Source organism: Schistocerca nitens, chromosome 4 (genome assembly GCF_023898315.1).
Source record: "Schistocerca nitens isolate TAMUIC-IGC-003100 chromosome 4, iqSchNite1.1, whole genome shotgun sequence".
In the NCBI taxonomy this organism is placed as follows: Eukaryota; Metazoa; Arthropoda; class Insecta; order Orthoptera; family Acrididae; genus Schistocerca; species Schistocerca nitens.
Genome location: NC_064617.1, coordinates 248,480,948 through 248,553,036, shown reverse-complemented (window position 1 = coordinate 248,553,036; position 72,089 = coordinate 248,480,948).

The window sequence follows — 72,089 nt, the reverse complement described above, 5'->3', positions numbered from 1 at the left end:
TAAAACAGAATTTACATTGCTGGTAAATTAAAGTGCAGCAGGGCATTTATCTGTGAATTTATATTAAATATTCTACATGGATGAAAATGTTCGATAGTGAGTTAATCGAAACGTTCATTAGTATTGGTAACTGGTGTAATAATAAGGGAAGTAATGTCAGTATTCAAAAGCATTATTCATTCTGTCTAACATACTATGGAGTTAAGATCTTCAACCAAACAAATTAAGTAATAACTGTAAATCAATCGGTATCTTATAATATACAACAAAAAATTAAAAGATATGAGGTATTTATGGTTCAATATCTCACTAAGTTTAGAGGGTAAATACATTACATGAAGTAGCTAGAAGATGTACCTGTTAGCAGATACCAGAGGCCACTAGTTCCGATTGATTCCTGCCTCCTGCGAAATGTGTTCGAGTGGTGGGAGGTGTGAGTTCATGCTCTGTCGTCTTGATGCAGGGACCCATCGTCGAAATGCTGATGGTAAGGCTGGGCAATATGTTATGTGTGACGATGCTACCCGATACTGTAGAGACCGCAGTTTACCTCGATATCCGTAAGACGCACACAGTATCTGCACGTAATACCGGACCAATAGGTAACTGACCCACTTTTCAGCTGAAATGTGGGACTACATTCCTCAAATATCAATTCGTATCTCGCCTTTACCCACTCTTCAACGATGCTGGTCAGGCGTCAGGTAACTCCTACAGTAAGGAGAACCTGACGCCATTGATCCAAGCTCTTTTCCAGCAGTTTCTTTGTCACATTTCTTCGGGGGACTCTGTAGTGTTTCACGTAATGGAGGCCTAGAGGCCAGACTGATCGGGTGGCGAGGATTTCACACTGTCTGAATCGGTGCAGCCCATCTGTTGTTGAGCAACTGACCGCCTAAATGAACCAAGAGGTTATCAACAGAGTAGTAGTAGTAGAGGGGTTTTGTGGGCGCACGACAGCAAGGTCTTCAGCGCCCGTTCAGTATCCTAGTGAGACGGGTGTCAAGAAAAAAAAAAACTCAGAACATTTACATAAAACGGAACATAAAACACGGGGAACAATCATTGGAAAATATGTGCTCACCCACACCGAAGCGTGGGATGAAGCAGGGCGTCAGCAGTAAAACATGGACAACACAGGAAGAAAATGAGAGAGGGAGCTAAAACAATGTAGCAGATGGAAGTGGCTGGCTGACCGCAAGGAATAAAAGGGAGGAGTCAGCCACTCTGCAATACACTAAAACCTCCAGCCTAAAAGTTTAGGCCAGAGGCCAGACACATCACAAAACTTAAAAACCCTAGACACACACGTCTCATCGTTAGCTAAAACACAAGGCAGATCCCCATCAACTTGTGCTGCTGCCCTTGCATCACGGTATAAAATGCAGTCTGTTAAAATGTGCCGGACAGATATGTGCACACCACAGGCATCACAAAACGGAGGATCCTCCCGCCGCAATAAATAGCTATGCGTCACAGGACAGTGCCCGATCCGAAGACGTGTGAGGGCCACCTCTTCCCGCCTGAGCAACCGGCAGGAGGAACGCCACGGCCGAGTGGTTGACTTTACCGACCGCAGTTTATTGGCCGTCACCGCCAGCCATTCGTCCTCCCACAACTCCATGCACTTCCTGTGGAGTGCAGCGATGACTGACTGCAAGGGGATAGGACACTGGACCACATCCTGCTCTCTGCAGGCCGCCTTGGCAGCCCGATCAGCCTGTTCATTGCCCCATATGCCGACATGACCAGGCACCCAGCAGAAGGATACCTCTTTACCCCGCCGTTGGAGCAAGTACAGTTGGTCATGTATCAGCTGGACCATATCCTCAGTCGGGTATAGGTTCTGCAATGATTGTAAGGCACTAAGAGAATCGGAGCAGAGAAGAAATCGATCACCCCGAACACGATTCATCTGCTCCAGTGCCTTCAGGATCGCGTGGAGCTCCGCTGCGAAAACGGTATATTCAGCAGGGAGGCGAATCCGGGTAACATGATCAGGGAACACCACAGAACAGCCAAGGGAAGTCTCCTGTTTGGAGCCATCAGTATAAACGACAGTGAAACCGTGATGCACATCTAAAATGTCAAAAAACAGTGACTGGAATGTAAAATCTGGCGTGCCATCCTTCTTAAAACGAGTCAAATCTAAAATAAGTTTGGGTCTTCGGAGGAGCCAAGGTGGAGATCTGCTCCAACCGCGACGTAAAACACGAAGACCAGCCATAGACATTGCAGCGCGGCAATCCTGTGCACGAATCCCATAGGGCTGCGTCGCACGTTGCCGGTTATGAAATAACCGTGCCAGAGGAGGCTGAGCAACGGTATGGTATGCAGGGGTGTATGGTGTGGACAAAGTTTTATACGCCTGGCGGACCGTAAGTAGCTGTCGCCGCATATGAAGTGGCGGTTCACCAGCCTCTGCACAGAGGCTTGGTATGGGGCTAGTTCGGAATGCCCCAGTGGCCAACCGAAGCCCTTCATGGTGCACAACGTCCAAAATCTTTAGGTAAGAAGGCCTCGCGGACCCATACACCGTGCACCCATAATCGAGCCGAGATCGCACAAACGCCCTGTAAAACTGGAGCAGACAAGTCCTGTCAGCTCCCCATGTACTGTGGCTAAGACATTTTAAAATACTTAAAGCCTGAAGCGACCGCCGTTTCAGGTCTTTAAGATGAGGTAACCACGTGAGCCTCGAGTCAAAAATGAGCCCCAGAAATCTCAGCGTGTCTTTAAAAGACAGAATAGTGTCCCTCAAGCGCAACTCAGGAAAGGTGAAAATCGAATGAGAACGGTTAAAAAGAACACATACAGACTTCTCGGTGGAAAACTTAAATCCACTCTTCAGCGCCCAGTCATCCAAACGCCTAATCGTAAGTTGCAACTGACGAGTTGTCGTTGCAAGGCTTGAAGAAGAGCAGAACAAAGAGAAATCATCCACAAACAAAGAACACTGGACAGGACTTTTCACTATGGACGTAATGCTATTAATAGCGATGGCAAAGAGAGTCACACTTAAAACGCTACCCTGAGGGACACCATTCTCCTGCTCAAAGCGATCAGACAGGACGTCACCAATTCGGTATCTAAAATATCGTGGCGAGAGGAAAGACTGAATAAAAAGAGGAAGACAACCACGAAAACCCCATTCGTAAAGCTGCTCCAGGATGAGACGCCTCCAAGTGGTATCGTAGGCCTTCTCGATGTCGAAAAATACACCTATAAGGTGATGACGGCGTAGGAAAGCTTGTTGTATAGCCGCCTCCAGGAGGGCAAGGTTATCGAAGGTGGAACGAAACCTCCTGAACCCACACTGAAAGCGACTAAGGAGTTGCCGGGATTCTAACATCCAGACAAGGCGGCGGTTGACCATCCGCTCCAAGGTCTTCCCTATGCAACTAGTGAGGGCAATACTACGGTAGCTACTTGGACTCGTGCGGTCTTTCCCAGGTTTTAAAAAAGGGATTAAAACTGCCTCACGCCACGCGTCAGGAAAGTGACGACGCCCAAATGGCATTAAAAAGTGCGAGGAGGATTTCTTTGTTGCGCATTGTGAGGTGCCATAGCATACTGTAATGGATCCTGTCGTGACCAGGGGAAGTGTCACGAGCTCCAGACAATGCAGAATCCAGTTCCCACATAGAAAAAGGGCAGTTGTAAACTTCATGAGAGGTGGACTGGAAGTTCAGACTACACCTCTCAGCAACCGCTCTATGGCGCTGGAAACCTGGATCCTGACTGGTTGTGGCAGTAACTGTCGCAAAATATGCTGCCATAGTCTGGGCAATGTCTCGCGGATCTGTGTGGAGAGTGCCGTTATTCATTACAGCAGCTATGGGGCACCTCCCTCCTCTGCCAGAAATTCTCCTAATGGTCTCCCACACAATGGAACTTTTGGTGAAACGATTAATGGTGTTCAGGAACTTTTGCCACGACCTCTTCTTGCTCTCACGAATAATGCGGCGACATCTCGCCCTCGCCACCCGAAAGGCCGCAAGATTCTCAGCAGTCGGCCGACACTTGAACCGCCGCAGGGCCGCACGCCTGGTCCTGATTGCAGAGCGGCATTCGTCACTCCACCAAGGCACAGGTGGCCTTTTCCGGTGGCCTGTGGACTGTGGAATGGATGCTGCAGCGGCGTGGTGGACCGTTTTGGTAATATGATCCACCCACACCTCAACATTCGCACAGTGTTCGAATTGGGCCAACTGGCTATAAAGTGTCCAGTCAGCTCCACTGAGCACCCATCGTGGTGGTCTCCATTCGGGGCCCACGCCATCTGGCAGGTGAATCCAGATTGGGAAATGATCACAGCCGTGCAAGTCAGCGACCACTTCCCAGTGAGCACTAGCGGCAAGAGCTGGAGAGCAAAACGAGAGATCTATGGCAGAGAACGACCCAGTCGCCGTGCAGAAATGAGTACTCTGTCCTCCATTGAGCAAGTAGGCACAGGATGACAGGAGAATCCTCTCAATTGCTCTACCCCTGGGGCAGGTAATTGCAGAGCCCCAAAGCACATTGTGGGCATTAAAATCACCACAAATAATGAATGGCTGGGGGAGCTGTGTAAGAAGGTCGGTGAGGGCCGCTTCATCAAGAGCATCAAGTGGGGGCAAGTAAAGTGAGCATACAGTCAATGGATGACGCACGTGCACGGACACAGCGACGGCCTGTAGAGTCGTCATAAGTGAGAGAGGCGAGGAATGGTAGTCCGTCCTGACGAAAATACCTACGCCTCCTCTAGCTCTCTCTCCACTCAGGTCGTCCTTTTTGTGGAGTGTATAGCCTCGTATCTCAGGGGAGTATGATGGATGGAAATACGTCTCCTGGAGACAGAGACACAGTGGTCTACCCTGAGAAAGTAGACGAAGTTCCTCCACATGCGTCCTGAACCCTTGCAAGTTCCACTGGAGTATGGGAGCCATCTACGTTGGGGGTAGCACCTTCATCCTGTCTCTCCGACGTGGTGGGGAGACCGCAGCAGGTGGAGGGGCAGGCGTGGGACGAGATGATTGCCCCACACATACATCGTACTCCATCAACTCTGGAGAAGAGTCAGATGAAGCCTCGCGTAAAACAACATCAGCATGGTCAGATGGTTTACCACGGGATTTGACTCGCTGTTGCTGTTGCACAGTAGCTTTCTGTGGCTTGGTGGACTTTGGGGGAGCGGATGTGGGAGTGGTAATTGGCGCACTGGGCTTGGGGACAACCTCAGCTGTTGGAGGCGCGAGGGGCTGGACCAAGTCCGCCACCGTACCTTTGTCTGCCGTGCGAGGAGGGGCTACTGGCTCTGGAACACTGGCTGCGTTGCAAGTGCACTGACAGCTGCAACAGAATCACTTAGAGACGAAATTAGTGCAGTCGGTAAACAATGCTCTGAAAAAGCAACACAGTTACACGACGAGTTTAAGTTAATGACAGCAGAACTTTCGCGCACACTGGATGCAAAAGTAGACGCGAAATTCGACCAACAGAACAGTCAAATTGACGAACGTTTTAATCACCACCTACAAAACAGTGAAACGCGTTTCCGTAAATTTATACAGGAACAAAATAAAGTAAAACGACAAGTCATGGAAACAATTACTGCACAGAGACAGGAAGATAAACGTAAATTGTTTGCGAAAGCAAATACATACGTAGACAACAATATTGCTACAGTATCGGACGAAATTAATACCATGAAACAGTTGAACACCGAATTGCGTGATGAAATTTCCGATCTAAAATCAAAAACAGATACACACACAGTAGATTTTCAAACAGTGACCGACAGACTCGAACAATTAGAACTAACACAGGATTCCGATGTCATCAAAGCTGACATTAAAAAACTGAACGAAACCACACGTAAAATACAAAAACAAATTAATGCTTCTGACACTAAAAAAGATGATCAGGTAAAAATACTGACTGAAGAATATGATGAATTGGCCAGTCGTATTGACGTTATTGAAACTAATAATGACAGCAAATCAGACGATACTTCACCGATTTCGTTTAATCAAACACCTGAATTCCAAAATTTACAGCAGACGATCAGTGAGATAGATTCGTTTAATAATACATTACGTAGGAAATTGTCAACTTTACAGCAAGAGGTAACAGAGATGAAAAATGTTTCAGCATTTAATACATCACAGCAGACGCCACTTTGCGAACATTTGTCAGACTCACACAGCCAGTATAATTTAGGTAATTTACAGAGAGTACGTGACCTACATTTCGAACAGTCACAGACAAATAGATTCTCATACAATCGTGAACCTGTTCAGACGTACAGAGACGATAATTTTGATTATAAACATTTTCTATCTGTGAGAAAATTTAAACTATTTAAAAATGACAGAACACAGATTCACCCCCTGGATTGGATACAACAATTTAGCTTTGCTTTTCCACCGACTTGGCCTGTAACGCATAAACTTGAATTTATTTGCAGTTTTTTGGAAGGCGAACCGGCAACTCGTATGAGACCGATCGCGAGACAATGCTACTCGGTAGAAGAATTTCAGAATGCTTTTCTGTCAGCGTACTGGTCGAAGACGACACAGCGCGGAATTAAAGATCAACTAATTAGTTTACCGAGTTATGAGAACTCAAATTTTCCCAGTGTCACACAATTTTTTGAGCACATAGTCCAACAAAACCAGTACTTAAGTGAACCATACAGTGAATCTGCACTTATTCAATTATGTATTTCTAAATTACCGCGATCATTAAGAGTGTCACTTTTAACGGGTCAGCAGAAAGAAAATATTTCGGCCTTCAGAAATCTGTTACAGCTTTTGGAAGTGCAACAATTGGATTATTCCTTTATAAACAAAAATTTTTCATATAATAACCAAGGTCAACAAACATACAGCAATTACGATCAGCCACGCAATTTCAATAGCAAAGCTAATAGACGTTTCAGGAACGATAACCACCAGAACTTTATTAACAGACAAAATTTTAATTATCAGTATCGTCAAAATTATCAGCAACAGGAACCACATTTTGGTAACAATAGACGTTTTTCCCATCAACAGCAACAAAACCAACCGGTTAGCATACCTAACTAACAATGTAGTGCACAAGGTCAACCAAGCTTTAATTTTTCGCCGCGTACGCGTATAGCGTTGGCCCCAACAAATAGTAACACACAGCAACAAGGAAATCAGTATGTACAGAAAACACACTATTTCAATTCCTATTGGAATGCACCGTACAGAAATGACTATCATGACAGACATAAAAATAATGAGCACAATTTTCAGCGTACATTTAATAACAGTCGGTCTTATCAGCAGCAAGAACATCAGCAACAACATATTATCATGAATGAACCAGACAGTAGGTATCATCCTGAGCGTAATACGTCTGGAAGAAATAACAGAACAGTTCAAATAGTCGAAATGCCACAGCATCCTCCTGAAAATAATAACACGTCAGATAGAATTTGACTAGATACTGTACAAGTCGCATCTTCCAGCAACACAAGCACTACTTTTGACACGCAGAATGTTTTTCATGAAAATGTTATTACTTTTGACGCTATCCGAGACACTCTTTTGCAGGAAAGACCAGTTGTTCAGAGAACCATTTCACACCCTGTCATCGAAATTAAAATTGGATCATCGAAATTTTCAGCAGTAATCGATTCTGGATCACCTATGTCAGTTATAAATGAAGAAACTTTCAACGAGTGTACAAAGAGAATACCTGTCCTACGTTACCATTAGGCAAAACGAAAGTAAAAGGAGCAGTATCGAGTAAAGGAGTAGATGTAAAATTACAGACACATTTATCATTTTGTATAGCAGGTCATACGTTTCACTCAAATTTTTGGATTGTTCCGTTATTGACAACAGACATTATTTTAGGTACGAATTTTCTGGTACAACACGATGCCATTATTGACTTTCAAAATTCCTATTTAATGTTGAAGGATGAAAATGTACAACTGGTTTTAGAGTTTCAGTACTCTTTATCTGCGGAAGAACAAATAATTAATCGTACAGAGGTCATTTCCGCATCACGTAACATAGACTGTAATTCCACATTGTTCACAGATACGTACGTACACAACTATAACACTCCAGACGAAGCCGACTATGACGTTATACGGATGATTTCTGATAAAGTTAAACAGAGCAGTGCAAATGCAGACGACGAACGCACGCAACTACACAAAATTTTTTTACAGCAAGCTCCAGTTTTTGACAACGTTCCTGGTACTATGTCCGGTTTTATGTATGAATTTCAAGTTAAACAGCACGACACATTTAAAGCCAAGCATTATCCCATTCCGTATATTCATAGAGAACAGGTTAAGAAGGAATTGCAAGCTATGCTTGACCAAGGAATTATTGAACCGGCAGTTACCCGCTCCATATTGTTAAGAAAAAGGATGGTTCACTTCACCTCGTACTTGATTCGTGTCACATCAATGACATTATTATTAATGAAACAGATCGCCCACAGACACTAGAAGAACTTCTACAGAAATTTCATGGTACTGATATTTATTCCACATTAGATTTGAAATCGGGATTTTGGCAAATTCAGCTCCATCCGAACTGCAGAAAGTACACAGCATTTCTCTGTTTTGGTGACTGTTATCAATTTTTTTAAATTACCGTTCGGCTTAACAATTTCCTCAGCAGCTTTTATTCGCGGTTTGAATACAATACTTCCGACATAACTTAAAGACAGAATCACAATGTACGTAGACGACATTCTTATTGCAGAAGCTAACTGGTCTGAACACAATTTGATTCTTGAACAACTGTTACAAACTTTTCGTGCACAAGGACTCACAGTTAATCTCAGTAAATCGCACTTTGACAAAACTTCTATAAAATTTCTTGGACATGTAATTTCAGCAAAGGGCATTACGCCTGACCCGGAAAAACTTCAAGCTTTACGTGACATTACTGTTCCTACTACGAAGAAACAACTACGCAGTTTTTTGGGTTTAATTAAGTTTTTTCGTAAATTTATTCATTACTCTGCTTTAGACACCCCTAGATTATGTCAATTGACAGGTAAAAACACTATTTGGTCCTGGGATAGGCAAGCACATTCTGAGTTTGTGAACCTGAAAGAAGCTTTGTTGAATGCACCACTTTTATCGCACCCAGATCTTACCAGAAATTTTTCCATTGCTACCGACAGTTCTAACACCGCTTTAGGCGTACATATTTTTCAGGAAATTGAAGAAGATGGCACTACAGTAATTAAAAACATAGCTTTTGCGAGTCGCATTCTGTCAGCTGCTGAGCGCAATTATTCTGTTACTGAACTTGAAACATTATGTGTTGTATGGGCTTTTACGAGATTTCGGCATTTTCTTTATGGAAGACATACCACCGTTAACACAGACCACAGAGCGATACAATTTTTACTTTCGGCTAAATTTACACACGACAGATTAAGCAGATGGAAACTTTATCTACAGGAATTTAATTTTACAATTATTCACATTCCCGGCACACAAAATATTGTAGCAGACGCACTATCCCGTTCTCTCAGCAACAATCAGCAAGACATCGCAACCAACTTCTGCAAAGCAAATTTCAGCGTCTTGTACATTCAACTAGTTGCATTTGAAAATTTCATTTCGTCGTCATTACAAGACATAGCACAAGAGCAGAGTAAAGACAACGTGTGGAAAGAAATTAAACACCTTTGGCAAGATAGGAATAATGTTACCATTAGAAACCATTACGCTGTACGCAATGACATTCTGTTTCTCCGCTCTCATCCTGACAGCAACAATTGGTTATTATGCATTCCTGAAGAACTTGTTAACAAATTAATCTGGTATACTCATTTAAGTTACGCACATTACGGAGCTAGAAAACGTTTTCTTATACTGAGACAGAACTGTTATTTTACCAACATGGAGAAACGTATACAACGAGTTTTAGCGTCATGTAAAATCTGCCAGAAAGCTAAATCAGATACGACTTCACATATTCCTCTATTACATCCCATTGTACCTGTTAAATTAAGACACATGGCCGCTGTAGACATTTTTGGTCCGATTCCCAGAACTAATAGAGGTTTTTGCTACATCTTTGTCGCTGTTGAACTCACTTCAAAATTTGTTACCTTCACTCCGTTACGCAAAGCTACTGCTAAAACTGTTTCGAAAGCATTTGTAAAACATTTTCTATTTCATGTAGGGCATGTGTTGAAAGTAATTTCCGACAATGGACCACAGTTTCGATCTACTATATGGACACGTATGTTACGAGCTAGAAACATTTCTCCGATATATATATCCAGGTACCATGCTTCTTCGAACCCTTGTGAACGATTAATGAAAGAAATTGGTAAACTGTGTAGAATTTACTGCCATAAAAAACATATTGATTGGGACACACACATACTCTCATTCCATGATGTAATTAATTCCATACCGAATGAATCTACTATGCTATCTCTGTCTGTTATACTGAAAAATGTTGAACCACCTAACAAAATTAAAGAATTAGTAACATTTCCTACATCTCGTCGACTACGACACCATGAAATAATTGACATTGCGCCGAACAACATCAAACTTGCCGCAGAGCGCCGGAGAAGACAGCAAAAACAGGTTTGTATACGCCGTGACTTTCACGTTGGAGAGAAGATAGTATGTACACACTATTTATCCAACAAAGGAAAGAGTAAATGCAGTAAATTTGAGCTTCTATACGCAGGTCCATATCGAATTCGCAGCATTCCTCACCCCAATGTAGTACACGTCGAAACTTTGAGAACCAGAAAAACCAAAGGGAACCATCACGTGTCGAACGTCAAACCTTTTATTGAATGAAAATACTTTATGATTTATCACACTGTAATGCCATTTCCTAATTTTTTATGACCGCTTATGCAATTATATCCACATGAACACTTACTGATGATTATCGCATTTTTTCTTGGTAAGTGCCCGGCAAGGTAAGGTTAGCAGGTCGCATTTTTTTGTCGTTACACATCAGACCGTGCACATATTTCCAGATGAACTTACACATTTTTATGACAACTTATGCAATTATATTTATGTGACTACTTACTGATGATTGCCGTATTTTTTCTTGGCAAGTGCCCGGCAAGGTAAGGTTAGCAGGTCGCTTTTCTTGTCGCTACACATCAGATCGTGCAATTTTTATGTATGTATGATGGTTTTCCTGTTTTGTTTGTATGTACTATGAAATATTTAAGATATAACAAACACCAGTTGACTTTAACATTTTGCCTTATGATAGCTAAACATCGTGACTAGTTTACTTTTTTTGCTGCTACATTGTGATACACTGTGTACATTTTTGCTTCTGGACACTGTCGATGTTTTTGACATATTACGTTTACTGTCATGCTATGCTGTATGCTCAATTATGTTACTATAAACCAGTTTTTATCTAATGGGTATATGAATTAAATGCAAGACATTAATCTTTGTTCATCATTTTCAGAAAGAAATAACGTGTAAACGAAATAAATTAAACAGAAATGGGAATTTCACCTTCGGAATGAACGAAAGAGGATGCAATACCTCGTAATGAAGAGTAAATGGATCAGACTTAACAAGCATTAACAAGAATATACTATACAAATCGTAGAGTAGCAGTCTTAACTAATTTTTTCTTTCAGAATACGAGGCGATTGATGCAGGCTGTCAGACAGAACTAGACATCTTAGTTTTAGTGATGAAATATGATAGAAATAAAGAATAGTTGTATAATGAATATTGAAGTGACTTTTTTGCAGATGATAATGAATGGTGATGAATAATGATGAAGAGTATGCTACTACGGATAATGAAGTTTTTCTTTACAGGTGATGATAATTGTTGTGGCGTAACAAGACAGCCACGCCGCTCGGAAGCAGCCGAAAGGCACGCGTTAACTCACGCAGGCTAGTAGATAGGTCTGAAACAGGATACGTAATGAATGCTATAAAGAAAAGTACGCAGCTCCTGGAATACTTAACTTTAATCCATCCTTGTGGTACATCGCTCTTGACGATATAAGTGAGACTCTTTAGATACAAGCTATGTAATGCTAATGGCGCCTTGTTAGGTCGTAGCCATTGACTTAGCTGAAGGCTATTCTATCTGCTCTGCAAATGAGCGAGGCTTCGTCAGTGTGCATCGCTAGCTACATCGTCCGTACAACTGGGGCGAGTGCTCGTAAGTCTCTCGAGACCTGCCGTGTGGTGGCGCTCGGTCTGCGATCACTGCCAGTGGCGACACGCGGGTCCGACATGTACTAATGGACCGCGGCCGATTTAAAGCTACCACCTAGCAAGTGTGGTGTCTGGCGGTGACACCACAATAATAATGGAGTTATGGTGATATGGATAATGAAGTTTTTCTTTGCAGATGAAAATAATGATGAAGTTTATATATTTGCTGTTAGTTAAGAGATGCTATGTATTAGTTAAGTATTTGTTGCAGTTCGTTTTGACAGTATGTTTTATATCGTATGGTACGATGACTGAAGGTTTTGGAAAGGACAGCTAGAGAACACATATATTTTTTATACACATTTCACTACCTGTTAATTCGAAGATCACTACTTTTCAGCATAATATGCGTTTTTGCCCGCATCTCGTGGTCGTGCGGTAGCGTTCTCGCTTCCCACGCCCGGGTTCCCGGGTTCGATTCCCGGCGGGGTCAGGGATTTTCTCTGCCTCGTGATGGCTGGGTGTTGTGTGCTGTCCTTAGGTTAGTTAGGTTTAAGTAGTTCTAAGTTCTAGGGGACTGATGACCATAGATGTTAAGTCCCATAGTGCTCAGAGCCATTTGAACCGTTTAATATGCGTTTCTTCTTTCAGCTCAATAATCCATTTTGTATTTTTTCCAGGAGTAGCTTTTTATGACACTTACTAAACCTGTTACTTATTAAACCTGTTCTAGTACTTGCATTTTTCTGTCTATCATTTATAAATGTGATCACATATACTGCCTTGTTTCATAACCTTGCTACAGCTGACTCATGACGAATGACGTTACACATCTTCATTTGCAGCAATCACTCAAAATCAAACAAAGTAATTACCAGTCCCAAATAATGCTACTAGTTTAAGAGAGTTCTGAATAATACTGATCAGCTCTGAATAGTATGTCACTTCAATAATGACCTCTGAATAATATAAAAGAAATGCTTTGTAACTGGCTAATGAATGCCAATGTTTATAGTAATAAGATTAGCTATGATGCCAATGATTACTATTATTAGATTAATTATGTATAAATGCTATGCCAATAATTAACTCATCTTGAGTAATGACTTCTGAATAATACAAAAAAAAATGCTTTGTAACTGGCCAATGAATGCCACTGTTTATTGTAATAAGATTGCTTATGATGCTCATGATTACTAATTATGTATAAATGCTATGCCAATAATTAACTCACTTTCAGTAATGACTTCTGAATAATACAAAAAAAAAGCTTTGTAACTGGCCAATGAATGCCACTGTTTATTGTAATAAGATTACCTATGATGCCAATAATTACTATAATTAAGTGAATTATGTTAATACTATGCCATTCATTAGCTTATGTTTTGAATGATGACTTCTGATGGTTTGTAACTGGGCAATGAGTGCCAATAATTACTATATTCAGTTAATTTTATGAAAATTATTCTGTAATACTACATACATGGTACAGAAATGTTCAGTAACTGGGCGATGAGTGCCACCAATTACTCAAATCAGTTGTTAGACTAGTGTAATTCTCAACGAAGACTACTATAAGATTTAATGTCCTTCACCTTCTGACCTAATTACCACAAATTACTGCAATATCCATTTGTCCTGTCTATCCTCATGATCATGGAGCACTATATTTGGTTTTTGCACTAATTCTACGTTGGTCTACTTTACAAGAACATGGTGTTGACATGATATGCTGTCCACCACCTTGAGCGATGGAGATTTTATTATGGTCCCACTGTTTGGTGTACCTAGTGTACTACCAAAATGATAGCATGGAATATTATTAAGACGTTTCAGTGTCTTGGCTACACTGATTAATACTTCAAGGAAAAGAGCTTCAGATTATCTCACTTGGTTTGTGCTTCTGTAGAAAGATATGGACTTTCAGTGCAGCTGCGTGCAACCTAAAGTGCTACAACCATGACGCAATCCTTCCCATTCCTTTCCTAATTCTTGTAAAATGAAAAAGTCATATACAGTGCGTGTGCACTTTCTTTCATTTGTTAATAAGATCAGTTGTCCTGAAATTACTAAAGACGTCTATAGTGCATGTGCACTTTATTTCACTCCTTGATATGTTTATTTGTTATAGAGAAATACTAGAGAATATTACAGTGTGTGTGCACTTTTGTCATTTATCAATATGATTTATACTCATTGCATATACATTTTGTGATTTGCTGATATGTTCTGTACTACAGTGCGTGTGCACTTTTGCCATTTGTTAATATGTCGTTTCATTTGTACTCATTGTGTATACATTTTGTCATTGCCTGATATGTTCTATACTCAGTGCGTGTGCACTATATTTTATTTCATGTTCTGCACTTATATATCTGTAAATATTCTGTGATTGTAAAAGTTAATTAATTATGAAAAATTTGTTGCTAATGGCAAGTCCAATTGACTCACCAGCGCTGCCAAATTTTTGACCCCCCCCCCCCCCCCCCCAGTGGAGGGTTACGTAAGGTGTATGCTTCGCGGCGATGGGCGAAGAATGACAAAATCTTTGACCAGAGAGTAGTTTATCGTTAGTTGTTGCTTGTCGCGAGTCTGCGCTAGTCTGCGCGAGTCGACGGTAGAAGTCAGTCTGCGCGAGTCGACAGTAGAAGCTAGTCTGCACGAGTCTGCAGTAGTAGTCAGTCGGATGCAGTAGTAGCGAGTGGACGGACAGTAGTCTGCGGGAGTCGGCATGCGTCGGCTGTGTGCTCTGCTCGCGACTCTGGTCAGGATTCTGGACGGTGAGTATTGTTGTAGAAGGTAAAGAAACAGCATTGCGCATATTTAATAATGTATGTTAATTGTAATTTAATTTGTTCAAAAAAATGCCCCAATAATAATTTTTTATAAAGTAAATCTTTTAAAGAAAAGTAATCATTTCAATTTAAAGAATTTTTCCACTCTTTTGAAGAAAAAGCATTCATTTCAATTTAAAGAATATTTCCTATGCATTCCTTCCAAGAATATATATATATATATATATATATATATATATATATATATATATATATATATATACGTCAGCATTGCACGAAGCTGTGTCTATAAATAAGAGCAGATATATAGTTGCAGTTTTTATTGAGGTAAGAATTTTGCTTTTGTCATTCAGAATACAGGGCCGAAGGTCAGCGCTGCTGTCCTTATAAAATTTACCAGATATTATTATTTCTGTTGAGGGGTTACAGTTGGTTCATGGTTCATTATTTGATTAATATTATTGTGTGGTTTTTGGTCAATTTTCATTCCTTAATTTTTGTGGGGAGTTTAAGCTTGGCTCCAATTTGACATTTTTTATTAAACATTATTCTGTTGGGAGGTTACATTTGGCTCCATTTTCAATTATCATTTAATTATTTACGTGTGGGGTGGTTACACTGTGGGTGAGAGAAGAGCTTTAAAACTCCTGAATGACGACGATAGTATTTTGGTTCTCCCAGCTGCCAAAGGAAGCGCACGGTGGTTATGGATGTGGCCGACTATCAGAGTAAAATTACTGATCTACTGGATCCGCAAGCATATACGAAGCTGAATAAGGACCTCACTAACAACGTTCTCAGAACTGTGTCGCGGTTAATAAAAAAGTCCTCCATTGAAGAGAGTGTACAGAAAGGTCTCTGCAATTCGGTTGCGCTACCACCGAGGCTTTATGGACTGTCCAAAATTCATAAATAAAATGTGCCGTTAAGACCGATACTAAGTGCCATTGGTTCGCCCACCTACTCGTTAGCCAAGTTCTTGACTACGGTGTTAAAACCACATGTGGGCCGTTCGGACTCTTATATAAAGTATTCGACATATTTCATCAGCAGATTGAATGGCATGGTGGTCCAGCCAGAGTACATATTGGTCAGCTTCGATGTGGTATCGCTGTTTACCATGGTTCTACTTAATGATGTATTGGAACAGCTGGATCGAATTTTTCCTGCCGATATTTCAGAACTGTTTAAGTGTTGTTTGACGACCACATACTTCAAGTGGAATGAACAGTTTTATGAGCAAACGGATGGCGTGGCTATGGGAAGCCCCCTAAGTCCCGTAACTGCAAACTTCTTTATGGAGAAATTCGAAGAACAGGCCTTAGGTACTGCCAGCAAAAAACCAAATGGAGACATGGTAGGGAGGAACTAAGCCGGTTCCACGAACATCTGACTGTATAAACTCGAGAATTCAGTTTACAATCGAGGAGGAGGTAGACGGCAAATTACATTTCCTCGATGTGCTTGTTTTTAGAAACGAAAATGGTTGTTTGGGCCACTCAGTATGCCGCAAACCCACGCACACGGACCGTTATTTGCACCGGGATTCGAACCACCACCCACAAAGAAGCGGGGTATTATCAAGACGTTAGCGGACAGAGCTAGAAATATTTGTGAACCTGAGTTGCTCGACGCTGAGATGGAACATCTCCACAATGCACTAATGAAGAATGGATATTCGTCCGCCGAAATAAAACGTGCGTTGAGGCATCCACGCAGAAATCATACTGATGTACAGGCTACTGCAAAATCTAAGGTTTTCCTGCCGTTTGTTAACAATGTAACGGAAAGAATAGGGAGGATCTTGACGAAGCTGATTATTACCGTAATTTACAAGCCCACCAGGAAGATACAGGAATACCTTAAGCCTGCCAAGGACGCTCGCAAACCATTGGAAAAAGCTGGAGTGTATAGGATCCCATGCAGCTGTGGTGATGTTTATGTGGGTACCACTAAAAGAATTGTTTCTAGACGTTTGGAAGAGCACAAGGGAAATTGTAGAAGAGGAGAAACGGAACGATCAGCTGTTGCGGAGCATGCTTTCCAGCCAGGGAACCACAATATTCGTTTTGAGTAGACGCAAGTACTAGCGGCCACAAGCGGATATTACGAAATGCTCTACAGGGAGGCAATCGAATTCGCTAAACACCCAAATAATTTGAACCGAAAGGAGAAGGGCGTGAAATTAAACGGTATATGGATGCCGGTGTTAAAGAAGATGTGTACCACCCGACCACTATTGGGTGATGGCAACGGCGATCGACGGCGGCGGACAGCGGCCAATTGCACTGACGTTTTCAAAACACGTGACGTCACGCCGCGGCGCGGGAGAGCGCGGACACGGAATTTAGCGGCAGTCAGTAGCGAGCCAGTGGGTGTGTTGGACCTTCCATCGAGCTACGGACCCCCTTGAAGATGTCTCCCGCAGTCGGAGACGAAACGTTGGGAATTGACATAGAATTAATCAACCGACCACGGCAGAACAGCCCGGATAATTATAATGGACAAGGATGAGTTTACCGTACTTCCCTGGCCACCGAACTCCCCAGGTTTAAACCCAATCACGAATCTTTGGGACGATATCCGTCGGGCTTCTCACGCCGTGGATCCTCAACCGAGAAACCCAGCGCAGCTGGTCAAAGCTGTTGAGTCGGAGTGGGTCCATATCCTTCCGGTATCTACCACAATCTTACTGACTCTCTTCCTACACGTGTCGCGGTCAGCGGTGTAAAAGGCTGTCAATCAGACTTTTAACAGATGATCACATTTATCTGAATGTACTGTGTAAAAGATAACCAGCTACAGATTTTTAATGTCACAGATTTGAAAAGATATGTACTATCTAACACAATACTTCTATTTTGGTTGTCGTTTTGTTTTGATTTTACAATAAAGCAATTGGAAGTTTCATATCAGCGCACACTCCACTGCAGAGTGAAAATCTCATTCTGGAATAAAGCAATTCTTTCTAGTCCTCTAAGATTTATTCTTTCACTTCCTGGTCCTCTTGAATATAAGCTCTCACACGTTCGTATACATGTGGATGGCACAAAACTTTTTGAGCAGTGTTTATACATATCCTGACAAGAAAAACTGAATTGTCCAGAAGGGGAGGAGGAATTGAAATGAAACTTCACGGGCTGAGAGAGTTTTTGATGTTGTTGCAGTGTTTTTTTTTTTTTTTCATCAGTCTTCTGACTGATTTGATGGGGCCCGCCACGAATTCCTCTCCTATGCTAACCTCTTCATCTCAGAGTAGCACTTGCAATCTACGTCCTTAGTTATTTGCGGATGTATTCCAGCTCCTTCTAGTACCATGGAAGTCATTCCCCGATGTCGTAACAGACGTCCTATCATCCTGTCCCTTCTCCTTATCAGTGTTTTCCACATATTTCTTTCCGATTCTGTGCAGAACCTCCTCATTCCTTACCTTATCAGTCCACCTAATTTTCAACATTCGTCTGTAGCACCACATCTCAAATGCTTCGATTCTCTTTTGTTCCGGTTTTCCCACAGTCCATGTTTCACTACCATACAACGCTGTACTCCAGACATATCTTCTCAGAAATTTCTTCCTCAAATTAAGGCCAATATTTGATATTAGTAGACTTCTCTTGGCCAGGAATGCCCTTATCGGCAGTGCTAGTCTGCTTTTGATCTCCTTGCTCCGTCCGTCATTGGTTATTTTACTGCCCAGGTAGCAGAATTCCCTAACCTCATCTACTTCGTGACCATCGGTCCTGATGTTAAGTTTCTCGCTGTTATTATTTTGACTACTTCTCATGGTTACAAAATTTAATTCAGTTTGCCAGGAAGTTGGCAGTATGAGTCCATTTGTGAATATGGTGTTGCTTCCACTCTGGCCTGGATGCATGCATTGCTGGGAAAGATGTCATAAACTGTTATATCCTTTACCGAGATAATCTGGCCCACAGCTATTGTAAACAGTCCTTGATCAGCTGGGTACTGGCAATGGGATGGAGTTTACATTCGAACTGCTTCTAGACAGGGACTGATGTGACGATATTGCTGGCCACAAGAGTACCATCACGCAGATGGTGCATAGAGACACGTGCCGTGCGTGGACGAGCATTGCCATGTTGAAGAATGGCATCACGATACTGTCACATCAGGGGTATACGTGAGGACGGAGGATGTCTGTGACGTATCGTTGTGCAGTCAGATTTCCCTCCATCACTACCAACCCCAACCGTCATCTGGAGTCATAACGGGTGACTCCCCACTTCATGACGCTAGGAGTTAACACCGCTGTGTCGGTCAAAAGCGTTTGAAGACTGCAACCTCTCCTCAGTTCGCCACTACACTTACCGAATGTAGTCATCCAGATTGTGAAAATGAAGTCCCATGCTTCGTTACAGAGCGTAGGGGAACGATGCGGGAGACCCGCACCGCCGTACTAGGCAAGGTCCTAATGGAGGTGGTTTGCCGTTCTCTTTCTTCGACCGTAATGGGGATGAATGATGATGATGAAGACGACACAACAACACCCAGTCATCTTGAGGCAGGTAAAAATCCCAGACCCCACAGGGAATCGAACCCGGGATCTCGTGCTCGGGAATCGACAACAATACCGCGAGACCACGAATGACGGACAGTCTTCCAGAGTAGTGGAGCACTGATTCATCATAGAAGACAATGCCACGCTACACATCAGAGGTCTATGCTTCACGTTCACGGCACCATTCCAAAACGCAGCCGTTAATGTTGCGGTGTTGACAGTTTACTTAAATTTGTACCATCTGTCTCGTTTCCATTTGACTGCCTCTTATACAGGACTGGTTGCATTCAGTTTCAGAAGTTCGCTAATTAACTGTTTTCAACAGTATTTTGTTTAGAAGATATTGGCAGTAAGTTTTGTATTGCACTTCAACTTTTATGGAACTTATACACTCCTGGAAATGGAAAAAAGAACACATTGACACCGGTGTGTCAGACCCACCATACTTGCTCCTGACACTGCGAGAGGGCTGTACAAGCAATGATCACACGCACGGCACAGCGGACACACCAGGAACCGCGGTGTTGGCCGTCGAATGGCGCTAGCTGCGCAGCATTTGTGCACCGCCGCCGTCAGTGTCAGCCAGTTTGCCGTGGCATACGGAGCTCCATCGCAGTCTTTAACACTGGTAGCATGCCGCGACAGCGTGGACGTGAACCGTATGTGCAGTTGACGGACTTTGAGCGAGGGCGTATAGTGGGCATGCGGGAGGCCGGGTGGACGTACCGCCGAATTGCTCAACACGTGGGGCGTGAGGTCTCCACAGTACATCGATGTTGTCGCCAGTGGTCGGCGGAAGGTGCACGTGCCCGTCGACCTGGGACCGGACCGCAGCGACGCACGGATGCACGCCAAGACCGTAGGATCCTACGCAGTGCCGTAGGGGACCGCACCGCCACTTCCCAGCAAATTAGGGACACTGTTGCTCCTGGGGTATCGGCGAGGACCATTCGCAACCGTCTCCATGAAGCTGGGCTACGGTCCCGCACACCGTTAGGCCGTCTTCCGCTCACGCCCCAACATCGTGCAGCCCGCCTCCAGTGGTGTCGCGACAGGCGTGAATGGAGGGACGAATGGAGACGTGTCGTCTTGAGCGATGAGAGTCGCTTCTGCCTTGGTGCCAATGATGGTCGTATGCGTGTTTGGCGCCGTGCAGGTGAGCGCCACAATCAGGACTGCATACGACCGAGGCACACAAGGCCAACACCCGGCATCATGGTGTGGGGAGCGATCACCTACACTGGCCGTACACCACTGGTGATCGCCGAGGGGACACTGAATAGTGCACGGTACATCCAAACCGTCATCGAACCCATCGTACTACCATTCCTAGACCGGCAAGGGAACTTGCTGTTCCAACAGGACAATGCACGTCCGCATGTATCCCGTGCCACCCAACGTGCTCTAGAAGGTGTAAGTCAACTACCCTGGCCAGCAAGATCCCCGGATCTGTCCCCCATTGAGCATGTTTGGGACTGGATGAAGCGTCGTCTCACGCGGTCTGCACGTCCAGCACGAACGCTGGTCCAACTGAGGCGCCAGGTGGAAATGGCATGGCAAGCCGTTCCACAGGACTACATCCAGCATCTCTACGATCGTCTCCATGGGAGAATAGCAGCCTGCATTGCTGCGAAAGGTGGATATACACTGTACTAGTGCCGACATTGTGCATGCTCTGTTGCCTGTGTCTATGTACCTGTGGTTCTGTCAGTGTGATCATGTGATGTATCTGACCCCAGGAATGTGTGAATAAAGTTTCCCCTTCCTGGGACAATGAATTCACGGTGTTCTTATTTCAATTTCCAGGAGTGTACATTAAATATATTCGCAGTTGCGAATATGGAAGACCATCAGCTGTATAATGGAATGGAGACAGTGAAAATTTGTGTCGGACAGGGACTGGGACCTTGATTTCCCGCTTACCGCGAGCGGTCACTTTATCAGTTGGCTATCCGAGCACATCTAACGGCCAGACCCCCAACTTCCCTATGTTGTCACCCATGTTTCGACAACTTGTACGCTTTCAAAAATGTTCAAATGCGTGTGAAATCTTATGGGACTTAACTGCTAAGGTCATCAGTCCCTATGCTTACACACCGCTTAACCTAAATTATCCTAAGGACAAACACACACACCCATGCCCGAGGGAGGACTCGAACCTCCGCCGGAACTAGCCGCACAGTCCATGACTGCAGCGCCCCACACCGCTCGGCTAATCCCGCGCGGCTATACTCTTTCATCCATTACGTATATTCCCTTACAGGGAATTTTACTTGAAATTCGCTTGCCTGTTGTCGGCGGATAAATACGATACTGCAGTGCCTGTGTTATTCCAAATTGTGATGCAAGGTAATGCTCTTAATTATGGGCACTTTTGATGCATAATCAAACGTAAGGAGATCTGAGTGTGCCTCTGAATGCTTTTGTTAGCCTGCATGTCCGCAGCTCGTGGCCGTGCGGTAGCGTTCTCGCTTCCCACGCCCGGGTTCCCGGGTTCGATTCCCGGCGGGGTCAGGGATTTTCTCTGCCTCGTGATGACTGGGTGTTGTGTGCTGTCCTTAGGTTAGTTAGGTTTAAGTAGTTCTAAGTTCTAGGGGACTGATGACCGTAGATGTTAAGTCCCATAGTGCTCAGAGCCATTTGAACCATTTTTTTTTTGTTAGCCTGCAACGTAGATAATCGCTTACCTGCCACTCGTAGCGATGATTAATGTTAGGGTAACGGTACCAACTAGAAACCAACGCCCAAAATTCATCCGTCACGAACGAGAACTACGACGAGGTAGGCGTCGCATGTAAACGCCACAGCTTCACGCCTGTATTTCGTAAGTCGCCTGTGAACATTTTGCGCAACAGATCCGCTGTATTTCTCTGACTTCCCATCATCCCTTATTCCATTTCTGCTGTCGGCTGGGGCGTGCAACTCATTTCCAGTTTCTGTGAGAGCGAAGCCCCCGTTGTTCGCAGTTTTCCCGTTGTGAAACGCGGACTAGCTCGGCCTCTGGCCTGCACATTCATTTGCTTTGCATAAGGCTTATGAGAACTTTCACAGTGACGTATTTCACATTGCGTAGTTATTGTCACGACGCATTCCAGTGCCGTGAAATTAAATGAGGTTTATTTTGTGCTGAAAATATTGTTACATACGGAGACGACTTCGCGGAAAATCCCATAAGCATTACTACAGAATTGTTGAGAGTGCATTATATTTTGAGTTTCCAATTAGCAGTTGTAATTACTTTCTCAAAGTACATTTACCCCACAATGTAGACTTTAATTTTTGTTTTCATTACTAAATCATTTTTTATTCCTCCTGCTCCTTCAGGTCTACGTACTATTTCCTCTATCACTGTACGTTTGTATATTTTTTTCTGCACACAAATCGTTGAATACATCAACAAATGCATATATAAAAACCAGTATGTATCTGTAGCCTGACCATTTAAATCTAGATGAAATACCATATCAAGAACGTTCAATTATCACATTTGATGTTCACACAGCATTCTTTGCGCCATATGAATGAGGCGTTTCAAATTTGATCTTTTTTCTTTGCAAAAGTACGGAAAGTCGGGTACCATACAGTATGAACTAATATCAATATCCGTGTTTATAAAGAAGAGCGTCCGTTTGTTTGCCTGTAATTCAAACCAATTTACAATTTTATTCCTATCTTGGTGAAATTTTGCACACTTTACGTTCACGACGAGAAGAAGATCACTGTCGAAATAAGATTTCGTAAGCTGCCTTGAAACATTTGTGTATGTAATTTATAAAGGGAAAAGGTTGTAACCAAAAATTCTAAAATTTCTTGCCTGTTTACTTCAGATATCCACACGATCTCCTAATGAACACTTGGGCGGACACAGGCTGCACATTTTTTTAATGTGCTCAATATAATGGAGAAACGTTGTTACCAAGCATCTCGAAAAGCACGTGACCGACTTACTTCGAAGTTCTTGGCCCATGGTCGGTTTATTTCCATTTTCTACGCTCAGATGAAACAATGAAGAAAATTATTGAAAAATTAAATTCCTAACAAACGAAACATATCGTGATAAATTGAATGTAATTTCTGTCGCGAAAGTAAATTACAGTAGCCATACCCGTCTTGGAGATAATACTATCAAACGTCAGTATATCGTAGGACGACCAAAAGCTCGAGAAATTGACAGAAACGTGATTGAACACTTTTGTTTATTGATTTGTTGTCGTCGTTGCATATGCAACAGAAAAAGGCTGGCCGTGAAGAACTTATGGCCGAACATAATAGCCGACGCCATCATCACGGGGTATGCCGCAGATTAAGATGTATTCATTCCTAGAATTCCACTGATACGCCGTGATTTAAACACGCCCTTCCATTTCAAAGGATTGCTGTTTCCCATGCGACTTGCATTCGCTATGGGTACCAATAAGGCAGAGGGGACAATCACTTTGTGTGGCGCGTATCAAACATCCCTGGCACTGCAGGTAGTAGAAAAATAAGAATGGGACGACAATAACGAAGTACACGAATTAATAAAAGCGTAATGCGGCAGCAGAGGATCATGTAGGTAAAAAGACGAGGGCTAATAGAAATCCTTGGGTAACAGAAGAAATATTGGATTTAATTGATGAAAGGAGAAAATATAAAAATGCAGTAAATGAAGCAGGCAAAAAGGAATACAAACGTCTCAAAAATGAGATCGACAGGAAGCGCAAAATGGCTAAGCAGGGATGGCTAGAGGACAAATGTAAGGATGTAGAGGCTTGTCTCACTAGGGGTAAGATAGATACTGCCTACAGGAAAATTAAAGAGACCTTTGGAGAGAAGAGAACCACTTGTATGAATATCAAGAGCTCAGATGGCAACCCAGTTCTAAGCAAAGAAGGGAAGGCAGAAAGGTGGAAGGAGTATATAGAGGGTTTATACAAGGGCGATGTACTTGAGGACAATATTATGGAAATGGAAGAGAATGTAGATGAAGATGAAATGGGAGATAAGATACTGCGTGAAGAGTTTGACAGAGCACTGAAAGACCTGAGTCGAAACAAGGCCCCGGGAGTAGACAACATTCCATTAGAACTACTGATGGCCTTGGGAGAGCCAGTCATGACAAAACTCTACCATCTGGTGAGCAAGATGTATGAGACAGGCGAAATACCCACAGACTTCAAGAAGAATATAATAATTCCAATCCCAAAGAAAGCAGGTGTTGACAAATGTGAAAATTACCGAACTATCAGTTTAATAAGTCACAGCTGCAAAATACTAACGCGAATTCTTTACAGACGAATGGAAAAACTGGTAGAAGCGGACCTCGGGGAAGATCAGATTGGATTCCGTAGAAATGTTGGAACACGTGAGGCAATACTAACCTTACGACTTATCTTAGAAGAAAGATTAAGAAAAGGCAAACCTACGTTTCTAGCATTTGTAGATTTAGAGAAAGCTTTTGACAACGTTAACTGGAATACTCTCTTTCAAATTCTGAAGGTGGCAGGGGTAAAATACAAGGAGTGAAAGGCTATTTACAATTTGTACAGAAACCAGATGGCAGTTATAAGAGTCGAGGGGCATGAAAGGGAAGCAGTGGATGGGAAAGGAGTGAGACAGGGTTGTAGCCTCTCCCCAATGTTATTCAATCTGTATATTGAGCAAGCAGTAAAGGAAACAAAAGAAAAATTCGGAGTAGGTATTAAAATTCATGGAGAAGAAGTAAAAACTTTGAGGTTCGTCGATGACATTGTAATTCTGTCAGAGACAGCAAAGGACTTGGAAGAGCAGTTGAACGGAATGGACAGTGTCTTGAAAGGAGGATATAAGATGAACATCAACAAAAGCAAAACGAGGATAATGGAATGTAGTCAAATTAAATCGGATGATGCTGAGGGGATTAGATTAGGAAATGAGACACTTAAAGTAGTAAAGGAGTTTTGCTATTTAGGGAGTAATTGATGATGGTCGAAGTAGAGAGGATATAAAATGTAGACTGGCAATGGAAAGGAAATCGTTTCTGAAGAAGAGAAATTTGTTAACATCGAGTATAGATTTAAGTGTCAGGAAGTCGTTTCTGAAAGTATTTGTATGGAGTGTAGCCATGTATGGAAGTGAAACATGGACGATAACCAATTTGGACAAGAAGAGAATAGAAGCTTTCGAAATGTGGTGCTACAGAAGAATGCTGAAGATGAAGTGGGTAGATCACGTAACTAATGAGGAGGTATTGAATAGGATTGGGGAGAAGAGAAGTTTGTGGCACAACTTGACTAGAAGAAGGGATCGGTTGGTAGGAAATGTTTTGAGGTATCAAGGGATCACAAATTTAGCATTGGAGGGCAGCGTGGAGGGTAAAAATCGTAGAGGGAGACCAAGAGATCAATACACTAAGCAGATTCAGAAGGATGTAGGTTGCAGTAGGTACTGGGAGATGAAGAAGCTTGCACAGGATAGAGTAGCATGGAGAGCTGCATCAAACCAGTCTCAGGACTGAAGACCACAACAACAACAACAACAACAACATGCGGGGATGCAATTTTTCTCTCCTACTGTTCAGCCTGTACATTGACATGGCCATGACGAAAATGAAAGAGAGGTTCAGGGGTATGGTTAGCATTCAAGGTGAAAGGAAATCAGTAATAAGATTCTTTGATGACATTGCTATCCTCTGTAAAAGTGAGGAAGAATAGTTACAGAACCTGTTGAATGAACTGAACAGCCAACTTAGCACGGACGCAAGAAAGATGAAAGTACAGAGGAGAAATTAAATTATCGATACGAAGCAAGGGGAATATGAAAAACGGAGAAGCACGGCAAAGAGGCCATTCCTCGCTAAAACGAGTCAACTAGTGACAAATATAGGCGTTCATTTGAGGACGAAGTGCATGAGAATACGCGTCAGGGGCATAGCTTTGTACGCAAGTGAATGATGGGCTGTATGGAACTGTAAAAGAGAAGAAGCGTTTGAGATGTGATTTGCAGAGGGATGCTCAAGATGATGCTAAAAAGATTCACGAAGGGCAAAAACTGCAGGAGAAGACAGACACTGGAATATAACAACCAAGTAATGGAGGATGTATGATGAACAGGTTATATGAAGCGGTTGGCACGGCAGAGGAAGCTGCGGCCGCCCAGTGATAAGAAAAAGAAATTACCGACTATTTTCAGATAGAAGCAATGAACCACAGTTTTCTCCTTTTTTTCGATTTTGTAGTTTTAGATCGAATACAGGATCAGTGTAGCTCTCTGCGCTATTCTAGCGTGTGAGAGTCTCTTGATGTTCGCATACCCACTATTCCTTACTCCGCCAGAACCCTCTTACTCAAGTCGAGCCTAGGTCTCTCACCATGCCTAGATCTCCCCACCCCTCCCACCTACCTTTCTCCATCACTTTCCACCATTCTAGAACACTGAATACACCTGCGAATGTACAACGCGTTTTTCTGCATTCCGTCATGATTTCTTACAAGTGAAGCTGTTTCTCGCATCCACAGTGTCATGAGAGAATGATAATAATGCGATGACTGGTTGTGCAGTATGACCACTTATTGGTGTCCTGCAATGCAGTCAATAAAAAGGCTGACAGCTGCATTATCAAACTTCAAGCCTAGCACATTAAATGAAGGATCTGACTGAATCCAACCAAAAGTCAACATATTCTGTTCAGACACAGAAATCTTGCCAACTGCCAACAACAGAACCACCACAAATAACATTTGACTTTGGGGACAAGAAATTACTCCACAACCAAGTGTTATAATTCTCAGAATCTAGATGAATTCCTAAATTTTCATAAAAACACGCCTGAAAAAATTAGACGAACTGGCTTAGTACGTTTCATGGAATACCGAATACGGGGAGCGGAACCAACAGTTTTTCTCCTTATATACAAAATATTTGTCCTCCCTAATCTGCAATACGGATCTCAAGAATGGATTATGTCATTTAACCAAACTAAAAAATTCTATCTGCTGACCGAAAGATGCTTCGAATAGCTGGAGATCTACACTACGACTTTACGAAGCACTCAAAACCAAAAACAATATTTCATTTGGATTAAAAGAACGAATCACCAGACTCGGACCCAGCTGACTACGTCACAATGGACTTACAAGATCACTCTTGCAGCAAGATCCTATAAAGTTCAATTTTCAGAAATTTATATGTGCATTTCCTCGCTTCATTATTCTCGAAGTAGTATTGAATTCACTCCAGCAGAGTCCTCTGGAAAACGAAAAAATCAATGAGACTAACAACAGACGAAGAATATCTACAAGGATTTGGAATGATGTAAAAGCCTAATAAAGAAGTGACAACTTATTAAGTAACAGTACTTCAGTCAGTTCCTACAGAAGACATAAGCGATTTATCACCAGAAGGAGGCTCTTACTCATTGGTCTGAAGATGACCACAGTAGTGGTCGAAACCGGTCACCGTAATAAATAAATTGTGATCAAGACTGTTTTTGTTAGTAAATATTAATAACCAGTTACCCTAAATAAATGGTGTCACAAAAGAGCAAACTGCAACTTGTAATATTATGAAGATTCTTTCTGCAAAATATTTTAACTGACTATTTATCTGATATTCCGTATAAACTGATATAAGCAATCAACATTTTTTTGAAAGATGAAATTCAGTCCAGTCCAGGGGCGTGCCGAGGTCATGGCGAGATAGGCCCGCCAAGGGCACAAGCACACATGGGACGTAAAATCTGACAAGAAAGATAATTTAAGAATCAACTGGGATAGGTATGTGTGTTCTCCTAAACCTAGCGTTCCTTTTTTCTTCCGACTAGAACAAGCATTTTCACCAGCTCGAGGCTGTAAATGCACGATGGTATCGCAGTGACGTTTCGTCCGAGTAGCATCACAAAGAAATTACTACCATCGAACCGATGTCACATAGGTTAAGTATCAACAGTGTGATTGGTTCATACAGCTGCCGCCTACACAGCTAGCTCATGTTCAACAACAAAGTTTTCCGTTTCGGAATTAAAATGGTTCAAATGGCTCTGAGCACTATGGGACTTAACATCTGAGGTCATCAGTCCCATAGAACTTAGAACTACTTAAACCTAACTAACCTAAGGACATTACACACATCCATGACCGAGGCAGGACTAGAACCTGCGACCGTAGCGGTCGCGCGGTTCCAGACTGAAGCGCCTAGAACCGCTCGGCCACACCGGCCGGCGTTTAGGAATTATGGGGTATCAATGGTTGATTGCAGAACTGTTAGTCTGATATCACATTTAGCGAAGATCATTGGGAGAATACTCAAAAGGTGTACGCATCTCAAAATTAAAGAAGTAATGAGAGACAAACATATGGATTTAGGAAAGGAAAAGGAACCAGACACCACGCTGGAATGATGAAGATTTTATCGGAAGGGGTTTTGGCAGTTAACGAAGACGTTTGCTAGTGTTTTATACACTGGCAGAGGATCGTCGACAGAGCCAACAGAACAAAACTGACGAACGTGCTTAAGGAGACAGTAATGAACTGGAGAGACCGGACACTAATTCTGTGTTTGTTTCTAGGACAAAGAGTAAAGGTGCGGCTGATCTACGAAGAAACAAACAGCGTGGAAATAGGAAGAGCAGTCAGAGAAGGATCTTGACTATCGGCTAGTCTCTTCGATAGGCATGGAGAATGGCTGGTGAGAGGAGCTTTGAAAGGATGCGGAAACTACAGGTTAGGAGCACACCATCAAGCTTGCGAATGGCTTGGTAGTGCTCCCAAAAAGTCAAAAGACAGCGGCAACAGATGGTAAAGCGGTTGAGGGAAACTAGCTGAAAATATGGCACAGAAATCAACAGCGAGAAAACAAAAGTGATGCGGTTATCAAAACGGGAGAAACGTTTGATGATAACTAACGACAATAGAGTTCTGGAGAAGGTGCTGTAATTTAAATATTTGGGAAGCTAGATGAAAAAGGATGCCCACAGCACAAATGAAATTCGAGCAAGACTGGCAATGTCCAAAGCCGCATTCAACAAGAGGAGGACTCTGCTGACCAGAAAGCTGAGTTGGAGTTAAGGAAGAAACTGGTAAAGTGCCGCATCTGGAACATTTCACTTTACAGAGCACAGGGAACACGAGAAAATTGGAGAGAAAATACCTGGAACGTTTTGAAATGTGGTGCTGAAGAAGAATAGGGAAGATCAGGTGGACAGATCGTGTGAAAACGGCGATATAATGAGAAGAGTAGGAGAGAGGGAAACAATTCGAAACACAGTACCTTAAAGGAAGACTAACTGGATCGGACACACACTTAGACACGAGAGGCTCATAAACGACGTCATCTAAGGGAAGATCAAAGGAACTACAGGACGAGGAAGAAGAAGAGTACAACATCCGAACAACATGAATAACGGAAAGAGATACAGCAGAATAAAGGAAGAAGCTGAAGGCAAGAAACCCTAGCGTCACAAATTCTCTGTATGAAGACACGGACCTGTCACTTAGCAGACTGCTACATAATAATAATAGCGTTTGGCAAGCGGCTGCTGAAGTAAATATATATACAATACGAATGAAGACTTCCGATTTTTGCCGGTTTCTAGGAGACGAGAACTAAGGTGAAGTATTTGGTAGAATAGTAAGTGAAATGGGAAAAAGATCTCACATATAACGCACTTTAATTTCCTGTCGGGAACACCTGAAGTAAGAGCTCTGTATCCAATTTTGAAAAACGTAGAGCAGTCCTTGGTGTCCAATATAGCAGAAATATCAATACATCTGAGTTAATTAACGAAATAGCGGCTATCTACCAAATTCCAGTAGTAAGATCTAATAAAGAGCACTGACTATTTTATTCTTTTTTGTTACGAGATGGTTGTCCAAAATGCGAAACAACTTTGACGATAATTATGACAATTGTGGTGACTACAGCGTTTTTTCAACGCAGTTACAAATTGAAATATGATAAATATCTGCTTAATTTCGAGTAGGGCCTGTAGGTGAAGCAGACTGTCAAATTCTGCTATCCTGGCTACAAAATGCAATACAGTTCCCAGATGTGACATGAATGACAAAATCGGTGACTTTGCTTCGCTCAGAGCAACGAAGTAGAAAGTAAAGTCTGGTTTTATTATACTTCATACTAAAATACAATAGCTGCCATCAACAAGACAAATTTTGTTTTATTTTAATGGTTGAAGTGGGGGCGGCGCAGCTTTGGCAGTTTCACCAATGTTTGTCTGTTACTTGATAATTGCAACTGCTGCCACGTTTCCCATTGCGAACTGTAAGATAAGCACATCAGATTTTATTTCCATTCAATATCTAAATAGACTGTATTTGTTACATACAAACCATGTATTTTCAGATGTGGCTGTCACTCCAGAGGCCGGCCGCGGTGGTCTCGCGGTTCTAGGCGCGCAGTCCGGAACCGTGCGACTGCTACGGTCGCAGGTTCGAATCCTGCCTCGGGCATGCATGTGTGTGATGTCCTTAGGTTAGTTAGGTTTAAGTAGTTCTAAGTTCTAGGGGACTAATGACCACAGCAGTTGTGTCCCATAGTGCTCAGAGCCATTTGAACCATTTTGTCACTCCAGAGTTGCATATGCTGTTTCTGCTTCTAAGTATACGAACACACCAGATATGCAAAAACAAACTGTATTACATCTTTGGAAGGGTTCACATAACATACAGGATCAAAATTATTTAAACCAAGAAATTCTGGGATGTTGCACGGGACACCGAAATAAATATTTTTCTCTGATGTCATACTTTCCTGTGAGGATTTTTTAAACTGGTGGAGGGACTAACAATTAATTACACATGTTGTACAAATGGAGATGATGTCTTAATTACTGACGACGCCTTTGGCATAATTGTTTTATTATTCTCCATTGCATGATGTAATTTTAGAAGGTTTACTTCTGATGAAGGTATATTTATATGTACCGAAACCTTGGTCAAGAATTTTAATAAAAAATTTTATCCTGCAACTGTTTTTGGCTGTCATCCTTTTATTGTGAAGAATTTTAACAGTTGCTGCTGCAGCCATGTTTAAAATCTTGTAATTACAAGAACAAACTCTGGGAGGTTGCATGGGACAATGAAAACACTTTCCCTAACGTGTTTTCCTGTGAGGACAATAATTAAAACAAATAATTTTAATTCCCTGTTACCATGAGACAACAATATTAACACAACACAATTACTTCAGTTATAGCAGAGGTTCAAAAATGCCTCCACTGAGTTCTAAATAGAGGCTACACCATGTTCTGTCCAACACTGTCAAAGACTGCAGGAGTCTACTTAATTGCTACTGCTGATGTTACTACCCAGCATCCCGGTACCAAATTCTCTTCCGATTCAATATGTATTTTTAACAAGGTTGTAGATGATGCTACGGGACCGTCACTGCCAACCCACTTTTCTGTAAACCGTCGGTTCAAGAATAGACGCATGGAACTACCGAAATGTGCCGACGCCCCGTCATGCTGGTACTATACTTGTGGCGAGTGGTACGTCCTCTAGCAACTCTGGCAATGCTCTGGCGAGGAAATTGTAGTAATACCTGTCATTTAGTGACCTAAGTAGGAGATATGGCCCAGTTAAACATTCACCAACATCTGCCCACACATCCACGTAGAACCGAAACTGATGAGCGCAAGTAAATGTTGCATGTGGATTAACCTCACGCCAAACATGCGAATTGTGGATGTTGAAGACCCCGTCTCGCTTAACGGTGGCTTCATCTGAAAACAGCACAGAGGACGGAAATGTAGGATGCATTTGTCTCTGTTGCAGATATCACTGCGAAAACTCTGTTCTGAGTGGATAATGGTTTGGTTCCATGCTGTGCGCACACGGTAAGTGAAATAGATTAACAATTGCTCATGAAGAACGTTTCTTAAATTTGTCTGATTCGTCCCTATGCTGAGAGAGATTATTCCCTCTATTGGATTAAATAATGTTCACAGAGAAAAATGATTTAGTATCTTGTGCAACCTCCTGGAGTTTGTTGGGTTGGGTTGTTTGGGGGAGGAGACCAGACAGCGCGGTCATCAGTCTCATTGGATTAGGGAAGGATGGGGAAGGAATTCAGCCGGGCCATTTCAAAAGAACCATCCCGTCATTTGCCTGGAGCGATTTAGGGAAATCACGGAAGTCAGGATGGCCGGACGTGGGATTGAACCGTCGTCCTCCCGAATGCGATCCAGTAAGCTAACCACTGCACCGCCTCGCTCGGTCCTGGAGTTTGTTGGTGTAAATAATTTTCATCCTGTATGGTCCTATTCCTGCGCTTAGTCCAGAGTTGATGCATATTACTCTTTGCTCTGAGGTCTGTCTTAAAACTATACCGGATCCCCGTAAAAAATTCATCGAACGCGGCGCAGTTGTAAGACACTGGATTCGTATTCGGGATGACGGAGATTCAAATCCCCGTCCGCTCATCCAGATTTAGATTTTCCGTGATTCAGCTCACTTAAGACGAATGCCGGGATGGTTCCTTTTAAATGGCACTACAGATTTCCTTCCTCATTCTTGCGCCGGCCGGTGTGGCCGTGCGGTTCTAGGCGCTTCAGTCTGGAAACGCGTGACCGCTACGGTCGCAGGTTCGGATCCTGCCTCGGGCATGGATGTGTGTGATGTCCTTAGGTTGGTTAGGTTTAAGTAGTTCTAAGTTCTAGGAGACTGATGACCACAGATGTTAAGTCCCATAGTGCTCACAGCCATTTGAACCATCTGAACCTCATTCTTGCCGCTTTGAGCTCGTGCTCTGTCGCTAATGAGCTCTTCGTAAAACCTACCCAATCTTCCTTCTCCCAGTTACAAAGTTCTGCTTCGCTGCTTGGTCCATCCAGTGAATCCGCAACGGCAGTTCGAGTAGCGAACACGACAACAAGAAGAGCGGGCAGATCGCTGTACGGAGATGTCTAGCTGACGATAGTTTAGGCTGGACTCCCGGACGTGCGGAACGTACGAGTCGCGCGGGGCCTTGCCCACCCAGTTATCGTCACGTGGGGCCGACTTGGCACTCCAGTGCACCGTAGCCGTTCCGCAGATACGGTGACCTCGCGACCGTCTGACCTTGCCTTTTTTTCCTGGTCGTGCCCAGACATCATGCACCAAGTCCATATCGCTGCCAGACCTGTCTTCTAGTTTACGTTAGCTGTGTCTCCTACAACACATTCCAAGCGCTAACAAACCATCAACTGTGAAGCACTAACTGTCGTTCGCGTGCAAGAATAATTTGTTGTAGAACCCCTCCCCCCTCCTCACGAACAGTTTAACTGACAGTCGGTGGTCATAACGTATTTGTCTGAAGGAAAACGTCTCTTGTCTGTCTTAAACTGTGAACACAACTGACCACATTTATACTTTTTGTTTATAAATACTATACTTGTCCTTCTCTGTAGAGAGAATCTAGACAAGTGTGTAGTCCACGTAAGCAGTAATAAAATGTTCCACTTTTGTAGTCCGCAGCTCGTGGTCGTGCGGTAGCGTTCTCACTTCCCGCTCACGGGTTCCCGGGTTCGATTCCCGGTGGGGTCAGGGAGTTTCTCTGCCTCGTGATGACTGGGTGTTGTGTGATGTCCTTAGGTTAGTTAGGTTTCAGTAGTTCTAAGTTCTAGGGGACTGATGACCATAGATGTTAAGTCCCATAGTGCTCAGAGCCACTTGAACCATTTGAACCACTTTTGTTACTGAGACGATTTATTCCCCAAGTCACTTTTTCCAGGAGGTGTCTTCCACCTTCACGTGGGTTTAAATGAAATATTTCGGTTATTTTCGCAAATCTATTGCACAAATGTGTTACTATTGGCAACATTTTAGAACTACAATGTATGACATTGCGTGAAATACACTCAAATAAACGACTCGTATTAACATGGTAAGCAATGCGTCTCCCAAAGCACCCTTGAGTGCAAGGTTACAAGTTCAGTCTTTAGTAAGGCTCATTTGAAAGGTTTGTGTTAACAATTATGACATGAAAAATATTACCTGCTGGTGACTTACCATGTGTATCACGAGGGCGACAGAAAATGAGTGTCTGGGAGTTTCAGATGTCAACCTTCTATGAGATGTACGTTTTACACTTCGAAAAATGCACATTTTCGGCCTTCAAGGAAAGTTCAAAGCAAACCACTAACTTGCACCATAAACACCGAATGAAGAATGACGTACCAGTGACCACGAGGGTGCGCACCTTCAAGACCTAAGGCGAACTCCAAGCGAGTTACAAACTGTGCAGGTCGTTCAGCTAGATATCTACTCTTAAAGAATACATATAGAATAATATTGGTGTCACGGGCTTACGAGAACTGATGGAACGCAACTGAATTCGAAACAGTCCGTCGACCGGCATCTGGGGCCGAACGGTTCTAGGCGCTTCAGTCCGGAACCGCGTTGCTGCTACGGTCGCAGTTCCGAATCCTGCCTCGGGCATGCATGTGTGTGATGTCCTTAGGTTAGTTAGGTTTAAGTAGTTCTAAGCCTAGGGGAATTATGACCTCAGATATTCGGTCCTATTGTGCTTAGAGGCATTTGAAGCATTTTGTCGTTGAGCAGATCGTGAAACCGGCTATCCTTCAAGGAGAAGCTGCGATAATATGTTTTATAGCACGGGAAAAAACAAACATCCCGAGGCTGAATTTGTCCAGTCATTCCAGGTAGTACGAACTGCAATGTCACACTTTTCAGGACGGATAGTTGGCTCTAAAGAAAAATGATTTTTTACGCAGACCAAGAAACAAGCAAAATAAAGTTTTTTTGACTAGCTATTGGTCAAAAGTAGTGCACGTACCATAGTTGTAGTTCTCTTGCGCCCATTTTCCCACTCCGTGACCTAATTTGCCGTGCCGTTAATATTCCCTACTGCCCATGCTAGATCACGCACACGTGACATAATTACAGGAGGAAGAACACCTCCAACTTCTTGCAGCACAATAAATAACTTTCCAGCCAGTTTACCATCCAAATTAACAGTCGGCATAATTGTATACGAAAGCGTTAAAGCACTGATGTTATTTGGCCTTGATACACATGTGTTGGTACCTCTAATTTCCAGGGTTCCCTTCAAATGTATCTCGTTTCCAAATCCCGATTGCTCGCATTTGAAAACAAATTTATTACTAACAATGAAATAAGTTTTTATATCTCATCTAAAAATTTTCGGGCTGATACCGCAGTTTGCTGCGCATCGTCAAGTGTCTTCCAAGTCTATAGCATTTTTAAAGTTATGCAACCATTCACTACTTCCCTTGAAATCACTTTAATCTATGTCACTCGCAATTTGATGTGCATAACATAATAGATCACTATCAAGCAAATCATGTAAATTGTATCGAGCATCCTTGAAACGCCCAGTTTTTCATACAAGTGCACTTTGTCATCCCTTGAATGTCCGTAGTTTCTCTTATGCACTACACGGTCATATTGCTGCAGACTTATTCGATCTATGCTTATATTTTCTTCTTTTACTAGGCTGCGGATGTACCTCCATGAATGTAATTATGACTAGAACCCGCTCCTTAGACAACGATTGTCCTTCACTACGTTCCACAGGACACGAGATTTGTGGTGCCCTGTACGAGGACGATGATGAACTACGAGGTTCGACAACTGTCTCAATATCACGTTCACTTATTAAGCACATATCGTCATCATTGTACTCCTTGTGTACACTGTTCGCGCCATGGATCGTACACGTCACAACACATTCCACTAACTCATCTTCGAGAAACTCTAATATTTAATCTGCCGCTTCTTTCTCACTCGCCGGCCGTTGTGACCGAGCGGTTCTAGGCGCTCCAGTCTGGCACCGCGAGACCGCTACGATCGCAGGTTCGAATCCTGCCTCGGGCATGGATGTGTGTGCTGTTCTTAGGTTAGTTAGGTTTAAGTAGTTCTAAGTTCTAGGGGACTAATGACCTCAGATGTTAAGTCCCGTAGTGCCCAGAGCCATTTGAACCTTTCTCACTCTGCGCAATTTCTTGTGTTCATTTCTGACGAAGTATCAACTTTGGTAAGTGGTGTTGTACGTGGAACGCAATGTTTGCTTTATTTATCCTTGGCATTGCTGCTGCTCTGCTTTTTTTCACGCCACTAACACTATTGCATGCTTTCATTTACTCGTCGTATAAGCAATTTAACTAGGCCCCGCAGCCTCACGCTGTGCTCAATCCAGCCCTCTGTTGCTACGAGCGGCCAATATTGTGGTTGCATGGGTCGTCGAATGCCATAAACATCATTGGCCTTTTGCGTCTTCGCGATCAAGTTCAAATGGTTCAGAGCACTATGGGACTCAACATCTGAGGTCATCAGTCCCCTAGAACTTAGAACTACTTAAACCTAACTAACCTAAAGACATCACACACATCCATGCCCGAGGCAGGATTCGAACCTGCGACCGTAGCGGTCGCGCGTTTCCAGACTGTAGTGCCTAGAACCGCTCGGCCACACAGGCCGGCAGTTGAATATATCGTTAAAGTTAATAAATCCCTTATATATTGGACATATGATGATTTACTCAGTAGCCCAAATCATAGATTTGTGTTGTGCTATTTGCTTCTGTCTAGCTTAGGTAGTGAAAGGAAGATTTTATTCAGTCCACCCCTTTGATTGACGATGAGGAGACAAAGTTACATTATGCCAGAGTTTTCAGAGTTGTTAAGAAATCTATTGGAAAAAACTGAGTTTTGTTACTGGTAGAGTTAGTGTTCATCGCCACATTATGTTATCTCGGTACGTATGTGATTAATCAAATCTAGAACGTCGACACATTTTCGATACATTATAATGCACGCACGCCCACGAATGACAGGCAAGTATGGAACTGAAACAACGTTTTAGGATTTGAGTGTTTTAGTACAGCAGAGGTACTATCTGTAACTTCAGAGTATGAGCTGGTGTAGCCCACATTCAATCTTGCATTTCATAAGTTTTTGCAAAACCAAATTTTCCGACTGAAGTGTCAACGGACAGTAATCAAAAAGACTGATTTCAACAAGTTCCAATTTTAATAAAATCTATTCCTTCTGTAGGCATTTTTCACCTAGCCGATTTGCGATGATCAAGACCTTTGAACGACAACGTTTGATACTGAAGCGTATTGTGCGAATACTCTGTACACAAAATACGCACTCCAAAAACCATACACTTTCAGTTGAAGCAGAAGCTCCATATTTGGAAGAGATGAAGTACATAGTATCTCTAAGCTGAAGTAACATACGAGTATAACCTTGCAAAATGAAAATGTTTCCTCAGTAGAAGGTAAAATCTTCTTGATTGTTAGATCGCTTCATGCTCCTCTTCAATTTCTTTATATGGCCAATGTTTCGATACCTCTCCTTGCGATCTTATTCAGGAACTTCTGTTGCTCATGGATATTGGACCGTGTGGAAGAAATGAAAGAGGAACTTGACGTGGCCTAACGACAAAGAAGATTTTACCTCCAATGAGAACAACCCAAAAATCCTGCAGACTTACATTGTTTCTAAGCAGTTTCATGTAAAAAAAAAAAGAAGAGTGACTTTTTGAAACACATTACGTACAGTTCTTTGTTGTTAGCTGCTCCTGTAAAATTGTAGTAATACTACTAGTGAGATTGCTTCAACAAATTCATTTCTTAAGACCACGAACAACCACAAAGAAGCTAAATATCTAGTTACAAGTGGAAGGATTCATGCGCAGACACATTTTAGAGCCTTATCTGTTTGTAATCTTCTACCACCACTACCACACTACAGTCCAAGTAAGTTATCGGTCGTATACATTGGTCTCAAACAATGTAAAAAACAATGTAAAGCTTAATTTCAAGACATATATTGGAACGTACAGTTAACGCAAGAAATGAGTGACAATTACGCTGCCTCAAAAATTAAATATCGTGAGCTATCGCCGCTACTTGTGTGTCGAAAACTACAATTATTACAGTGCAAAATGGTTCAAATGGCTCAAGCGCTATGGAACTTAACATCTGAGGTCATCAGTCCCCTAGACTTAGAACTACCTAAACCTAACTAACCTCAGGACATCACACACATCTATGCCCGAGGCAGGATTCGAACCTGCGACCGTAGCAGCAGCGCGGTTCCGGACTCAAGTGCTTAGAACAGCTCGGCTGTTGCAATGCAACAACACATTTATGATTCAATTTCATACGCAAAAGTTAAATATGGAGTCAAAACAATCTAAGATCTGTACTGGATGTAATTGCGACTTTCACCGTTATGTAATGAAACAACAAGACACAAAAATCGTAGAAAATTATAATCTAAAAAATATTGCACACATAGGCATACAATAATAAATAAAACAAATTTTGTAAAACAATTTCCATAAACACATAATTTAAATGAATACAAGTGTTTGCAATGTCAATCCATAACGCCGATTTACTCACAACACTCAATAGTAAAACAAATTAAATATAGCAGTAAGAACAAAAGAAAAGAAACAATTCACTTTTACATTCGTGTCAGCACAATTACACTGAATCCATATACTCGCAGTCATACTGCAGTGATCATAAATAAGAACAATGTCATATACGTAAGCCGGCCGAAGTGGCCGAGCGGTTCTAGGCGCTACAGTCTGGAACCGCGCGACCGCTACGGTCGCAGGTTCGAATCCTGCCTTGGGCATGGATGTGTGTGCTGTCCTTAGGTTAGTTAGGTTTAAGTAGTTCTAAGTTCTAGGGGACTGACGACCTCAGCAGTTAAGTCCCATAGTGCTCAGAGCCATCTGAACCATTTGAATCATATACGTAAATTCAATGTCAGAGCGGCAAATATATCCAATTGTGCAAATTGCCAGATGAAGTGCAACATAACTTTTTCTATAATTTTGAACCGGTAGTTATGTAAAGGGATTTCTGAGTGACTCTTAAGATTATTAATTACAGAAGCAAGAATGATCCATGACTCATGCTTATAATTTTCAGATCAGAGGAACAAATTTTAGTTCGGGATAAAATGTTCCGCACCACAAGAACACAGTTCAAGTACACACGAACTCAGTGATAATGTGTATGAAGTTACTGAGCCGTGAAACTAGACAAGTGAGTGGGTCATCAGCTATAGCAGTGCATCAGCACGTTATCGTAACTGCTGACACACAGAAACGTGCATCCAGCGCCTCCAGCTTCGTCAACGAGTAATTTCACACTTGCTTATTAGTAATGCATCTCCATGAGTAACAATATTTGGATCTTTTCCACACATATAGCCACTTTTATACTGCCCATCTACAAATGCTCATCGCTCCGTCACACGCCCGCTCGATTTCCTAGCAAGCCACATTCCTACTGCCGCGAGACCCTCAGGCAACAAAGCTATTTCAATAATGCTACAATGTCCTGTTGTCCACTCACAAAAAAGTGTTGTTTTCAAAATATTTTCCCTTACAATAGATTTCCACGGTAAGTTAAAAAATGATTTCATATGTATACATTTGACACAAAACCGAATATCACCATTTACAAAAACTTACGTGTTACATCAGCGAGTGAAGTAAATGGCCAAAAGACGGTATCAAAGGCTTCACAAGAAGCCTCTATACACAGATAATCCAGGGTATCCTATATAAAACCGGCGCCACGCACGCCCGAAATTCAAGTAACAATGAGCTAATTAAAGGAAATAAATAACAGTAACGTTAAAAACATGTAGTTACCATTTTATAAAAGGTGCTGGAAGTGGAGGTCATGGGCGTCCAGTCATCGTGTAATGACATCACAAGCAACACGCTGTAATTTTGCAGGCGTGATGTTTATTTCTCTAGCAACGTTCCATTTAATATCATCCATTGAAGGAGGATTGTCGACATACACTTTTACTTTCCAGTGTGTCTCATCACACAATGTTGAGTACGGGGACCTTGGGGGCCAGAGGCATCTACTGGAAATGGAAATGCCATGTGACTAGGGCCTCCCGTCGGATAAACCGTTCGCCTGGTGCAAGTCTTTCCAGTTGACGCCACGTTGGCGACTTACTTGTCGATGGGGATGAAATGACGATGATAAGGACAACACAGCAACCAGTCCCTGAGCGGAGAAAATCTCCAACCCAGCCGGGAATCGAACCCGGGCCTCTTGGGTATGACATTCCGTCGCGCTGGCCACTCAGCTACCAGGGGCGGACGAGGCATCTACTGATAAGTATGTCTTCAGGGAACATGTTGGTAATGTGAGCCACACTTTGGTTGGATGTGTGATCGGTTACTCCATCTTGTTGCAATATTGCATGGAGATTAAAAAATGGCTCTGAGCGCTATGGGACTTAACTGCTGTCATCAGTCCCCTAGAACTTAGAACTACTTAAACTTAACTAACCTAAGGACATCACACACATCCATGCCCGAGGCAGGATTCGAACCTGCGACCGTAGCGGTCGCGCGGTTCCAGACTGTAGCGCCTAGAACCGCTCGGCCACTAAGACAGGCTCCATAGAGATTATCTGTTAATGGTGTATGCAAAGAGTCAAAGAGCTGCGGGAACTTCTCGTAATGTTCATACGAATTCTGTCTATAGTTTCCGGGATCCTCACTGTTGATGACCTATTCGTTCGCACACTCTGAACAGGTCCCGCAGACCTCCGTTTTAGATACAGACTCGAATAGTGAGGGTCTTGGGTAGTTTCTTACCACGAGTTCCTTTATTTAAGTTCCTTGATGGAGTTTATCTTTATGTAACACTCTACAATAGCAATTCGCTGTTCTAATGTAAACGGCCCCAATTCTGTAACAACTCAAAAATACGAGCTTCTCACAACTGACCCACACACACACAGCTGCACTCAACTTTGCGATAAAATGCAGTGTAGCCAACTTTTGAGACAGTGTTGCCACTTCACAAGCAGTTCGACTAGAGATGATTAACGAGTAGTGAGGAGTAACGATTTTATGTGGGACACCGTGTACAGCATCATATTTCCGAAAAAAGTTGTATCTACGTGTGCAGTATATTGTAACAGTTTTCCGTGCAAGCCATGAAGATTTAAGTCAACTATCGTATACTGCAATTGCCCTTTCTTAGTGTTCACATAAGATTGTTCACTTAAACCATTTTAATCACTTTTAATGATAACTTCATATCTTTAATAATTTCCTCTCGCAACCTCTTCACCCAAATTATCGATAGTGATCTTCCTCTTATCTCCTTTCTTCTGCTTACTCGTAGCCTACATTACTCTTACTTTTACATCGATTAATGCTCTTTGAAATATCATTCTGTGACCAACTCAAAATTTTGACTATGGCTCTAGCGGTCAAATGGAAAACCACGCCTTATCAATACTATTACGTCTAACGACTGTATCCAGGTTATCAAAGAACATGGCCTCCGTACATACTGTACGCTTTCATGGCGAGGCGTATTACTCCATTTCTTAAATGATGTGTTGCCATGGAACATGCTCTACAACGGCGGAAACATCTGTGGTAGTATGATAAGTGTATAAATGTGAATCCTTTCATGTATTTAAATAGCCACAGTTTCCGATTTCCAGGAATATTTAAATATTTAAAAATTACTCTTATATGGGTAATTACAATGAACACTCCTTCCTTTTGTCTGCCACCTCCGCCTTCCCTCCACATATGAAATTCAAGAAGGCATCTGAAACAATAGAACCTATTCAGCATGGATGTTGCGTTCGGAAACAGCATTAGGTCTTCTTCCTCTTCTACCTCTTGTTTCCAGTCCTTAGTCTTCTACTTGTTTTGATGCGGCCCGCCACGAATTCATCTCTTGTGACAACCTCTCCACCCTAAAGCAGCATTTGCACACTACGTTCTCAATTATTTACTGGATATATGGATATTCCAGTCTTGGTGTTTCCTTAGAGTTTTTGCCCTCTACAGCTCCCACTAGTACCGGGGAAGTTATTCATGATGTCTTAAAACAAGTCATATCATCCCATCTCTTCATTTTGTCAGTGTTTCCCATACGTCGCTTTCTTTGCCGATTGTGCATAGAACCTCCTCATTTCCTGTCTTATCAGTTAATCTATTTTTCAACATCCTTCTGTAGACGCATCAGTCTGGAACTGCGCGACCGCTACAGTCGCACGTTCGAATCCTGCATCGGGTATGGATGTGTGTGATGTCCTTAGCTTAGTTATGTTTAAGTAGTTCTAAGTTCTAGGGGACTGATGACCTCAGATGATAAGTCCCATAGTGCTCAGAGCCATTTGAACCTTCTGTAGGAATACAACGCCTCTGATTTTCCTTTTTCCGGTTTCCTCATAGCTCATGATTCACTACAGCACAATGTTGTACTGAAAACGTACATTCTCAAGTATTTGTTCTTCAAATTAAAGCCGATGTTACGTACCAGTATATGTCCTCTTTTCCTGTGCTGACAAGCTTTTTATGTCTTTGCTGCTTCCATCATGTATTATTTTGCTTTTAAGATGGCAGAATTTCTTAACTTCAACTACTTCATGGTCATCAGTTTTGACGTTACGTTTATCGCTAATCCCACTCCTGCTGCTCCTCATCTCTTTCCTCGTTCTTCGGTTTCCGCTCAAGTCATATTCTATACTGATTAGACTGTTCATTACATTCAATATGTCCAGTAATTATTCTTCACCCTCACTAAGAAACTCTCTTTGAGATATGGAACGGCAGAATCATATAGAGTACGAACGAAAAAAATATATTTGCTATGGACATTTTTGTTTTAAAGATTTTTTTAGAATTATTTGTAGACGCTGCAATTATGCGACTGCAGAATGTAGATTTTTCATTTCTTGAATTCCATCTGGTAAGAGTATGAAATGGTTTTCTACACTATTACTTCGTGAAAGGGAAACACAACAGATGTTAGGAAAAATTCGTACATTTTTTTAAAGGCCCTGCTATGTTATTTAAAACAGTACAACTTTCACAGCACATCTATACTATTACACATGAAGTTTGTTTTAACTGAAGACATTGAAATATCTCGAAAGCTACACACCGGATCAAAAAACAGTTATCGTTCCTATTTGTTTGTCTCGGAGGGAGATATCGAACGCTGCCACACTCTAAACGCTATGCAATCTTCAAAAGGATCCCCGTTTTTTATTGCAGATCACGGTTCTACCACAAGGTCTATGTACGGTTTGTCTGGAACATTTTTTTCGTTTCGCCACAGATGGCGCTGTAATCGGAGGTATAGAAATGGCTACACAATCATAGTTTACGACATGCTACTTATTCGTCATTGAATATCCAGTGGCACGTGGGACCCCACCTCCATGCTCCGAGAGTGGGACAGGCCAGTGTTTCCTAACTTCTAATGGGAAACCCGACTGGAACGTTGTATTCCTCCGACAGGGTAGGGCAGGCCGGTGTTTCATAACTTCTAATGGGAAACCCAACTAGAACGTTGTATTCCTCCGACAGGGTAGGACAGGCCGGTGTTTCATAACTTCTAATGGGAAACCCAATTGGAACGTTGTTTTCCTCCGACAGGGTAGGACAGGCCGGTGTTTCATAACTTCTAATGGGAAACCCAACTGGAACGTTGTATTCCTCTGACAGGGTAGGACAGGCCGGTGTTTTATAACTTCTAATGGGAAACCCAACTGGAACGTTGTATTCCTCCGACAGGGTAGGACAGGCCGGTGTTTCATAACTTCTAATGGGAAACCCAACTGGAACGTTGTATTCCTCCGACAGGGTAGGACAGGCCGGTGTTTCATAACTTCTAATGGGAAACCCAACTGGAACGTTGTATTCCTCCGACAGGGTAGGACAGGCCGGTGTTTCATAACTTCTAATGGGAAACCCAATTGGAACGTTGTTTTCCTCCGACATATTGCACAGGGGACTACTCGAAGCGCCACCATAACCGTGTAGCGAACTACGACGGGAGCTCACGTAGATGCAGACATAGAACAGATAGCTGCTATAAACATTACTATACTTGCACACTGTTTATTGCCCGAACATGTATCTATTATTTGGAGAACAGACTTGCAAGGAGACGATTAATGCTGGAAGCACAGAAAAAAAACTGAAATAATCCTGATTTACAGAGAATGAAGGAGAAATGTTGTGTCTGTCTCCTCGTACGCCGAGCGTTTCCGGCGAAACCTCGCTCCTGTTAGTTCTTTTCGAACGTTGTGAACGCCTTTATGACAGATGGCAGCGTACAGACCGACAAAAGCAAACGAAGCAAACGTGTTACAGGAGACGCTAATAAAATAGCTGTACTGGCGGCAATGCACCACTACCCACCGATAGGGACCGGGCAATTACACCGCGATCCCGGTCTGTCCGTCGGTAGTATTTTCAGAATTCCGCATCGTCATAAGTATCATCCCGTACCACGTGTCACTGCACGCCAATTTTCGTAATTTGCTAGTATTTTGTGAACAGACACGTCAACAAATGCAAACCACTCACGCGCCCTACTTTCCGATGAGTCTACATTCACAAGCCATAGTAGCGTTAACTGGCATAATACGTACTGCTGGAGAGTAGACAATCCCCACTGGTTACCGCAATTTGACCGCTAACGGCCGGTTAACGTATGGTATGGCATCATGGGGAACAAACACATGGGTCCCTATTTTATCGATGGCACTTTGAACAGAGGCAAATATCGAACGTTTTTGGAACAGAAGCTACCGGTACTACTGCAAGATGTTTCCCTGGATGTTCGATAACGTATGTGCTTTCAGCACGACGATTGCTCAGCGCATTATGCAGTTGAAACACGGGAGGAATTAGACCGTTTTACAGCTGTCTGTGGATCAGAAGAGGTGCCCCTATTAATTGGCCCCATAGGTCGGCGAATTAGACGTCGAGGATTTCTTTCTGTGGGGATATGTAAAAGATTTGTACCAGCAAGTGTCCATAGGCTGTGAAGACATGGTCGAGCTCATCGGAAACGCCTGTGTTGACATTCCCGCAGATATGCTTCTATCCTGTGTACGGTTATTTGAAAAACGGATCACAAAGTGTACTGAAAGTGGTGGTACTATGTTTAACACTAACAGGAAAAGTAGAGTAGCGTTCGCCTCGAACAATGGCCACAGTGGTGCGTCCAGTAGTCACCAGTTTGACACGTCGAAGTAATACAACGCTGCGAACGGGGTTTTCAATTAGAAGTTATGAAATACTGGCCATATATACACTAGCAGCATGGAGCCAAGTCCCAAGTGCCACTGTATATTCAAGAACCATTGAGTAGCATGTCGCAAATTACGATTGTGATCCATCTCTATTCCTCCGATTACAGCACCATCTGTGGCGAAACAAAGGAAATGCTTGAAACTAAATGTATGTAGATTTTGCCGTAGAATCTCAATCTGCAATAAAAAAGGGGATTCGCATGGAAGATTTCAAAGTTGACCTACAGTACCCACGCACGCCTGGGGTGGCGTGTTGAGTGTGGTATCGTTCGAAGTCCCCTCCGAGACAAAAAATTTGAATTTATAACTTTTTTTGATCTGATGTATTTAAATGTGTTCAGTTAAAATGAACGCACTGTATAAACAGAGTGGTCAGAAAGAGTCTGGAAGGCTTGAAAGTGTGTTACAGGACAAATTGTGCTGGAAAATAATTGTTACGAACAAATTTTGGTACGTTGCGCCGTGCCCGAGTTAATTAGCATAGCAGTTAGGTAATCAGGCCGTTGGGAGCGCAAATTCAAGCGGCCCGCCATTTACAAATAGCATCCATTGTTTTCATAGCGTAGATGATTCCGCACGAGACTGCTCAGCTTATCGCCCGGCTTCGATCCTAAATACTGTTATATGTCTATTTTTTGTACTTCTGTCTTGTTCAGTTTTCAGAAACCAAACGAAGAAGACCTTTGGCGACATCGTCTCTGCGGACCGCTTTAATTTGCACGCGTGAAAGCTTCATTGGTTAACTTCAATGCTAATTAATTCTGCAACGGCGCAAAGCATCGAATGTTTTTTCTGAAGGGACCGTTGGCCAGAGACAGCGCTCGTACGCACTTGTGAGTGAATGAGTGTGTGTATGTGTGTGTGTGTGTGTGAGAGAGAGAGAGAGAGGGGGGGGGGAGAGAAAGAGATTATGCTTGCTTGAATATGTGTGTGTATGTGGCCTACTTTGGAGAAAGGCATTTTGGCTGAAAGCTCAACAAGTACGGCAGACTTTTTCTTGTGTCTGTGACTTAGTATGTATATATGGAGAGTAGCAATATTTCCTTTTCATAATATTGTCGTTATTCCATCTTGGATTTTCTATTTTGAAGGAAATATTGTAGAAATGGAAGAAGACGTAGGTGAAAATGAAATTAGAGGTATGATACTGCGAGAAAAAATTTGACAAAGTACCTGAAAACGTAAGCTGAAACAAGGCCCCAGGAGAGGATATATTCCATCAGAACAACGGACAGGCTTCGGGGAGCCAGCTACGACAAAACTCTTCCATCTACGGACAGGCTTCGGGGAGCCAGCTACGACAAAACTCTTCCATCATGCTGTATGAGACAGGCAAAATACAGCGAGATTTCAAAAAGAATATAATAATTCCAATTCCAAAGAAAGCAGGTGCTGACAGGTGTGAATATTACTGGACTATCGGGTTAGTAATTCATGGTTGCAAAAATACTACCATGAATGACTTATAGAAGAATAGAAAAAGACTGGTAGATGCTAACCTCGGGGAAGATCTGTTTGGATTCCGGATACATGTAGGAACACGCGAGACAATACTGACTCTGCGTCTTGTCGTAGAAGATAGATTAAGGAAAGGCAAACCTCCGTTTATAGCATTTGTAGACTCAGAGAAAGGATTTAACAATTTTCACTACAATACTCTCTCCGAAATTCTGAAGGCAGCAGGGACAAAATACAGAGAGCGAAATGCTATTTACAGGTTGCACACAAACCAGACGGAAGTTATAAGAGTCGAGAGGCGTGAAAGGAAAGCTGCGTTTAAGTATGGAGTTAGAGAGGCGTGTAGCCTATCGCCGATGTTATTCAACCTAACAAAGAGGACCCAGACTCCACGTCCAACTGATTTTGGTGAGCTTTAGTGTGCTGTACGGAACATTCGAAACCAACTCCAGTGAAAGGATTTAGGTCACTATGTTTGTGGTTTTGAAGAAAATTAGTGTGAAACGTTTCGCCACGGAACACGTGGAATCACTACAGCTCCTGGAAATAAGGAAATTTTATTTATACGTACGAGATCAGCAACCAATAATGTTTTCTTCCCGGTTAAGGAAAAATGTGATGAACTTCTTATGTGCCTAATAGCTTTGATATGGGTTTGATCATACGTGCAGTATGTATTTTTTCCATTCTCATGAAGTATATTATCCTTCATGCCATGAAACTCAATTTCCCGCCAGCCCTCCCGATCCTGCTTGTGCAGGTCTGGTTCAAAAATGTTCAAAATGGTTCAAATGGCTCTGAGCACTATGGGACGTAACTTCTGAGGTCATCATTCCCCTAGAACTTAGAACTACTTAAACCTAACTAAGGACATCACACACATCCATGCCCGAGGCAGGATTCGAACCTGCGACCGTAGCGGTCACGCGGTTCCAGACTGTAGCGCCTGGAACCGCTCGGCCATCCAGGCCGGCTCAAAAATGTTCAAATGTGTGTGAAATCTTAAGGGTCTTAACTGCTAAGGTCATCAGTCTCTAAGCCTACACACTACTTAACCTAAATTATCCTAAGGACAAACACACACACCCATGCCCGAGGGAGGACTCGAACCTCCGACGGGACCAGCTGGTAGGTCTGGTGCTCGGACGTCTTGCGAGAGGGTGTGTGGCCCACAGCAGCGCAACTTCGAGATTTTTCTGTCACATTCACTAGATGACACTGGAATTGTCTGGATGGTAGTTATCAACGGAAGCAAATTTGAGGGATACTCTGTTTTGTTTTCACAACTTCCACCAGAGCTCTCACAACTGCCAAAAAAAAATTCTCGTGAAATGCTGTCTCGTTTGTTGAACTGAAAGCGGACTGCAAGTGACTCAACCTCTTTCCCCCAGAAGTACTGCCCTTAATTTCTTTGGGGCAAGCACATACGTCACCTACTGAATTGGCCAAAGCTGCATCTTACCTACTCAGCACATTTTTTCACTCACTTGTAAAAGGTTGTCATAAAAGTTAACAGGATTAATAGGCATTTCTTTAGTTTTTCATACAGTTTGATTCTTACAAATCTTTTGTTGTTGACAGATGCCACAGTCTGCTTTAAAAAAATCCCGGGCCATCTTTCCCAGAAATACTTTCCCAGAAATAAATGTGTTTTACAAGCACGAAATAGGTCTACATCTCGGTGTTGCAGTTCTTCACTAACTTCTGAAAGTTCTTGAAGTGAATTACACATCAACGCCAAGTCTAAAGCAAAGCATATCGATGTTAGTTTCCTGAGCAGGTCTTAATAGTTGCGTCTGTCCGAACCATCATGTGTTGGGTCTTCTTTAGCTGCTAGAAAATTGTTCACCAGAACCTCGTAGTTCTCTCACAGTGTTAAAACAGTACAAAACCTGGACGGACCCATATTGTGTCTAACGCGCTTCCTATTCTCAACAGTTAAACACCAAGTTAGTCTGTAGACAAATGCTATTTTAGGTTGTTATTTGTGAGGAGTGGTATAGAACATACAGTTTCTCAGGTACCACTTTAAATCGATTGATACTTGACACTTTCCTTACCACGTCATTACAAAACGTCACTTACGCCAAAGCCAAAGAATAATAGAGGGTAACCTGTCCTTTAAAAGATCCCCAACTCCATATTTTCGCCCATCAAACCTGTAGCCCCATCAAACGCCACAGAAATCAGTCTAATTTTCATTCGATTTGTAGCCTACAGCATGAGAAAAGCCATTTTCCTTGTGATCAGATATCTTTTTTCTCAACGCTGTTTGTTGCTGGGCTCGAATTTCCCCTATCAACGCCCAGAGATCCTACTTTTCGGCAAACCTCACTGCCCAGTATTTTGCACAATAAGACAGCTTTATTTTTTCTACAAAAATCATTGTTTTGTTCGAAACTCCAACAATATGTTCACTATTTATCACCTTCTTTCACGTCCTCAGTAACAAAGGATGAAGTTACGCTCCGTTTGAACTGTTGCCATTGGCAGCGACGGAGTTTTTCAGCTTCTTCTGCTACTGAAATAACTGGTTATTTCATGCATTGCAGACGACGAAAGAAAAATTCACGCCCTTCCATTTTAGAACGTTGCTCGAGAGAACTGAGCAAGCACAACAGAACAGTGAAAGATGTAGCGGGCACTTTACACATCAAACGGAGTCGAATCGAATAAACTGACTGGAGGGGGATAGGCAAGATCATGTGAACAGTAGTAGTAATGGGATGGTTGTGTTTGATGGTCAACAACACAGGTAAGGCTGGACTGGGCGTGCGCAGTAGGACTAGGCATCAGTGCAGGTTGTTTACAAGTTGAGCGCACTTCGTATTTGCATTCAGAGGCCGAGGTCCACGTGCAATGAAGTACTTACCGAGTTCAAAGAGGGCAGATTGTGGGGTCTCGAGTAGATGGAGCATCAGTAACCAAGGCAGCCAACTTATTGAATGTTTCAACAGCCATGACAGCCTGCACAAAACTTGGAAAGACATCATCGTGTAAACGTAATAGTGGGCGCAAATCGAAACTAGATGACAGAGATCGTCGTACGCTAACACGAATTGTGTCAAAACACCACAAAACTACGGCGGATAAAGTGACTGCAGAGCTCAATAGCAGTCTTCGACACCCCGTACCTATTGATGCAGTCCGCCGAAAACTCCATAAAGCGAATATTGAAGGACGAGCTGCTATACCGACACCATCAGTGACGACAACCAAAGCAAAGAAGCGTAAAACGTGGTACCAGAATCATCCACCCTGAACGGCTGCTAAGTGGAAGCGCATCATATGATTCGACGAGTCGATGTTTTCGTTATTTCCAACATCTGGTCGGGTTTACGTCTGGAGAACTCCAAAAGGAGCCTACAATCGTGATTGCTTGATTCAAACACCTAAGCATGGAGGTGGAAGCATGGTGGCGTGGGGAGCCATATAATGGTATTCTGTTATTCCCATAATTACTCTCAAAGGCCGCGTTACAGCCAAGGATTATTTGAGCATTTTAGGGGATCAGATGCACCCCATGTTTCAAACGTTGTTCCCTATCAATGCTGCCATATTTCAGGACGATGATGCACCAATTCACACAGCCATGACAGTACAATCGTGATATGAAGAGCATTCAATTGAAGTGCAGCGTCTTCCCTGGCCAGCACAGTCCCCGGACTTGAACATTATCAAACCCTTGTGGGCGGTATTGAAGCGTAGACTCCGGAACGGGTTTCCGGCTCCCTAGTCACTACAGGAGTCATAAGAGGTTCCGATCGAAGAGTGGCATCACATTCCTCTGGAGACTATACAATCATTATATGCCAGTATTCCAAGAAGAATCGCAGCTATATTACGAGCAAATGGGTGTCCGACCCCTTATTAATAAACCATTCCTAAGCAAGTACAGGTGTTCACATTATTTTTCCTATCCCCCTTTTTCACACGGCAATGTACTGAAGCTTGTGCTGTGTAGTGCACCAGACGGAGGGGGTAGAAGTTCCAGCTGGCCACAGCGTATCTCTAGATATAGTACAGTCTAATGTCGCATCAAGTAGGCATGATTTTACATCGCTGCAACTGCAGCAAAAAGTCTATCAAACCACATCTCAGAATACGAGGTTCTGATTGTTTTTCGTCAGAAGAACCATTACAGTGTACCGGTGCGTACCGTCACAAATCATGCACTAGTCGCAAGTATTTTATTTTATTGAAGAAGCATTCCGAAGGTTGCACTATCATCAGGAGAAATTTTTCGTTTCTATAATCGTATAATTACTTTAAAAAAATACTGGTAATTTCTCGCACCAAAATGCCAGGTGGCGAGAAGGGGCTATGTAGATTCTTGCGTGTACAGGAAGGATAGTGTGTGTGGTACACACTGTCGCGCCGACCGGGGTGGCCGAGGGGTTCTAGGTGCTACAGTCTGGAACTGCGCGACCGCTACGGTCGCAGGTTCGAATCCTGCCTCGGGTATGGATATGTGTGATGTCCTTAGGTTAGTTAGGTTTAAGTAGTTGTAGGGGACTGATGACCTCAGAAGTTCCATAGTGCTCAGAGCCATTTGAACCAACACACTCTCGCGGAAAATTTCGTACGTTTACACTGTCTGTAATAGACACAATGGTGAGTAGACCACATTTCAAAATGTACAGGGCAGTACCGGAACTTCATGGTTTGTGTTGATGATACGTGGTGTATACAAGCAATCTTAAAAACGCCACATTCTCTCGAAGACATCCGCGAAGTAGCTTGGCCCGCCTGCCAGGCATGCAGCAAGAACCCAATTTCCAAAATTACTACCTGCTTTTAGATGATTCATTGCTGAACGTTTTCACGCATTTTTCAATAAGTGTACTTATTTTAGACGCGAAAACCCATGATATCTTTATCAAATGATCAATTACGTATTTATTACCTTACTTTTGTGTTCTGACTTGTCGTTTGTGAGGTATGTACGTGTAGTAAAATGGTGCATAACTTCTTCATTCGTTTCAACATTATCTGCGGGTCGTTTGATTTTGTCTACACTTCGAAAGATCATCTCGTAAATAGTTTGAGAATGGTTCAGGCCGTCAAGTATTAAACAAGAATCATGATTAACTGGTCCGATAGATATCAAACATGTTGCATTTATGTATTTAAAAACTCTGAAAAATATTTAGTATAAGTACAGGGAACGTTTCAGACGTCACTGCGTTTACATGAAGTTATTGCATACACACGTTATGTTGCAACTGTCTGAAGGTATTACTGACTGTTAAGCTTTACAGTCTTCAAAAATATACCTTGAATTAATTTGCGTTCTCAACACACCGTCCTGCAAAAACGTCGAATTCCTAAACATGGGCGGTTTAATCCTACCTGCACATTTCTTGTGCCAGTGTCTGCTGCAGGTGCGGACTTTTAAGAACCTGGTGGAACTTAGCAGCGCTTGTTATTTATTTATTCGTTAATGGCTTCCTTGAAGTTTTCCCATTATCCACATATATCGCATCAGAAGCCTGAAGACGATCTTGCGGCTCACCTCCCTAGCCTGCACGAGTGAATAAGTAGCTGTATTTCCAACTCATTTTGGAGCAGTTTCGACAGATTAAAATCGCTTAATTTATGTTCACTGTCGCATGTTTATCCTTCCGTTTCACATTCCGTTTTGTTTCCTGTCAACTACCCTGAGTTTTTATACCTGCCTCAGATTTTGAGAGTGTGAGGTATAATACCCAGTATATACAGTACGTCGTGGTAATACAAAACACCTGGTGACACACTGTATTACCCAGTGAGATGCACGGTGGTTAAGATACTGGTAAGGACGGCGGTGCAGTCGCCAACCCGAACATTTACATTTGAGTTTTCCGTGGCTTTCATTTGAGGAATAGCTGTGCTGCGATAGTTCTCTCCCTCCAAATACAACTGAAACTAAATGGAGAAATATATATAACTCAATCTCGATCATGGCAGTGATAACACACGCAACTACAATACTTTTAATGTGAAATTATTAGACTAATAACTAAAAGTGGAACTGATGTTTCACGGGAATAAATATTTACACTGGCTGAATAATTCGGTTGCTTTAAATGAACTTCAAATATTTCGAGATAACAGTATCGCCAGACAATTTGGACAAACTTCACTGCAAAGTCAGTTAACTACAATCTATGACTGTAGGTTCAGCAAACATTTCCCCGTGGCTACTGAATTATCACACCCGAATCACGGTGAACAACGATTGACAGGACATTCTTAACCCTACTACGAAGTTCATTTTGCACATCACTCAACACGTTCGGGGAAAAATAAACCGTTTTCTTCTATCTCCTGTAGCTATACTTTTTACACATTTTTGTACTGAAATCACAAATAAAGTTATAATTTAGATACTTTAGTGTATTGGTGATCACACTGGTTAATAGAATAGTACAACAATACAATATTATAATACTACAATTGTGCGTGAGTTGATTTTACTACACTATGCCTAACTTTTAGTAACACTTTTGACATATGTATTTATGATATTTCTTGGAGGTGGATTTTTTGCACGAACACATTTCACTGAACATTTCTTATAAATTTTTCCACACCTATCACATTTGCCTCTCCTGTTGCTTCTAGGATCATTCTTTCCGATGTGGAGGCTGCAGATTCAAACGATGTTCTTTTCTCTACAGCTTATGTACTGCATTTCGTCTCGCGAGATGTCCTCGCCTCCTCAAATCCTCATCGATTAGCTGCTCGCCAAGAGTTTTTAGGAATAGCCTTCTTAACTATAGGGTGTTAGCTTTCCATTTTGGGTATGTTGCCTCGTATAGCACATAAAAGTTGTTCTCATCAGAATCGACTGCAAATCAACGCCGACAACGATAGTTCAGGTATACATGCCGACATCGCAAGCTGGAGGTGAGGAGATGGAGAAAGTATATAGGAATATTGAAAGGGGAAATTCAGTACGTAAAGGCTGATGAAAATGTAACATTCGTAGAGGACTGGAATGCAGTTGTAGGGGTAGAAGTAAAAGAAAGGGTTACAGGAGAATATGGACTAGTCAGCTCAAGAATCACAAGAGGAGGAGCGAATCGACTGCAAATCAACGCCGACAACGATAGTTCAGGTATACATGCCGACATCGCAAGCTGGAGGTGAGGAGATGGAGAAAGTATATAGGAATATTGAAAGGGGAAATTCAGTACGTAAAGGCTGATGAAAATGTAACAGTCGTAGAGGACTGGAATGCAGTTGTAGGGGTAGAAGTAAAAGAAAGGGTTACAGGAGAATATGGACTAGTCTGCTCAAGAATCACAAGAGGAGGAGGTACACTTGATCAGACAGAGATTCCGGTTTCAGGTATTGGATTGTAAGGCGTATGCTGGAGAACATATAGACTCAGATCAGAATTAATTAGCGCTGAAGAGTGGGTTGAAATTGAGGAGGCTAATCAGGAAGAATCAATGCGCAAAGAAGTTGAGTACGGAAGTAATAAAGAATGAAGAGATGCGCTTGAAGTTGTCTGAGACTATAGATACTGCGATCAGGAATAGCTCGGTTGGCATTTCGGTGGAAAGGGAATGGAATTTTCTAAAAAGGGCAATCACAGACGTCGGAAAGGAAAACATAGGTAAAAAGAAGGTAACTGCGAAGAAACCATGGGTAACACAAGAAATACTTCAGTTCATGGACGAAAGAAGGAAGTATATAAATGTTGTGGGAAATTCATGAATACAGAAATAGAAGCCTCTTAGGAATGAAATAAACGGGGAGTGCAGGGAAGATAAGGCGAAATGGCTGCATGAAAAATTTGGAGAAATCGAGAAAGAAATGATGGTCGGAAGGACTGACTCACCATACAGAAAAGTCAAAACAACCTTCGGTGAAATTAAAAGCAAGGGTAACATTGAGAGGGCAATGGGAATTCCACTGTTAAATGCAGATGAGATAGCCGGTAGGTGGAAAGAGTACACTAAAGGCCTGTATGAGGACGAAGACTTGTCCGATGACGTGACAGGAGAACAGAAGAGACAGGGGATCCAGTATTAGAATCAGAGTCCAGAAAAGGTTTGGAAGACTCACAGGTTATAGAAATAAATAAATTACATTAGAATTACTAATATCACGGGGCGAGGTGGCGAGGAAACGACTATTCACGTCGTGTGTAGAATATATGAGTCTGGCAATATATCAACTGACTTTCGGAGAAACATCATCCACAGAATTCCGAAGAATGCAAGACCCGACAAGTACGAGAATTACCACACAATCAGCTTAACAAATGGTTCAAATGGCCCTAGAACTCAGAACTACTTAAACCTAACTAACCTAAGGATATCACACGCATCCATGCCCGAGGCAGGATTCGAAACTGTAGCGCCTAGAACCGCTCGGCCACCCCGGCCGGCGATCAGCTTAACACCTCACGCATCTAAGTTGCTAACAAGGAAATATACAGAAGAATGCAAAAGAATGATAAGGATGTGTTAGCTTACTATCAGTTTGGCCGTAGGAAAGGTAAAGGGACCAGAGAAGCAATTCTGGCATTGCGGTTGATAACGGAAGCAAGATTAAACAAAAATCAATATATGTTCATTGTACTTGTCGACCTTGGAAAAGCGTTCGACAATGTCAAATGGTGCAAGATGTTAGAAATTCTAAGAACATAGGTGTAAACTAGGTGTACAAAGACGGGTATAATAAAAAATGTATAAGAACCAAAAGCGAACAATAAGGGTGGAAGACCAAGAACGAAGTACTCGGATTAGAAAGGGAGTGAGACAGGGACGTAGCCTTTCGCCCCAACTGTCCATCGAAGAAGCAATGACGAAAATAAAAGAAAGTTTTAAGAGTCGGCGAGGAAAGTAATACACGGAAAACACTGACTAGAAGAAGGGACAGGATGGTAGGATATCTGTTAAGACTTTACGGAATAACTTCCATGACACTACAACGAGCTGTAGAAGGCAAAAACTGAAGAGGAAGACAGAGATTAGAATACATCCAACATATAATTAAGAACGAAGGTTGCAAGTGCTACTCAGAGATGGAAAGGTAGGCACAGGAGAGGAATAGGTGGAGGGGGGCATCAAAAATTTGCGGAGACTCATGACTCAAAAAAAAAAAATCGATTATATTTGAGAACACAAATGGCTACCTGTTCATGTTCCTCTTTACTGTATGATTCAGCACCACTTTGTCTTGCGTGTCCTCAGCTCCTTTCATAGAGTTGTAGTCTAAAATAATTTGCGATTTCCTCTAGGTGCCACTGACGTTTACATCGTGATGCACAGTGCTTTGCACAATAACACGTTTGTTTTGCTTTGGGATGTGTGATACAACAGTTGTGTCCTTTGTGAAAGGAAATGCTGATGCGTAATTAGGAATGCCGCTGCTTTGCTAGAGATTTGATGCGATGGAAGGCTTTCTTTTTCGCACAGTTCCAGTCATTGTGATATTTCTCCTAATCAGCATCGGACTTGAAAAATTTGTCGCAGGTAATGTTACGTTCTTTCAAGCCATAAGACAAGTCAGTCACAACCCTTAGACCTTGGTTCTTCTCAGGGGTACTACCTGGTCGTTTGTCAGTGTATGGCTGAGTTTTCCATTCATAACTTACCTCACTGTCACAAACTACGTGAAACTTTATGCCATAAACGGCGGAAAGGGCAGTTCCCGTGAATGCAACAAGTTATTCGACTACTGTAACGAACATATTATGGTTGTATAATTTAGGTAATATCTCTACCCATTTCTCCCAAAAATCCCTTATAAGTGCAAACTTGTCTTGATCACGTCCTTCTAGTCTCGCCTCACGGTTATCAAATAGATTAACGCTTGATGTCATATTGAACGTTTCTAGTGACACTGTACCTCTGAAAACTGGGCGACCTTTGAGCTCATCCCATAAACTTTCAGTAGACTCATTACGTGACTCATAAACTCCTGCTAATAACAGACCTATACAAGCATCTAGGTCATGAGCATCTATTTTTCTTCACTTATCTCTACACAAACGCTTCCCTTGAGCGTTAGATTGGGTGAATATAAGGTTTTCAGTTGATGGAGGAAGAAACAGAAAGAAGAGTATTCATTTGTAATGGGAGAAGTGGCATAACTTGTTGGTACTGGAGTCAGATGAACTATATTACATGCTGCATGCCATCCCTGTCTTCCATTCAGTTGCTTTATGCTTTGATATTACTTCTGCACTGCTTACCATTTTCTGTTCTGGTGTATCATCTGCGCTTTGTAGTGGAGACGGAGAGTGGCATACTTAATAAGATCTGCAACCTGCGAAATTACTTCATCACTGTCAGATATATTTATTAGTATGTCTGCTATTTCATCATCTTGGAAAGAGGCCATTTTCTTCAGAACAAAGCGTACAAAATATATGAATTGTGAAGACAGAAACCTAGTGACCTGAGTAGAGGTGAATCACATTACAGACTGATTTCGTAACAGGAAGAAACAATGCCTGTCACTCCCTTTTTCTCCTTTCCACAGAAATACAGAAATAGTCACTCCATTGTTCTTTGTTCAAAACTACAATAACTTTTTTTTACCCACCTAACTGCTCCCATGCGCATTCCATTTTTGCTAACTTGAAAATTGTCAGAATTTGCTGTAATAATGAAGGTTAAACACACAAGATCTATAAACACCCGAATAGCTTGAGAAGTACTATTTCTGTGGCTGCTAAAACAAAGCTCCAAAATTTTTTGCGTCAGAATATACTTCACTAAAGGGCCAACAAAGTCAATGAAAGCACTCTATTGAAACCAAATATTTTCAAAATTATACACCATCAAAAACCCTTGTGGGTCAAAAGAGACCAGAACACATTACGAGGCTTAATACGACAAAATGGACTGTGATAACAGTAACATTGAAATAATCTTGAACGCAATACACAGACATCGCAGGTCACTAACACGTACGTTAAAAATTTATTTTTAATGTAAAAATTTTTGATGGTGTTGAGCCACGGTCATGCCACACTTTTAAAAAGAGTAAACCGCCAATTCACTTTGTTTTATTATATTTGTCTTGTGTAGTATCTAGATATCGGCTTTTATGCCTTTACCAGGTACAATGGTAAAATATGTTAGATCATTATTAAGCCACATTTGTTAAGGCAGTCCAAAGTAGGTAAACAAGGCTAAACCATGTCTTTAAGACGTAACTTACATCTTAAACACGTGTATTAGGCTTGTTGATCTGCTTTTGACTGCCTTAACAAATATGACTTAACAGTGATCTGGCAACAGTTAGCATTGTGTTTGACAATGTCATAAAACCCGGAATCGGAATAGTAAAACAGGTAAATATAATAAAACATAGTCAAATGGTTAAATATTTTAAAAAATATTTTAAGGAATTACACAGAACAAAAAACAAAACTTTCAAACAACTGGAAATTTCTGCGAAATACGTACTGTAGGAACAACACTGGGCACCAAGCGATGAACACACAACAGTACAGAAATAAAATCAATCTTCTTTCAACATTTAATAAGTTTCGTGCTAGATTTCTAATAAAAGTAAGTAACTACTTTTACACAAAAGAATAGTAGCGTGAAGATCTATTACTTAGCGAACTAGCTGTTACGTAATTTTGATTTACCCATGAGTTTTTCAAAGAGGCATGATTTGATGTAATATTACGGTATATTGACAATTTTTACTTCTTGGACCGTCTGACTACGATTGAATGAAACATAATTTTCGTGACATACACGTTTCGCCTTTATTCTCTGCAAGGCATCTTCAGTGGCCTCGAATATGTACACATTTTACTGTTTAGTTTACATTTTGGAGCAATGTACCTACAGGTTATAAACAGTTCTGCTGGGTGATTTTTGCTATGATGCAGTAATATTTTAAATTCTACTTATAGGTTGTGTGGACAATTTTCTACATACACTCCTGGAAATGGAAAAAAGAACACATTGACACCGGTGTGTCAGACCCACCATACTTGCTCCGGACACTGCGAAAGGGCTGTACAAGCAATGATCACACGCACGGCACAGCGGACACACCAGGAACCGTCGAATGGCGCTAGCTGCGCAGCATTTGTGCACCGCCGCCGTCAGTGTCAGCCAGTTTGCCGTGGCATACGGAGCTCCATCGCAGTCTTTAACACTGGTAGCATGCCGCGACAGCGTGGACGTGAACCGTATGTGCAGTTGACGGACTTTGAGCGAGGGCGTATAGTGGGCATGCGGGAGGCCGGGTGGACGTACCGCCGAATTGCTCAACACGTGGGGCGTGAGGTCTCCACAGTACATCGATGTTGTCGCCAGTGGTCGGCGGAAGGTGCACGTGCCCGTCGACCTGGGACCGGACCGCAGCGACGCACGGATGCACGCCAAGACCGTAGGATCCTACGCAGTGCCGTAGGGGACCGCACCGCCACTTCCCAGCAAATTAGGGACACTGTTGCTCCTGGGGTATCGGCGAGGACCATTCGCAACCGTCTCCATGAAGCTGGGCTACGGTCCCGCACACCGTTAGGCCGTCTTCCGCTCACGCCCCAACATCGTGCAGCCCGCCTCCAGTGGTGTCGCGACAGGCGTGAATGGAGGGACGAATGGAGACGTGTCGTCTTCAGCGATGAGAGTCGCTTCTGCCTTGGTGCCAATGATGGTCGTATGCGTGTTTGGCGCCGTGCAGGTGAGCGCCACAATCAGGACTGCATGCGACCGAGGCACACAGGGCCAACACCCGGCATCATGGTGTGGGGAGCGATCTCCTACACTGGCCGTACACCACTGGTGATCGTCGAGGGGACACTGAATAGTGCACGGTACATCCAAACCGTCATCGAACCCATCGTTCTACCATTCCTAGACCGGCAAGGGAACTTGCTGTTCCAACAGGACAATGCACGTCCGCATGTATCCCGTGCCACCCAACGTGCTCTAGAAGGTGTAAGTCAACTACCCTGGCCAGCAAGATCTCCGGATCTGTCCGCCATTGAGCATATTTGGGACTGGATGAAGCGTCGTCTCACGCGGTCTGCACGTCCAGCACGAACGCTGGTCCAACTGAGGCGCCAGGTGGAAATGGCATGGCAAGCCGTTCCACAGGACTACATCCATCATCTCTACGATCGTCTCCATGGGAGAACAGCAGCCTGCATTGCTGCGAAAGGTGGATATACACTGTACTAGTGCCGACATTGTGCATGCTCTGTTGCCTGTGTCTATGTGCCTGTGGTTCTGTCAGTGTGATCATGTTATGTATGTGACCCCAGGAATGTGTAAATAAAGTTTCCCCTTCCTGGGACAATGAATTCACGGTGTTCTTATTTCAATTTCCAGGAGTGTATTATGTTTCTGTTCCATTTTTGGTGCCGTTCCTCTTCTTATAATGGTCGCGTGGGTTTTTTCCACATTTCAGAGCACTAGGAACTGAACACACGTTTCGATGCGATGTTTAGGTTTGCGTTGCCGATTGTCGGATGTTATTGCCAAAGATCGAAATTTTATTTCCAACGTAATTTTTGAGGTATCTGTGATCTGTTTGTGTGTGTGTGTGTGAAATAATATTTATTTTGGCAAGCTTTTTTTTCGGCTGCTTGTGAGGGAGGGTCGATTTCTATCATCTCATTTATTAAGTGTAGTAGGGAGCCAGTACTGATGTGTGTTTGCTCATTTATCACATGTTTGTTTTCGGCGATAACTTTCTGAATGTGGAAGTTTTGTTGCATTTGTATAAGTATTTGTGATGGTTGTATACTGTCATTATTTTCATTTCTTGTTCCATGTTCGTGGGATGGTGGTTATGTTGTTGTAAATGTTTTGCAAATATGGAATGGTTTGTTTCGTACTTCCAACACCTGATATGTTCTTGATTTGACGTAATTCTATTAATATTTGTAGACGGAATACATCTCCATAAATTTGAAGCGGCTAAGGAATGGACAAAAACACATCCAAAAACGAATTCTGTTAAAGTTCTGTTACGTATTTATGGTACTCGGTCAGTCGGAAAACTATATCAGGTAATTATGACGTGAGTTAATACTGTAGTCTACCACGGCGTCAGTTACACTGACAGAAAATACTGTGTTATAGCAAAATTACTATTTTAGAAACAGTCATTGGGATTTACAATTTTAATTACTGATCACTCCAAGCGTGAATCTTGCGGTCTTGTGATGCCGGCATCGTCGAACGTCATAATCTTGTGAAGAGGTTGGTCAGCGGTAATATTCGTCCAGTACTGCTCCATTTCCAAATTTAGCGACAACTCATTAATACTGAGCAATGGCAAAAGGTGTTGTCAGACTCTTCTTCTCTGCCTACTGCATTAGATAAGTGTCAGGCTTATGACAATGTCAAGTCATGTTAACTCGCAGAATGCACGCCAGCATAGTACGCCATTCACCATTCCGTCATACAAATCAATCCTCTGTTAACGAAGATTCCGTCATTCCAATTCCTTCTCTGCGACACCAGTGCGCGCCCACTCGCACACCAACTTTCAAAGTAATTGTTAGGAAGACGTACCAGTCCTTTTGGTGGGGGGGGGGGGGAGGGGAGGGGGGAAGTGGGGGTCATAATCTTCTGAGTGGCTTGATGCGGCTCGCCACGAATTCCTCTCCTGTGCTAACCTCTTCATCTCAGAGTAGCACTTGCAACCTACGTCCTCAATTATTTGCTGGATGTATTCCAAACTCTGTCGTCCTCTACAATTTTTGCCTTCTGCAGCCCCATCTAGTACCATGGAAGTCATCTCCTGATGTCTTAACAGATGTCCTACCATCCCGTCCCTTCTCCTTGTCAGTGTTTTCCACATATTCCTTTCCTCTCCGATTCTGCGCAGAACCTTTTCCTTCCTTACCTTATCAGTCCACCCAATTTTCAACATTCGTCTGTAGCAACAAATATTCTCTTCAGTTCCAGTTTTCCCACAGTCCATGTTTCACTAACACACAATGCTGCACTCCAGACGTACAACAGAAATTTCTTCCTCAATTTAAGGCCTATTATTGATACTAGTAGTTTCCTATAGGCCAGGAATGCCCTTGTTGCCAGTGCTAGTCTGCTTTTGAAGTCCTCCTTGCTTCGTCCGTCATTGATTATTTTGCTGCCTAGGTAGCAGAATTGCTTAAGTTCATCTACTTGGTAACCATCAATCCTGATGTTAAGTTCTCGCTGTTCCCATTTCTGCTACTTCTCATTACTTTCGTCTTTCTTCGATTTACCCTCTATCCATATTCTGTACTCATTAGATTGTTCATTCCATTCCATCCTTCTTCACTTCCACTCAGGATAGCAATGTCATCAGCGAATCGTATCATTGATATCCTTTCATCCTAATTTTAACTACGCTCCTGAACCTTTCTTTTATTTCCATCATTGCTTCTTCGGTGCACACATTGAACAGTTGGGGCGAAATACTACATCCCTGTATTACACCCATTTTAATCCGAGCACTTCGTTCTTGGTCGTTCACTCTCATTATTCCCTCTTGGCTCTTGTACATATTGTATATTTCCTGTTTCATCCTTTAGCTTACCCCTATTTTTCTCAGAATTTCGGACATCTTGCACCATTTTTCAATGTGGAACGCTTTTCCCATCGCGACAAATCCTACGAACGTGCCTTGTTTTTTCTTTAGTCTTGCTTCCATTATCACCCGCAACGTCAGAATTGGCTCTCTGGTGCCTCTAAAGGCATACTGATCATCATCTATCACATCCTCAATTTCATTTTTCATTTGTCTGTATATTATTCCTGTCAGTAACTTGGATGCATGAGCTATTAAGCTAATTGTGCGATAATTGTCGCAATTGTCAGCACTTTCAATCTTCGTAATTGTGTGGATAATATTTTTCCGGAAGTCAGATGGTATGGCGACAAACTCATACATTCTACACACCAACATGAGTAGTCGTTTTGTTGCCAACTCCCGCAATGATTTCAGAAATTCTGATGGAATGTTATCTATCGCTTCTGCCTTATTTGACCTTAAGTGCTCCAAAGCTCTTTTAAATTCCGATTCTAATACTGGATCCCCTATCTCTTCTAAATCGACTCCCGTGTCTTCTTCTAGCACATCAGACAAATCGTCCCCCTCATAGAGGCCTTCAGTGCATTCTTTTCATCTGTCCGCTTTTTCCTCTGCATTTAACAGTGGTATTCCCGTTCACTCTTAATGCTACCACCCTTGCTTTTAATGTCACCAAAGGTTCTTTTGACTTTCGTATGTGCTGCATCAGTTCTTCCGACAATCACATCGTTTTCTGTTTCTTCACATTTTTCTTGCAGCCATTTCGTCTTAGCTTCCCTGCACTTCCAATTTATTTCATTCCTCGGAGACTTGTTTTTCTGTATTCCTGACTTTCCTGAACAATTTTTGTGCTTCCTCCTTTCATCGATCACCTGAAGTATTTCTTCTGTCACCTTCTTTGTACCTATGTTTTTTCTTTCTATCATCTGTGATGGTCCTTTTTCGACACGTCCATTCCTCTTCAACTGTACTGCCTATTGAGCTATTCCTAACTGCTGTCTCTAAAGCCTTAGAGGACTTGAAACGTATCTCGTCATTCCTTGGTACTTCCGTATCCCACTTCTTTTGGTATTGATTTTCCTGACTAATGTCTTAAACTTCAGCGCACTATTAATCATTACTACATTGTTATGTGAGTCTGTATCTGCTCCTGGGCACGCCTTACAATCCAGTATCAGATTTCGGAGTTTCTGTCTGACCATGATGTACTGTAACTGAAACCTTCCCGTATTACTCGGACTTTTCCAAGTATACCGCCTCCTTTTGAACAGAGTATCTGCTATTACTAGCTGAAATTTATTACAGAATTCAATTAGTCTTTCTCATTTCTTGTCCTAAACCCATACTCTCCTGTAACGTTTTCTTCTTCTCCCATGACTATTAGACTTTCATCTCCCTTTACGTACTGTATTACCCTTTCTATATCCTCATATACTTTCTCTATCTCTTCATCTTCAGCTTGCGACGTCGGCATGTATACCTGAACCAGCGTTGTCGGCGTTGGTTTGCTGTCGATTCTGATAAGAACAACATTGTCACTGTACTGTTCACAGTAACTCTCTCATTGCCCAACCTTCCTATTCATAACGAATGCTTCTCCCGTTACACCATTTTCTACTGCTGTTTATATTATACTGCACACATCTGACCAGAAAGCCTTATCTTCCTTCTGTTTCACTTCTGTGACCCCTACTATATCTATATGAGTCTTTGCATTTCCCTTTTCATAATTTCTAACCTCCCTAGGACGTTCAAGCTTCTGAAATCGAACGCCCACACTCGTAGAACGTAATCCTCTCGTTGATTATTCAATTTTTTTCTTATGATCTCCTACCCATGGCAGTCCTCTCCTGGAGATCTGAATGGGGGTCTATTCTGGAATCATTTGCCAATGGAGAGATTATCATGACACTTTTTGAATTTCAGGCCAAATGTCCTGTGGATACACGTTAAATGTCTTTAATGCATTGGTTTCCGTTGTCTTCTTCATCCTCATGCCGTTTATCTTTGTTGATTCTTCCGCCTTCAAGGGCAGTTTTCCACACCTAGGAGAAGAGAGTGCCCTGTACCTCTGACCGTTCTTTGTTTGACGAGGCCATTGGCAGAATGAAGGTGACTTCTTATGCCGGATGTCAGTTCTCTTTGCTCTAGCGTATCCCAGCGATTACACTAGTTGCATGCTAATATTCTAAACATGGAAAATGTTTATTTGGGTGCGGAATCGTATACTAGGGATTTCAATAGTTCAAAATGGTTCAAATGGCTCTGAGCACTATGGGACTCAACAACTGGGGTCATCAGTCCCCTAGAACTTAGAACTACTTAAACCTAACTAACCAGAGGACATCACACACATCCATACCCGAGGCATTCAATAGTTACATTTTAAAATAATAAGTACTGAATTCCTCATCCAAAAATACATGGCAGTTTGACAATATTACTTTCCACTTGGGGAATTAAAAAAATGTGTAGTTGACACTGCGTTGGGGCGTTACAACTCACTGATGATCGGGAGCTGTCCTGCTCTCGTCACTGTTACCTCAACAAACATAATTTATGTACAATACTGGCACTGTAGACTGTAGACTGGCAATGGCGAGGAAAGCGTTTCTGAAGAAGAAAAATTTGTTAACATCGAGTATAGACTTAAATGTCAGGAAGTCGTTTCTGAAAGTATGTGTATGGAGTGTAGCCATGTATGGTAGTGAAACGTGGACGATAAATAGCTTAGACAAGAAGAGAATAGAAGCTTTCGAAATGTGGTGCTACAGAAGAATGCTGAAGATTAGATGGGTAGATCACATAAGTAATGAGGAGGTATTGAATAGAATTGGGGAGAAGAGGAGCTTGTGGCACAACTTGACTAGAAGAAGGGATCGGTTAGTAGGACATGTTCTGAGGCATCAAGGGATCACAAATTTAGCATTGGAGGGCAGCGTGGAGGGTAAAAATCGTAGAGGGAGACCAAGAGATGAATACACTAAGCAGATTCAGAAGGATGTAGGATGCAGTAGGTACTGGGAGATGAAGAAGCTTGCACAGGATAGAGTAGCATGGAGAGCTGCATCAAACCAGTCTCAGGACTGAAGGCCACAACAACAACAACAACTTGCAGGTGGCCTACCGTTGCCAGTCTCCGACCTGTTTCGAAGTGTCAGGTTTGTTTGGGTTGTGTAGAAGCCAGTAGTAGGTGCTAACGCTGTGTAATGTGTGCACATAGTCTACTCCCCTTCTACTGACACTAAGGGGGCCTCCGTGCATAACGTCATCATCCGAAGGATAGATCACCATGAAAAGTGTTAAATATCCGCCAGTCAATGACTTTTTTATTTATTTGTTGAAATTTAAATTTGACCTGGTATCTAGGTACTACGGCACATCTATTACAACAAATTTTTAACTCATTGTAGGGGAAAGTGTTGTACTTTGCAACACTTTTCAGTCTTTCGCATCTAGCCAGACCTGTAATTAAAGTAATGCACCTTCTTACTCCATTCTTAAAGAATAGCATTCACTTTTTGTGTGCTCTAAATCTTTCTGAAATCACTAAAATTGTAACAGAAAAATGAGCTGTTTGCAAGTGTAAGGTACACAGAAATAATAACCGAAGTCCAATAAAATTTAAAATTTCATTTAATAATGTCATCTCATATAGGAATGTAAAAAGGATCAATGTGCTCGAAAATCTGTGTTAAAAGTTTGATGTACTTGAGGAAAAACCATCAAGTTCCACTAAGTACTGAAGAAGTACGATCAAGATGCACTCCCCACTTAGAGCTTTTTTCTTCCCCTTTTATTTTTCCTGTTGCACTGACGTGATAAGAAGTCATGCGATAGTCCGCAGCTCGTGGTCGTGCGGTAGCGTTCTCGTTTCCCACACCCGGGTTCCCGGGTTCGATTCCCGGCGGGGTCAGGGATTTTCTCTGCTTCGTGATGACTGGGTGTTGTGTGCTGTCCTTATGTTAGTTAGGTTTAAGTAGTTCTAAGTTCTAGGGGACTGATGACCACAGATGTTAAGTCCCATAGTGCTCAGAGCCGTTTGAGCCAAGTCATGCGATAGCGACATGCACATATACATATGGCGGTAGTACCGCGTACGCAAGGTATAAACGGCATTTGCGGAACTGTCATTTGTACTCAGATTCATGTGAAAATCTTACCGATGTGATTACAGCCGCAAGGCGGAAATTAACAGACTTTGAATGCGAAGTGGTATGTGGAGCTAGACACACGGGACATTCCAATTCGGAAATAGTTAGGAAATTCAACATTCCGAGATTCACAGTGCCAAGAGTGCACAGAGAATACCAAATTACCTCTCACCACGGACAGCACAGTGGGCCAAGGCTTCCACTTCACGACCGGGAGTAGCAGCGTTTGCGTAGCGTTGTCAGTGCTAACAGAAAAGCAACGTTGTCTGAAATAACGACTGATATCAAAGTGGAACGTAAGGCGAACGCATCCGTTAGGACAGGGCGACGAGTTTTCGAGATTTGCCGTTAATGGGCTATGGCAGCAGATGACCGACACGAGTGCTTTTGCTAACAACTCTTTACTCTTGTTTATTTCCTTTTTGGATGATCATTTTGAATTTAACAGATTTTAAATCGGCATTTTAATGTTGACTCTCGCTCTATCATCATTTGTACGTCGTAATCTCTCCAATTCAATAACATTCTAAATGAGTTAGAAGCAGTATAGATGGAAACTATGTAAGTAATTTGTGAACCAAATAGTATAAAAATACGTAGAGGAATACAATATTCACCTGTGTTAATTTGCAAACAAGTTGTAATTGTTAACTTCCACTACCTTTGAACAATGAAAATGTGTGATATTTTAAAATGAATGTTTAACTCTTATGTGCTCTAAGGACAGCCATATTAATAACAATAACAATAATCATTATTATTTTTATCATTATTATTATTATTATTATTATTGGTAATAGTACTAGTAGTAGTATCCCTGATAGCTTCAGTAATTAGAAGTAAATGGATACTATGGATTGTTTTTGTGCCAGTTATCAAAATTGCTGAGAAAGTTAAGAAAATAGGTATGAAGAGGGGGAAAAATAATTTGTGTTTCAGAAGTGGGCACAACGGGATAAGTCTGAGAACCCATGATGTAGCTAGTTTTAAAAAGAAAGAATTTTACTCACCATAAAACTCTGAAACTGAAGAACTGGCGTTATCTTGCAAACATCTGTAATACGTTATACAGCACTTTAATCTATAGAGCTCAAAATATTTGCAAATACTGCAAGAAACACAATTCTCATGTCTCACAACAACGAAAGCAGTAAAAAATGTTCTGAACTGCTTATGGCTTTCTCTAGTGCACATTCCTTCATATGGCTCTAAGATTCGTCTTTAGAATCAAACACAGATCAAGAAACATCATGTGTCATTAGGTACACTATCCTCAAGGAGCAACAGTCTGACTTAATATGTATTCTGCTCAACAAAATGAAGATTCTTTCCGTCAGTTCATGAGCCACTGTAGAGAAGATTGTAATGTAGCTGAGTACTTTGGCACAAATCCTGACAGTCAGGCACTGTGTGCTACCACACCTCTTCATCCAGGCTACCAATTATCAGCGACGAGAATTTCTTCCAACACCAGAATTCAGTCAACTACCTCCCAATCGAGCGTCAATGCGGAGGCGTGCTATTCACTCAATATCACATTTGTTCTCCCTAGTCTTACTGTATTCAAGTGTTACTCATACCAGGTTTCATCTTCTCACATCCTCTTGAAGAAATTTCTAAATAGTTATGTCTTGTTTTAAAATATGTACGTTTCAGAAATTTTCAAATTGAAAGTACTTAAGTGTTTCTTGTGTTCGGCCCCCTGTTCAGTAAACTTCTGGATATTAGTGAAACTTTAGTGAAGATGCCTCAATTTATGCATTTCAAAGAATCCTAACTGCGTTTATAAGTGACGAATAAAAGAAATTAATTTGATGATACTTTCGAGGTATCTTTCCACCTGTCGCCATCTGTTTTATTAGACAGTCAATCTCTGGAACGATTTTAGTTGCAAGTCATCTAACTCCTTCCAGAAGCAACAAATTTAGATTTTCAATATTCTATCCAATTATTGACCGAACTGAAAAGTTTAATGGTTTGCCATCACCTACTCATTGAGAGGTATATTCTAATATTTTAATGGTTTAACACATTAAGAAAAGGTTTACAGTTAGAAACTGTTTAGGTCTTGACGCAACGCAACCCACCGCGCATATTACCGAGTCTGTATTCATCTAGTACTTGAGGAGTACAGCAGTTAGTCACTTCCAACAAATTTTATGTATAATTCCAATTTTCTAAACTTTCCGTCTCCGACTTATCCCACAAAATGAAGAAAGGAACAAAGTTTTTCACCTTCTATATTTTCGCTGCTCATGCAATAAAATGGCGGCATCAGGCAAGAGGTTTTAAATTATTATTTCTATTCATCTTGGGTGTTAGTAAATCGCTTCAGCTGTGTTTATGCCTTTATTATTGGATCTCTATCGGTTTCGAGGCACTAAAAGCCACATCTTCAGGTGAACATCTGTATAACAATATATCGAGAAGGAATAACAAGCCTGAGATATACACTGGTGTCGTAAATTATCTTAAGATTTTAGAATACTCCTACACGAGAATACTAGAATGTTAGTAGTCACATAACTAAAACACTAGAGCTGAAAAGCTCGAAACACTGTAGCCAGAATTCGTTCTTCGTCAGTACAAAACACCGCTAAAATGCGGTAAGTCACAGAATAAAACAGCCGGATTTCAATATTGTGGATGGGTCCCAAACAAATCGTACCATCTGGAATGAGATTTTCACTCTGCAGCGGAGTGTGAGCTGATACGAAACTTCATGGCATATTAAGTCCGCAGCTCGTGGTCTTGCGGTAGCGTTCTCGCTTCTCGCGCACGGGGTCCCGGGTTCGATTCCCGGCGGGGCCAGGGATTTTCTCTGCCTCGTGATGACTGGGTGTTGTGTGTCTTTCATCATCATTTCATCCCCATCGACACGCAAGTCGCCGAAGTGGCGTCAGCTCGAAAGACTTAGACCAGGCGAACGGTCTACCCGACGGGAGGCCCTAGCCACACGGCATTTCCATTTCTGGCATATTAAAACTGTGTACCGTACCGAGACTCGAAATCGGGACCTTTTCCTTTCGCGGGCAAGTGTTCTACCACCAAGTGCTCTACCAAACCAATGGTAGAGCACTTGCCCGCGAAAGGAAAAGGTCCCGAGTTCGAGCCTCGGTCCAGCACCCAGTTTTAATCTACCAGGAAGTTTCAAATCACAGCATAGTGATCCATTGATGTGGTGAAAATAAACGAGAAACTATTCAGACCTAATTTTGGGTCAGAATGAAAAACCAAGAAGTGGTTGCCACTGAATGGAGGGATGCTCTACCTGGACAAAACCCGTCAAGTAATGAGCCATTGACGGAAAAGCAGAACCCGAATACCGCACTTGGTGCCGGCCGTTGTGGCCGTGCGGTTCTAGGCGCTTCAGTTTGGAACCGCGTGACCGCTACGGTCGCAGGTTCGAATCCTGCCTCGGGCATGGATGTGTGTGATGTCCTTAGGTTAGTTAGGTTTAAGTAGTTAAGTTCTAGGGGACTGATGACCACAGATGCCAAGTCCCATAGTGCTCAGAGCCATTTGAACCATTTGACCCGCACTTGGTGGTCTATATGCAATCGCGAACAGGGGACGCCGCCTCGTGCTGTGTCATACCGGCAACAGGAAAGTAAACAGCATGCCTGTAGATGGCTCGCGCATGCGCTTATGATGAGCTTTGGGGGCTACATGAATGATGAATACTGGGTTAAAGAGCACAAAAAGGTTTTTGAAAAAGAATCTGTAGAATATTGATCTGTAGAATATGTGACATATTTTTTCGTTAATAACGCTCGTAAGGTATGCTAAATCTTGAGAGCGTAATGTAAAAGAGAAACATCATAAACACAGATTATGACAACAAAACATCTGCCGGCAGTGTCCATTGAATAATCCTTAAAACTTTAAAGAACTTTAAGAACTTTAAAATTCTAAAAATTATTGTTTCGTAAAAATGTTTTTAAAAATTCTTCAATATTTTTACAGTTAAAAGGATCCAAGACAGTAATGAATTTTTTTTACTTATTAAGACAAGATAAAAATTAATAAAATTTACAAAGATTTTGAAAAATACTTTAAAGGAAGATGTGGAAAGCCCGAGAAATAAGGAGGATGCAAAGGAGATGCGTAGGGGGAGAGGGCAGGAAAATAGAAATGGCCACGAGGAACAGAGGAGAACTAGGTAAAGAAAACACGTCAACTGGCTTAGGCAGTCGCGTAGGGGGAGAGGGGAGGAAAATAGAAATGGCCACGAGGAACAGAGAAGTAGGTAAAGAAAACACAATTACGTCAATTGACTTAGGCAGTCGCAATTTGAAAAAGTTCTATGGTGTCTCTACAAAAAGTTTGCCTGCAGTATTATTTCTCTACTGCTAACCCTGTTCGCAATATATTTTGCAGAATTTATCTACGTATGTCGCTGAAGGTATCCGCAAAATTATGTCACTGTTTGACTTACAGCTCAGGAGATACGTCACAAATACTGACACGCGAGGAACGGGTGTTTCATACATGGCAGTTAGAATCCTTAAAGAATCAAGGGTGGCAGTGTTATTGGTAATAAATAACTGTACACTTTAATGAAAAGGTATAAACGACGTTTTCTGCTTTCGGATACAATTCAAACACACCTTCCAAAAGAAGATTTATAAACTATAATCCTTAATCTCCTTTGCGGCTGGGATCTTCGGGAAATTAATTGTCCAATAGGTTCTTTCTTGTTGCAAACACCAAATGAAGTCGTCGGTGCATGGAAGGTGCCAGTTATGCATCGCAACCCGCCAGTTTAATTGCCACAAGTTCTGATGCGTTGCTTTGCTTGTTATAAACCAGCAAATTTCAGAGTGTAAGCACCCAAGCTTATAACGGCCGGATTTATTCCCTCCGTTAAATATGCGGCGGTCGTTCGACGCCAGAAGCAAACAGACATATACCGGCGTGATTTACGCCGCCTTTTGAATAGTACCTTCCTCGAGCACAATGCGCTGTGGAACTTCGATTAATCGCGGGCTCTCGAGCGATTTATACCCACGTTGCGAGGGCACCGCGACAGTGGGGGATATTTATTCATTTTATGCGTGCGTTAGACGTACTAACCACAGTGCTAGAGGCCGACGCCCATCAAGTGCGCGAACAAAGGACCGGAGCGCAGGTGGCATCTCTGATTACAGCGCATCGCGACGTCGTAGTTGGCTCGCACAAGTCGCTCCCAGCACTTTATTGGCTCATACGCTCGCAAACAATTACGACATTCGAGAATGTGGACATGGAAGGCCATGGCTTCTATCGCTAACGGTCTGATTAAAAAGAGTAACGAGTATGTTCCTACGCTGTCACAAACTGAAACGCTTTGAATAGCGCGTATGTTGCTCTTCTAATTAAGGTTGCTAACAACAAAGAAACCAATTTCTCTTTGTACAGGAACATGACATGGCATCATCGCT